Genomic DNA, 72,089 nt, shown 5'->3' on the forward strand with positions numbered 1-72,089 from the left:
AAAATGCATTCGGCAAACCATCTTAATGGAATACTGCTTCGATTGCTTTACACGGCAGAAAACTGAGCTGAGAAGCTTACGTGTCTTTCAAAGGTGCTTTTTTTCCTTAGGAAGAAGAAGAAGCCATTTCACTTCTCACCCAAGAAGCTTTATTGGTTCTGGCAGGATGGTGGGGGCAATGGAAGGATTAGTTCTGACAAGATGGGTGCTGGCTTGGAAGGATCATATTTCTTTGCAGTCATCTGGTCATTAGCACTCTCCCTGAGAGCTCTTGAGGCCACTTGTGTGTTTATCTATGCCCGCAGGGTCAGGGGTGGGCTTCAAAAATTTCAGCAAAGGGTTCTCCGCAGGGTTGCTGGGTGGGCGTGGCCATGGTAGGCGTGGCCTAGTTGGCGCCCTGCACCATGGGGGGGGGGGGTATTTTTGCCCTCCCTGGGCTCCGGAGGCTTTCCTCGTGCCTCTGGGAGGGCGAAAATGGCCTCCCTGGGCTCTGGAAGCTCTCTGGAAGCCGGAAACGGGCCCATTCCCAGCCTTCCTGAACTTCCGGGAGGTCGATTTCTTGCCCTACCTGAGCTTCTGTGCGCGCCCTGCACATACCTGCATCCAAAACAGGCCGCATGGGGACTCCTGGGAGGGCAAGGGTGAGGTGGGTAGAGCCAGCCAGAAGTGGGATTTGGGGTTTCTCCAAACTGCACAGAATCTTAGCTCGGGGCTTCCCAAAACCCTGCGAACCTCCAGCAGCCCAGCCCTGCGCAGGGTCGCCTGTATCAGAGTGCAACTGCTGAAAGGACTGCATTGTAGACAGGAGATAGGTGGTTTATCTCTGTTAATAATTAAGGGGGAAAGTCACGGGGAGGGTTTTCTTGGCCGTATGATGGAATATTTGCCTTTGTGAAATATACTTCACCTGGAATAAGAGATATAGTAATAAACAGAATATTGCTCCTCCAAAAGTGAGGGAGAGCCTTCTAACTAATGTGATATTGGTAGCAAACTTCTAATTATTGTATCTTCTTCAGATTCATAAATATATTGAACATATACCTGTAGTCATGCAGTTATGCATCGTAATTAAAAATAATAATAAAATACATGGTGGTTTTGGTGGGAGTTAGTAAATAATAAGGTTGGTCCTGGAAATCTGAATTTTGCCCATTTATCCATAGTCTAATTTATTTAGAACTTCCTTAGTTATATTTTTGTTCTTGGACATTTGCAATGTTTCTGAAATCCATCATTGGTTTCTTCATTAACCCTGTGGTCTAACTGAATTTTTAGTTTTGCAAAGCTGAATTGTTGGTGTCAAAAGAAATGGAGCAACAATTGCATTGTTTTAAAAACACACTGTGTTTGTATCGCAACATTTCCTGGTTGTACAGCTGGGCCCCAGGATACACATATACCTTTGGGTGGTTAGAATGGATATGGACTAGAGAAGTAATAGTGAATAAACATTATTTAACTGCTAGAACCTTAAACTTTTAGCCACACTTTTCCCCACAAATTTGAAACTTTACTGATCTGTTAGAATGATATATATATATATATATATATATATATATATATATATACACTTGTGGTATTTTCATACGTCATTGTAGTTTTGTGGTATGTTTTCAGCAGAATCTCATCTGCCATCATCAGGCTTCTGTATTTTGATACAGAATACAGAATACACAATATAGAAGCCTGATGATGGCAGATGAGATTCAGCTGAAACGTTGGTACTTTTCCACAATTAAAGTTGTGCTGGGAAAGCTGTACAACGCACCATGCAGAACATCTGCCATCAAAACTTAGAAACATATATATATATATATATATATATATATATATATATATATATATATATATATATATATATATATATACACACACACACACACACACACACACACACACACACACACATACATACATACATACATACATATGTTTTCTGTGGTTTTAAGGTATTTGTATGTGATCTTTGAAAAGAAGATAACATATATATATATATATATATATATGGTATTCACTGTTCGGTATTTTCCCATGTCATTGTAGTGGTGCTTTTAAAGCTGTAGCAACGTTTGCAGAATCTCATCGATCTCAGGCTTCGTAAAGGCAGAAGGATCAGAGGAAAGAATATGGTGGTGGTGATGTATTTGAAGGAATCAAATACTTTTAGTAGTATTTTAATACTATTTTCTTCTACATCTTCCAATTACTTGCATTTAGTAGTAGTATCTTCTTCTACATCTTCAAATTACTTGCATTGTCCAATGAATTTCAGCTGAAGAGTTCTGCCACTGTCACTGGTGAGGAAACAAAGGCAAGGATCCATTATGATAAGACAAGAATCTATTGGCTGCCATTGTGTGCCCAAAAGAAAGGAATCAGCAAGGGAACTAAGGATCCCATGAAATTGACCAAGGAGATATTTCCTTCTGTCCCCTAACAGTAAATTATACTGTTTAACACCACCTCACAGTTCATTTCTATTAGAATATCATTTATTTTAAAAGAGCTGCCAATAAAAGTTCTCTTGTCACCAACTGTTCTTAGTAAACCTTATACTCACATATATGCATTACAGAAGAAACACTTATTATCATAGGTTTTTCCATCAGAGGCACAGTGCGCATTGTACTCCTTCGTGCAGGCTTCTTTTGGGTAGTTGTAGGGGGCATGTATAAGTGCACCAACGTGCTCTACCATCCCTGTCCTATTGTTTGTTTTATTTTTCTTATATGTATCCATGTATTCATAACTATGTTTTTACTTATACCTATTATCTTGTAAGCAATTGACAAACCAAATAAAATAAAATAAAGAAGTGGGAGTGGATGGGTGATAAGGAGTGCTGAGAAGATTAATAGTAATAGAATGCAGACTTTGTAAATAGTTGCACAGTGTTGAGGGGATTATTTCTTTTGCAGAGTGATGGTGTTCGGGGGAAAACTGTCCTTGTGTCTAGTTGTTCTGATGTGCAGTGCTATATAGTGTCGTTTTGAGGGAAGGAGTTGAAACAATTTATGTCCAGGATGTGAGGGGTCTGTAAATATTTTCACAGTCCTCTTTTTTGCTCGTGAGTATACAGGTCCTCGACTGAAGGCAGGTTGATAATAATTGTTTTTTCTGCACTCCTAATTACTCTCTGAAGTAATCTTCTGCAACAGTTTGAACCTAATTTACGGAATACAAACTAAAGAACCCTTTTCCAGTAGTGACCACAATATGATTGACTTTTGTCTCAACATACATCCGCACAAAAATCACCACAATGATGTAATCCCCTATTGTAACTTCAAAAAAGGCAACTATGATCTTATAGACAACGATCTCTCATCCCTTGATTGGCAATCTCTATTCACTGGATGCAATACCGTTGAAGACCATTATAACATATTTTTACTTGAAGTCAAAAGAGTCATCAAACTATATGTTCCAACAACAACTCCCAAAACAAAACAAAAAAGCAGATTACCCATATCAATAAGGAAACTTCAATCCAAAAAGAGATCACTCTGGCGGAAAAACAAATCTGGTCACGTTGCCAATTTCAAAAACCGATACAAAAATTTATGCCACCAGATAAAGACTGAATGCACCAATTATCACATTAAACAAGAGGAAAACCTTCTAAGCACCAATTCCACCCAAGCTTTTTACAATTTTGTAAACAACAAACTAAAAGACTCAAGGTCCAACCCTCCTTGATAAGACCTGATGGTAAAGACTGCAACGACGACACCATTAAAGCCAACATCTTTAACACATTCTTCGGCTCAGTATTTGTAAACAGCAATGGATCATGCCCAGTATTTCCTAGCCGTACCACAGATAACAACAATGACCTAATACATATCGATTTCACAGAAGACAATGTCGAAAAATCACTACGCAATCTAAAACCATCTCTATCTATTGGACCGGATGGAATATGTGCCTACTTCTTAAGAAAGCTATCCACTGCCATAGCCAAACCTCTAAGCATAATCTTTGAAAAATCTTTCAGGACCAGCTCCTTGCCTAACCTACGGTCACAAGCCACAGTCATCCCCATCTTCAAAAAGGGAGACCCAAGCCTAGTTGAAAATTACAGGCCAATCTCCTTATGCTGCGTCACCTGTAAAGTCATGGAATCAATTATTAACCAATCCATCATCCTCCACTTAGAGACAAACAACCTACTCTCCAATAAACAATTTGGTTTCAGAAAAAAACTATCCTGTAATCTGCAACTCTTACACTGCAAAAACATATGGACGACACAACTCGACCAGGGCAAAGCAATTGACGCAATCTACATAGACTTCTGTAAAGCCTTTGATTCAGTGGTACACGACAAACTACTCCTAAAAATAAAATCCTATGGTATCTCTGGACAACTGAATAACTGGATAGAAGCATTCCTGTCAAACAGACAACAAATGGTCAAAATCGGGAGCGTTCTATCAAATCCAGTACCTGTCAATAGTGGTGTCCCCCAGGGCAGTGTTCTAGGACCAACTCTCTTCATACTCTACATAAACAACCTCTGTAATCATATTAAGAGCAATTGCGTTCTCTTCGCTGATGATGTAAAGCTGTTCAATACCACAGACAATACTGCTACCCTACAAAAAGATCTTGACTATGTATCTGAATGGTCAAACAAATGGCAACTTCAAATCTCAACAAATAAATGCTCTGTCTTACATATTGGCAAAAAAAATCAGAAAATAAAATACAAGCTGAATAGTCAAGATCTTGTTGATGACCCAAGCTCTGTAAAGGACCTGGGAATACTCACCTCTAATGATCTAAGTGCTAGAGCCCACTGCAACTACATAGCCAAAAAGGCATTAAGAGTTGTTAACCTAATCCTACGTAGTTTCTTCTCTGGTAATATCACACTACTAACCAGAGCATACAAAACATTTGCTAGACCAATACTCGAATACAGTTCATCAGTCTGGAACCCTCATTACGTATCTGATATTAGCACAATTGAGAAAGTCCAGAAATATTTCACAAGAAGAGTTCTCCACTCTTCTACTCGTTGTAGAATACCTTATGCCACCAGACTTGAAATTCTAAAACTAGAAAACCTTGAATTACGCCGTCTTCCGTCTGACTTAAGCATGGTATATAAAATCATACATTGCAATGTCCTACCTGTCAATGAATACTTCAGCTTCAACCATAACAACACAAGAGCACACAATAGATACAAACTCAAAGTAAACCGCACCAAACTTGATTGCAGGAAATACGACTTCAGCAATAGAGTGGTCAATGTCTGGAATACTCTACCCGACTCTATAGTCTCTTCCCCAAACCCCAAAAACTTTAACCTTAGACTGTCTACCATTGACCTCACCCCTTTCCTAAGAGGTCTGTAGGGGGCGTGCATAAGCGCACCATCGTGCCTACCGTCCCTGTCCTATTGTTTCTCTTATTCTTTTATTTTTCTTATATGTACCCATTTCATGTATTCACAACTATATATACACTTATACTTATTATCTTGTAAACAATTGGCAAATCAAATAAATAAATAAATAAATAAATAAATAAGTCTGTGTCTGTCTTGTTGGGTTGCAGAACCAAACCAGACAGTTATAGAGGTGCAGATGACAGATTCAATAATTCCTCAGTAGAACTGTAATAGCAGCTGCTTGGGCAGTTTGAGCTTTCTGAGTTGATGCAGAAAGAACATTCTTTGTTGTGCTTTTTTGATGAGGTTTTTCATGTTAGGTGTCCATTTTAAGTCTTGTGATATGATAGAACCTATACTCATTTTTTCATAGTACTCAATGAAATCCATTCTACATTCTTCATTTAGTGGTTGTATAAACTATTCTTCTTAATAGATGTCTTATGATAATAGAATATTGACAAAGGTTGCTGAAGAAATTGGCAAAAAGCAAAAGAACGGGTATCTTCAATTTTACCATCGTAAGAACCCTTTAGAAAGGTTAAGCTGAGATAATTACTGGTCCAAGGTTAGCCAGCGCGTTTCCACAGCTGAATGGGGATTTGAGCTTGGTTTATAAAAATTATGTGTGCAATGCCACCATCAGAAAACCAAATATGCTTCTGTGCCCTTTCTATGAAGAAAGATTAGTAATATTATTAAGGCAATGATGAGCCCACATTCCTAATGATGGGCGTTCTTCCATTTGTTACTGTAGTCAAAGTAGTTACAGCTTAATTAGATCCTTGGTTTGTTTTGTTTTCTGACCCCTAGCAAATGCCCACTTTTAATATAAATATTAGAAGGAGAACAACAGACACAATGCATTGGTTTCCTGGCTATCATTTTGCACTCAGTTAGCCTTCTGTAAGCAATCCCAAGGAGTTCAACAAAACTATTTTGCTAAAGTTAATGGGAAAGGGATTCCTGAATTCTGACCTAGCTCAAAAATGGACTTAGCTAGATAGATGCATATTAGGACAAAGGATTCTTTTCTTTTGTTAATTTTTCCTGCTTGAAGAAAGCATTCTCACAGCAAATGACATCTGTTACCCAGGAATAACATTTGGCCATAGTATCATAACTGGTATTGAAGTAATTTATGACTGCTGTGCATAACTACGGTTTTTGTTCATGCGGAAAGTAAGGGTACAAACCATTGTGTCTGACTCTCATTATGCCTCAGACGTACTGCCTCTTTTTGTACAACGCAGTGGCATATAAACCAGGGGTGGGATACAAATATTTTTACTACCAGTTCTGTGGGTGTGGCTAGGTGGGCGTGGCTAGGTGGGCATGGCCAGGTGACTGGGAGGGCATGGCTTTTTTGTGTGTGCAGCACACACACCCCTCCTTTTTTTTTGGCCTCCTGGCCCTCAGAGAAGCCTCCTGGGGGTGCATTTTTGCGTTTTGGTAGTCTGGAGTTTTGAAAAAACTACTGAGCTGAACTGTACTGAACTGTATACTGTATACTGAACTGTAAGGAAAAATGACTGTCTGAGGTATCGCATATCGCATGAAGGGATAGAATTGGACCCGGAGAAGGTCTAAGCAGTTTCAGAATGGTCTCCGCCACATACCAGAAACACAGTTGCAAAGTTTTCTAGGTTTTGCTAATTTCTACCATCAATTTATCCCAGCTTTTGCAAAGATTGCGTTGCCCATTACAAATCTCCTAAAGACAAAAGGAGAACTAAAACCAAAGCCCAATCGACCTTTGGAGTGGTCCATTGAAGGCCAAGTGGCTTTTTTTTTTAAACAATTTTATTAATTTTCTACAAACAAACAAGACAAACAAAACATTAAAACATCAACTCTCTTATGTACGTACAGTGTGTCGGTTGGTTCATCAGTTTTGTGCATTCATTTCGTAGTCTCAATTACAGTTATATTACATAACAACTCATATTGTCAATCCAAACTTATATATCCTAATATCGCTATTAATAAATCATTTGACTATACTTTTAATCATTCATGCTTTATGAGATAACAATACTTTAAACAGTTTATTCTATAACAAATCATATAATCATACCAAATCTATCCTAAAAAACACTTTATAGATATAATATCAAATAACATAGTCAAAAAAATAAAAATAAAGGTATTCCTTGCTATCTAACTTTCTAAATATTCTATTATCGTATTTTGTCATCTAGCCACTGATAAAAAAGATCCCAAATTTCATAAAATTGTTTATCCTCTAATTTCAAATGTCAATCTACTCATCTCAGCACATTCCAATATTTTCTTAATAATTTCTTCCTGTGATGGTATTTTCTCATTCTTCCAGTTTTTAGCAAATACAATCCTAGCTGCTGTTAACACATTTACAATCAGATATTTCAAATCTTTACTATATGTATCTGGTAAGATTCCCAATAAAAAGAACTCTGGTTTCAAATCTATACGTTTCTTTGTCATTTTTTCCAACCACATGCGAATTTTAGTCCAATATTTTTTAGCGTCCTCACAAGTCCACCACATATGGTAATATGAGCCAGGTATCTGATGACATTTCCAGCCTTTTTCAGATTTGTTCTTGAACATTCTTGCTATTCTTGTCGGGGGAAAGTGCCACCTGTAAAACATCTTATACAAATTTTCCTTATATGCTGTTGACATTGTCATTTTATAATTTTGAGACCACAATTTTTGCCATTTCTCTAAATCAATCCCATATCCAAAATTCTTCCCCCAAACAATCATAGTTTCTTTAACTTGTTCTTCTTCTAATTTAATTCCCAGTAAATAACCATATAACTTTTTAATCACCTTCTCATCAGTACCCATCAAGATCTTATCTAGATCAGACTGTTTATCATAGAATCCCTCTGTTTTAGAATCTTCATCATACCTTGAATGTATTTGCGCATATGAAAACCAATTAATCTTTATACTTTGTTCCTCTAAACTTTGTATCGATTTAAGTTCACCCTTTTCATCCAATAGTTCCCCATATCTAACTGTTAGTTCCTTCTGATAAATTATAGGATAGGAAAATGCTTCAATAGTCAATAACCAAACTGGAATTTTCAAATAACATTGTCTTTTTATCTTCTCCCAGATTAACCACAAAGACTCCCGTATATAATGTCTTCTAAAATAACCCTATGTTTTAGTTCCCTTATACCATAAAAAGGCATGCCAACCCAACAGCAAATCATGACCTTCTAATGTCAGCAATCTAGTCTTTCTTAATGTTATCCATTCCTTAACCCACATCAAACTTGCAGCTTGATAGTACAATTCCCAATTGGGCAGGCCAACACCTCCTCTAGTTCTAGCATCTTGCAAAAGCTTTAGCTTTATTCTCGCTTTCTTACCTTGCCATATATACTTCAACATAATTTTATTTAAATCATCAAAATAGTCTTTTCCAAGCCTAATTGGTATTATTTGAAACAGAAATAGGATTCTGAGTAAAATATTCATCTTGATTGTTGAAATTCTCCCTATTAATGACAATTGCAAGTTTTCCCATTTCTTCAAGTCTGTAGCTATCTGTTGTTTAAGTTTAATATAATTATTCTCTTTTAATGTTTTATTTATTTATTTATTTATTTATTTATTTGATTTGCCAATTGTTTACAAGATAATAAGTATAAGTGTATACATAGTTGTGAATACATAAAATGGGTACATATAAGAAAAATAAAAGAAGAATAAGAGAAACAATAGGACAGGGACGGTAGGCACGTTGGTGCGCTTATGTACGCCCCCTACAGACCTCTTAGGAAAGGGGTGAGGTCAATAGTAGACAGTCTAAGGTTGAAGTTTTTGGGGTTTGGGGAAGAAACTACAGAGTCGGGTAGAGTATTCCAGACATTGACCACTCTATTGCTGAAGTCGTATTTCCTGCAATCAAGTTTGGTGCGGTTAACTTTGAGTTTGTATCTATTGTGTGCTCTTGTGTTGTTATGGTTGAAGCTGAAGTATTCATTGACAGGTAGGACATTGCAATGTATGATTTTATATACCATGCTTAAATCAGACCGAAGGCGGCGTAATTCAAGGTTTTCTAGTTCTAGAATTTCAAGTCTGGTGGCATAAGGTATTCTACAACGAGTAGAGGAGTGGAGAACTCTTCTTGTGAAATATTTCTGGACTTTCTCAATTGTGCTAATATCAGATATGTAATGTGGGTTCCAGACTGATGAACTGTATTCGAGTATTGGTCTAGCAAATGTTTTGTATGCTCTGGTTAGTAGTGTGATATTACCAGAGAAAAAGCTACATAGGATTAGGTTAACAACTCTTAATGCCTTTTTGGCTATGTAGTTGCAGTGGGCTCTAGCACTTAGATCATTCGAGGTGAGTATTCAAGGTCCTTTACAGAGCTTGGGTCATCAACAAGATCTTGACTATTCAGCTTGTATTTTATTTTCTGATTTTTTTTGCCAATATGTAAGACAGAGCATTTATTTGTTGAGATTTGAAGTTGCCATTTGTTTGACCATTCTGATACATAGTCAAGATCTTTTTGTAGGGTAGCAGTATTGTCTGTGGTATTGAACAGCTTTACATCATCAGCGAAAAGAAGCGCAATTGCTCTTAATATGATCACAGAGGTCATTTATGTAGAGTATGAAGAGAGTTGGTCCTAGAACACTGCCTTGGGGGACACCACTATTGACAGGTACAGAATTTGATAGGACGCTCCCAATTTTGACCATTTGTTGTCTGTTTGACAGGAATGCTTCTATCCAGTTATTCAGTTGTCCAGAGATACCATAGGATTTTATTTTTAGGAGTAGTTTGTCGTGTACCACTGAATCAAAGGCTTTACAGAAGTCTATGTAGATTGCGTCTATTGCTTTGCCCTGGTCGAGTTGTGTCGTCCATATGTTTTTGCAGTGTAAGAGTTGCAGATTACAGGATAGTTTTTTTTCTGAAACCAAATTGTTTATTGGAGAGTAGGTTGTTTGTCTCTAAGTGGAGGATGATGGATTGGTTAATAATTGATTCCATGACTTTACAGGTGACGCAGCATAAGGAGATTGGTCTGTAATTTTCAACTAGGCCTGGGTCTCCCTTTTTGAAGATGGGGATGACTGTGGCTTGTGACCATAGGTTAGGCAAGGAGCTGGTTCTGAAAGATTTTTCAAAGATTATGCTTAGAGGTTTGGCTATGGCAGTGGATAGCTTTTTTAAGAAGTAGGCACATATTCCATCCGGTCCAATAGATAGAGATGGTTTTAGATTGCGTAGTGCTTTTTCAACATTGTCTTCTGTAAAATCGATATGTATTAGATCATTGTTGTTATCTGTGGTACGGCTAGGAAATACTGGGCATGATCCATTGCTGTTTACAAATACTGAGCCGAAGAATGTGTTAAAGAGGTTGGCTTTAATGGTGTCGTCGTTGCAGTCTTTACCATCAGGTCCTATCAAGGGTGGGACATCTTGCTGTCAAATGTATCCCCAGATACTTGACCTTATTCGTAACTTGGATTTTCAACAGGTCTGCCAGTTCTTCTCTTTGTCTCAGTAGCATGTTCTTTGTCAAAATCTTTGTTTTGTCTTTATTTATTTTCAAACCAGCCACCTCACCATATATCTCTATCTTTTCTAATGGATCTTCCAAAATAAAGGCTGTCATCAGCAAAGGCTTGCAGTTTGAATTCTTCCTTTTTAATTTTCATTCCTTTTATGCTTTTATCATCTCTAATATTTCTATTCAACACTTCCAAAGTCAATACAAATAGCAAAGGAGATAGGGGACATCCTTGTCTTGTGCCTTTTCTTATATTGATAAAGTCTGTAAGTTCTCCCTCCATCATTACCTTTGCTGTCTGTTTATTGTATATGGCTTCTATTGCATGGATAAATTTTCTGGCGAAACCCATCTGTTCCAATAGTAATAACATAAATCTCCAGTTCACGTTATCAAATGCCTTTTGAGCATCTAGGAATATCAAAGCCATTTGCTTTTCAGGATGTGCCTCATAGTATTCTAAAGTATCCAAGATTACTCTCATATTGTCTCTAATTTGTCTCTTTGGCAAAAATCCATTTTGATCTGGGTGAATGAAATTATTTAAGTATTTTTTAAGTCTTTCTGCTAAAATTGAAGCAAAGATTTTATAATCTGCATTTAATAAAGAAATAGGTCTATAATTCTTAATTTGCAGTGGGTCAGCCTCTTCTTTTGGAATAAGTGTAATATAAGCCTCTGACCATGTTTTGGGTATCATCTTCTTTGACATAGCTTCATTCATAACTTCTAGCAATGGAATGCTCAATGATTCTTGAAATATTTTATAGAATTCTGCCGGAAGCCCATCTGGACCTGGTGCTTTCCCATTAATTTGTTTCCTAAGTGCTTCAGTTAATTCCATCATTGTTATGTTGCTTTCTAGCATTTCTTCAGTCTCTTTAGGTATCTTCGGTAGGTTAGCATTCTGTAGATACTGTTTGACTTTTTCCTCCTCAATATTCTCTTGTTTATATAGTTGCCCATAGAAATCTCGAATAATTTCCTTTTTCTCCTTATTACCATAACAAACTTGGCCTTGATCATCTATTAACTTCAATATTTTTCTTGATTCTTTCTCCTTTCTCAATTTATATGCTAGCCATCTACCTGATTTATTTGCATCTTCAAAATAATTCTGTTTAGCTTTTCTAATTTTCTGTGCCAATTCTTCTTTCTGTATTAATTCCATTTTATGTTTAGTTATATCCAACTTCAATTTAATATCCTTTTTCTGTGGCATTTTCTGTAATTCTTTTTCAGGTCTTTTATACTCATCTTCCAAGGTAAGGCCAAGTGGCTTTTGAGAAACTGAAACGACTATTTGCAGCCAAACCTGTTCTTATACACCCAGATATGGATGCTCCCTTTGTAATCCGGCCGACGCAAGTGACGTTGCTGTGGGAGCAGTCCTACTCCAAGCAAATGCGAATGGGACTTTACAACCTTGTGCTTACACCTTCCAAAAATTAACTGAAACCAAACGGAGATGGGCTATTTGGGAGAAGAAAGCTTTTGCCGTCTGATGGGCATTATTAACTTAGAGACATTTCCTCGAAGGAACAAAACACCCCTTTGAGGTGTGGATGGATCATAACAACCTAGAAGCTTTAAAGACCCCACGAAAGCTGTCTCCCAAGCAAATTCATTGGGTGCAATACTTTAAGCGGTTTAATTTTTCATTAAAATACCTACCAGAGGGAAAGAATTTTATGGCAGACGCTTTATCTAGATTGCCCCAGTATAATAGCACCCAACCTGAAGTGATCTGCCCTGTTGTCCCTACGAAGCGACTGGCTGTCCCAGTGGTCACCAGAGCCCGGGCAAGGGGAATGTTGAACTTTCTAATGATTTAACTGCCCCTCCGGTTCCCCTCCTAATTTAAGGAAATTCTGGACTCCAGGAAACATAGGGGAAGACTGTGGTTGTTTGGAAACAATGTCAGCCTCCAAGAGCTTTTCCTGACACCTTTTGCTGCTTGAGTCCTGTCGGCTACCATAGAAAAGGAGGGAGGGGTCATTTGTTATTTGGGAGAGGAAGGTTGCTGGAGTGTGAAGACGTTTCTGTGTGAACTAAAAAGGAGGCGATGCTTTCCTGCTTATTGCACAACTGCATAGACTTATCTCTACTAAAACTGTGGTTGTTTGGAAACAATGTCAGCCTCCAAGAGCTTTTCCTGACATCTTTTGCTGCTTGAGTCCTGTCGGCTGCCATAGAAAAGGAGGGAGGGGTCATTTGTTATTTGGGAGAGGAAGGTTGCTGGAGTGTGAAGACGTTTCTGTGTGAACTAAAAAGGAGGGGATGCTTTCCTGCTTGCTGCACAACTGCATAGACTTATCTCTACTAAGCCAAGATCAACCGTCTTGGCATACCAGATGAGTGAGAAACCACCTGAAGATGTACCCCATGTGACATTATTCACACCTCAGATAGGAAGACCATCTGGACTCCTGGGGGAGGGAACTTGGGATAAGTTTCAATATGTAATTTCCCCACCTATTTGCCTCTGATCTTGCTTTTCTTTTATTCCTATCACTTCAAACTCAGAAAAAGTACTTTTCTCAATTTTAATGGAGACGAAGGATTTCTTTCTTGGGTTTTGAATGAGGCACAGCTGACACCTCCTCTGCCTGGTGATTTCCTATTACGCTGGTTATGATGTAATGATACAGGATCATCAATACTGAAACATAAATTCTATACTATTATCAGAGATTCCCTGAGGTAACTCAAATGGATTAATTTGAAGACAGCCAGGACCCCTGATTCCAGTGGGAATGAAATTTGGGCAAGTTCTGGCTGACTCAGCACTGCTGTGTAACTGCTGCTTTATCAGCTCCGCCATGTTGCTCAGTCAGTTGCAGGTACATGTAAAGTAACAGTGTTACTTTATATGCCTGGGCGTACAGTCTTGCTGGCCACATGCCCACAAAAAAGTCTATGCACAATGCTGGCTCCCTTGGCTAAGAAATGGAGATGAACATTGCCCCCTAGAGTCAGAAATGACTGGATAGGGGAAACCTTTACCTTTACCTTGAGAAATATATGTATATAATATACACTGAATGCAGAAGTTAAAAAAAAAGACAGATCATGTTGCTTACTTGTTTACTAAACTATTAATATGTTACAGATTATTAGAAATATTCAGAAAAAGTAGATAATAAGCAAAGAAAGATGGCATTCTTTATGATGGCAGGTGAGCAAGAAACCAAGAGATTTGGAATGGTAGTTGATTTTTTAGTTTAATGGTTATGCATCCTTGATTTCCTTACATGGTCCACGGTGCTTTAGCATAAGTGCTCCACGGCTCCTTCTGATAAGACAAAAGCAAAGTGAGATGTGAATATTCAGAAGATGTAAAATTACTCATTATTAAATGAATGCAAAGAGAAAAAGCACGAGAAGCATTGACTCCCAGTGTAAGGTCGATTGAAATTGATGATGAATTCTGTTGGCCACTTCATTTGACAAAACAGCCCCTTTCCCTAGTTTCTAATGTTCATTTTTGTTAGAAAATCCTTAGTCAGGAAGCAAGATGAGAGCCAATAAGAATCTTAAATTCTCTACATGCTGAGAGCAAACTAGCCAATAGCTCTGGGATCGCTTGTTTTTCATTCTCCAAAACTTGAAAGTTATACTTACACAACTGCATTGCAGAACAGGCACTGGTTGGCATAGGTTTCACCATCAGAACCACAGTGCGGTATATACTCCAAAGTACAAACGACTTGCTCCTTATCACCACACTCAATCTGCAGAAAGCAACAATATATTTTTTCAAATCTTAGGATTGAAATAATAAATGTTGAATTGTTATAAAATTAATCACGCAGAAACATGGTGGTTGGATTTACTTGTTCCATCAGCAAAATGTTCCTTTTTTGAAGGATAGTACCACATAAAGATAAAGGGTCTGTATCATTCTTCCAGGGCGGATTAAGAGGTGTCTGTAACGTCTTAGGTAGAATGTCTATAGAGATCCTCCATCATTTAGGCCATGATTGTCCCAAAGCTTCTTTTTTCTTGTTTCCCCCCCGCATCCACCCCTTTGGAAACATTTTGCTTCTCATCCAAGAACTGAAGAAGCTTCTTGGATGAGAAGCCAAATGTTTTCAAAAGAAAGTCCAGTTGCCTTTTGAAAAAGCACCTTTGGGACATCTTCCCTCACTGATGTCTATGCTATCGAGTATGGCTGGCAGTTGTAGTCTATCCAGTAACATAACTCCTGAACGCCTCAGATTCATCACTTCTGACATAAATAGTATATAAAGCTGATTACAGACATAATCATACTGTAAACCCAGCAGAATCCTGGTCAGCCATTATTACCTTCTTCTACTAATTGCAAAAGAACTAAAGTTGAACTGATGGAGGCTGGATCCAAGATGTATTTAAAATAATACAAGGTAGCCCAAGGTAGGTACGTTTTGGGCAACAACTCTTATCCCCAAATGCACAGTAATAACAGTGGCCTTATTTTCTGCTTAAATCTTAAATAATTTGGGGGCAAGAAACCTCTCCTGTGGAATATCATTAAATGGATCATTTAGAAGGCTCTAAGTTCCTATTGAATAGACAGTTTTCACAGGAAGAATGTAGATTATGGGTTACGGAATACTGTAGATTCATCTGAGACAAGGCAAGGCTTCTGTTTTTTCAGTCCATTCACTTATTCCACTAAAGTTAGCACAAAGATGGAATATCTGAACCATCCGCTCCAATGAAGCTATAATAGATTAATGGTAATCTTACATTGATCCATAGTCTATATTTGTTAGATTTATAAACCTCCTTCTCATCATAAATATCATCTTTCAGTTACTAATGAGACTCTCTTCAGTTTGGAAGGATTGAAATCCTGGTTTCAGAATATTCAAAGTGAACCAATGTTAAAGGCCTAAGAACACTAAAATTATAGTTGGGCTTGTGCAAGTGTGTGTGTGTGTGTGTGTGTGTGCGTGCCACTTCATTGCAGCTTTGAGCCTTTGTTATGCCTGATCCTCAGTTGTGATCTCCATTTGTGACCATGGATACTTTCTTAAAGGCATCCAACAGTCCTTCATCCCAGCTATAAATGCCATAAACAGAGCAAGAATTTGTTCAGTTCCCTTTCAAATAATCAATATTGGCCATCACTATTTCTGATGGTAGTGAATTCCATAGGACAGGTATATGAAGTGAATGAAAATGAAATGTACTTCCTTTTATTAGGCCTGATTCTGCTGGAATTTAGCTATAGTGGAAGTTCTAATATATGAGAAAATGGGGGGTGGGGCTAACCCTCTCTACCCACACATACCATGATATTTATGATTTTATAGACTTGCCTTCTATTACCTAGTTTTATTTCAAGGTGAAAAAAACAAACCAAACCCTTGTATGATATGCTTTGCTCCTGGAGAACAATGCCAATCTCCTTATAATCTGATGGTTACATTTTTTGGTTTTATAATTTCCTTTTTCAGGTGGGAGTGACCCAGTGGACTCACCATAAATTCATATAAACATGTTACTATTTGGCTGATATATTCCTATTCCCCTTTCTAATGTTTCCAAGCATGGAAATTGCAAATTGGGTTGAATTTTTTTCTTAACGAATCACCTACCAGTTCAGATTACAAAATACATTCACGAAGATCTGGGTTTGTCCTAATGTGTATCTGTCTGTATGTGTGCATGTATGTATCTCTACACTTACTCACACTCAACTGTGTTTGCCATTTTGACATCCACTCACTCTCTATGAAAGATCTTGAGTTTTTTGCAGTCCCTTTTCAATTCAATTACTCAGATTAGTTTGTAACCTTGGGGAAATTTTGATCCTCAGGAATCATATTAATTATAAGGAAATGGAATAATATAGGTGACTGTTCTCAACAGAAGTTAAAATCTTTCCTATACCTCTCTGACAAAATTATAATAATTTAGATATTGAACCGTGGTTTTTTTTCTGACGGTGCATCATTTTAATAGCCAAGCCATTTCTCAGCTAAAAACTGAACACAATTACAGTTAGAGTTTACATCTGCACCATGTAAATCTGTCAAAAATAACATTGATTTTCATATCTGATTTGCTTTTTATTTTTCTCTGCTCTGTCAAAAGCACTGATCTTAATTTTCAGCTATAACAATATGGATTTAATAATGTATTTAAGAGACACAATTGCACTTACCTCTTCTTCCATTGCTTCAGTAACAGAACCTAGAACCAAACAGCAGTAACATAAAAGTATAAAATTTAAAGTTGATGTTGAAAAATGGTTGACTGGATAACATTTCTTCAATTATGTAAACATGAATGTGTTTTATTTCACATTCTCCTTTATGTTCTCACAATAAACCTATATTCGGATACCAATATGTGGACATTATTTTCAATACCACTGAATTACATTTGCAACAAAAACAATCCATTAAGTTGACAACATAAAGTTAAAAAATATTTCCTTCAAAATGTCTTCAGAACCAATTATCTTACGATCTTCAAGCTTCCTTCCATAGGTATCTGAAACTAGATGGAAATTTTGAAACTTCATGAAATTTCTGAATCTTAACATCAGTCATGAGTAAAGTGGTACATCATAAGCACTTACTGTGATATGGAAGCCTTTTGTCTATTGATTGATTTACCTCGTTACACAGGGATTTTCTTGTCTTATCAACTAGCAATGTATGATTTCTTCATGCAATAGGATAAATACCACATGGTACACTTTGGTATTCGTTATGATCCTTCCAGTCAATCCTTAATTTAAAGATTGTTTCTGGTTGCAGAAGTTTTTAGATTGGCTGAATGTCTCTCTTTCTGAGGAATACGTGATAGAATATGCCCATTTCTAAGAGGGACGCTTCTTTGAAAGGAATTTTTACAGTTACCATGGGGCTCACCCATATAAAAGTATAACATCAAGGTGACAAGCTGAACCCCTGTTGTTTTCATGTTTGCCTTGTTTGCTCTTTCTGAAGTCCCTGCTAACCACTTTCTGATCCACAGATTCCACTACCAGAGGAGGGATCCAATTAAGAAAGCACATAGAATAACATTTTGTATTCTTCAAGGCTGCTTTTTACACAGGCTTCTAGGTAAAATATATTTCAACCATAAAATAAGGAAGGGAATCTTTCCATTTCTGCTTATTCTACTGTGGTTGGTAAGCTCAACAATGGTTTGCTTGATAACAATCAAAAACAACTTAATGGATCTAAATTTATAACCCCTTTGTTGGAATTCAATGTTGGGTTAAATATAATGGGCAGTTAGAGTTGGAGTGCTGCAATTTTATTTCTAAAGATTCATAAGATTCATATAATTCCAGCTGTAATTTGGGGTTGGAAATCCCTCATAATTACAACATTCCAGTAAAGGAACCTTTAAAATGCCCACTTTTGCAAGGCTGAATGGATAATGTGGATCTAAGTCTCAAAATGCCATCTAAATGAAAAGGATCTTTTGCAAGATTCTTAATCAAGGAGGGAAGCAACCTAATCACGTAACCTAGAAGGAAGAAGAAATTTCCTGATAGAACAATTAAACAATCGAACAACTTGCTTCCAGAAGTTGTGAATGTTCCAACACTGGAGGTTTTTAAGACGAAATTGGGCAACATTTGTCTCAAATGGTAAAGGGTTTCCTGCCTGAGCAGTGAGTTGGACTAGAAGACCTCCAAGGTTCCTTCCAACTCTTTATTCTATTCTATTCTGTTCTGTTCTGTTCTGTTCTGTTCTGTTCTAGTCTAGTCTAGTTTAGTTTGCTCTAGTCTTTTATTTCTATGGTGCTCAGCTTACCTGAGTACAAGAAGAAGAGGGCCAGGGTGAAAAACAGGCAAAAAGCCACCTTCATGTTGGTAGGAGAGGATAAACCACACCAGAGCTCTTCCAGGGAAATAGCTTCTTGCTATCACGGACACAGGTGCTGTTTAAGCTCAAGCTGGACATGTATGTGTATATATAAGCATTTCCCTACATCCTTATCAAAAGAAGATAAGAGAATGTTGACACTGCAAGTACCTATAGGCGCTTTTCGGTTCCTCCATTCTATTGTGTTAGACAGCTTCTATTATTAAATATGGAGTGAATCTTTGGGAACAGCAAACATTTGATATATCATAAATCAAAAGCAAGAAAACCACTTGTATGTTTAAAGGGGAAACGTGAAAAATATCATTCATTCACTGAACAACAAATATTAAAGAACACACAGAAGTCAACTCTTAGATAAAGTCAGGATAACCTTCAGCGTGTGTTCCTACGTATGATCCCGATTATTAAATTCAACTACAAAGCAATGAAATTGTGTTCCTATTACAACTGAATAGCAGTGGTTTAGAAGAATGCCATTCCTTAAAGAGCTGCTCTATGTGTATTCTTGCAATCTAGTAGCCTGTTTCTCAACCTTGGCAACTTGAAGATGTATGAAGTTCAACTCCCAAAATATCTGTTTCCTGCAAGTCCTATAATTCTATGAATTCCATAATTCAATTATGTCTGGATATGGAAGATCATGAATATTTAAAGTGAATAAAAAACAAACCAAAACCATATGCATTTACAATATTTATAAACCTTGGTCCACAGCTAAACTTAAACAACTACATCATGCTAAAGAGGAAGCCGACAGGAAAGGAGATAGAATGCTGTACAATCAGGCCAGGAATGTATTAACAAGAGGGATCAGAGCAACAAAGAAGCTACTCTGAAAAGCTGAGGAATCAGCTCTCAACAAATGAACCAGCACATGTGTGGAAAAGCCAAAAAACACCACTGGTTTCAGCAAACCTCCCTCCATTGCTGAAGGGAATTGGAAATTGGCAGATGACCCGAATGTGTTCTACTATATGTTTGAGTATGATGTATTTGAAGGAATCAAATACTTTTAGTAGTATTTTAGTACTATTTTCTTCTACATCTTCCAATTACTTGCATTTAGTAGTAGTATCTTCTTCTACATCTTCAAATTACTTGCATTGTCCAATGAATTTAAGCTGAAGAGTTCTGCCACTGTCACTGATGAGGAAACAAAGCCAAGAATCCATTATGATAAGACAAGAATCTATTGGCTGCCATTGTGTGCCCAAAAGAAAGGAATCAGCAAGGGAACTAAGGATCCCATGAAATTGACCAAGGAGATATTTCCTTCTGTCCCCTAACAGTAAATTATACTGTTTAACACCACCTCACAGTTCATTTCTATTAGAATATCATTTATTTTAAAAGAGCTGCCAATAAAAGTTCTCTTGTCACCAACTGTTCTTAGTAAACCTTATACTCACATATATGCATTACAGAAGTAACACTTATTATCGTAGGTTTTTCCATCAGAGGCACAGTGCGCATTGTACTCCTTCGTGCAGGCTGCTTTTGGGTAGTCCTTACAATAAACCTACACAAAAAGCAAATGATATATTTACTTTTCCTACTCTTCTTTGTAGTAAGGCAGTAACTATTAATGTTAATGTGTTAGTATGTGCTTTGTGCACGTGATCATGTAAGACACCGATTATGTATTACAATGCCAAGTTATAAATCATCTTTTGTAAGTCAAGTGAAGTTACGTTCAATGGTTCCTTCTTTTTCCACATTGGCTTTACTCTTCTTGTGTGAGGAACAAGTGGCAGTCGTGGCCAGATTTTAATCTCATGGAGTTTTAAAAATGGCATGATAGCAGATAGGACTGCACAATTAAACTCCATCCTTTTTGTTTTATGTTTCCACTGTATGACATGTGCAATGTACATTATTTTATGTATGTATAGAAGTTTACTATAGAGAAAATCTATGTGATTGCTATAAGCTGAAACCAACTGGATGGCACATAATCAATTTGTCAACTCTGAAGTTGGCCTGACCAAGGCCATCTTTCAGGCTTCAATGTTGCCACAACGGAGATGAGGGTTAGGGAGGGGGGAATAGAGATAGCTGGGGATTTGTAGCCAAAACAAAATACTTTCCCCTGGGAACCAAGGACATTCCAACAGGTGGCTGAAGAGAGGAGGAGTGATGTTACCAAGCAACTGGACAGCACCCCAATTGGACTGTGTGACTGGTTGTTTGGGAAAAGGGGGAAACTTTTATTTTTAATTAGGTGAAAACTCCAGGAACCTTTAGAGTCAGTTTTCACCTGTCTGTGCCAATATGATATATCCAATAAACCTATTCTTTGAGGAATCTACCTGCCTCAGAGTTCTGTTTGCTATGTATTACTTGAAACCCTGACACAATTCATTATCAAATCATGAAATACAAGGGACTTGAATAAGAATATTCTTTTGTGACTCACCTTGAGATCTTTTGCAGTGCCAACATCTGCAACCAAAACATTCAAAATGAAAACACTTAGAACAAATCTATACCATTTTATATGTTGTTCTTTTCATCTCAAAAGGTATGGTTTTTGTCTATTTCTGTATATATCTTAGCAGCCGATGTCCCTGGACTTAGTATAAAATTTAACAGAGGGGTGTCCTAAAACAAATTCAGAGCCAAGCTAATCATGTTAGAATTAGTGGAGCTTCTGCTGAGACTGATTTGAGATTGTTGGTGAATTATGGACTTGTTTTCTCGATGACCTATCTAATAGAATGAAATTCTCCCACAAGGAAAAGTAATAACATTTAACATCAAATAATTTATCTAGAATGTATAAAGGTATTTCAAATGAAAGTTGGAAATGTCTTTTATCATTTATGATAGACATGTGATAAAGCAAAGAAATTTTGGAGTAAGATTCATATTGTAATACAGGAAATTCTTAAAACGAAGGCAAAAATGAAACCAAAAACTTCTTTGGGGTTTAATGGAAAAATACTTGGGAGAAAAAAATCTGGAACTTTGATCTTATATATGTTGACAGCAGCAAGACTACTATATGCACAAAAATGGAAGGACATTTCGATCCACACCATGGACGAATGGCCACAGAAGCTGATGGCTAAATTGACCATTTTGATGAAAGAAAAGAATGTAAGTACTTTTGTTGCTACATGGAGACCGCTTCTGGACTTTGTGCTTGAGATGGAAAAAAAATGAAACCTTGATTTTGGGTTTTACTGATTAGATTGATTTGTTGTTACAGAAATGGCTAGTTTATATTATTATGGAAAAGTGAAAAGTGGAGATTTGATATGAATGTTTATTCTACTGCAACAGAGGGAGTCAGAAGTCAACACTTTTTTTCTTTCCTCCCCTCCCCTCTCTCACTTTTCTTTCCCCTCCCCCTCCCCAATGTGTCTTAGCTATTTGCTTTTCTTTTTTTTATTCTATAATTTAATAAATGTTGAGAAGAAAAAAGAAATATAACCCACCTGAATAAAAGAAGAATGCCATCAGAGTAAGCAGCAGAAAGCTGCCTCGGTCCATGATTGAGTCAGTGGGTCTGGCTGTAGTCACGCTCTTCTGAGGCAGAGGTTCTGCGGGTAAGTCTATCTCATGCTTTTCTTTACTATATACGAGCCCTCTGCTATCTTAGTGACATAATCTCTTCCTCTTTTCAAGAGGAATCATGTAGAAATAGGGTGCCAGAGTTACCTGCCATGAGCAGACCTATTTCAAAACTCTTTTTTAAATGCAAAGGTCAAGAATGAAGAAACACATGTCAACCAACATTTTCACAAAGAATAAGAAAAATAAATTATTGCTTGAATATACATCATAGCCAAGTTAGATGATGCATAGTATTGCAAGAGCAAGAACAAAGAAATTTTAAAACATAGTGAAATGCTCCCATTTGGTCCTCCAATAAAACAATAAATTGATAAATATTCTAGATGAAAGTAATTTCCTTCCTGTAGAAATATAGAGAACTCCTTGCTGATAATAGTCTATCTCTAGTAGCACAAAAATAACAGAATAAGTTTGTTTATTTCAAAACTGGTTTCAAAGAAACAGCTAGCACAAATATTAAAAGATGCCAACACTGTAATATCAAATATAAGTGCTAGCTCATTGAAAAACACAAACCAACTGATGTACAGCACAGCTACATTATAACTGAATACCCAGGATGCAAAATCAACAAAGAAGAAAATAGGCAAACACTGCAGCACCAAAATAAAAGATCAGGCTGGAGAATAAGTTCAGCATGCTTAGGTGTTCTGTCTCACCTGTAACCACGAGGTGAGAGTCCAAGCCTCCAAAGGAATATAAATAAACAGACAGAACCAGGAATGACAGAGTTAAATTCCTTTGACTGGAGAAGTTCCTTGGCAGTCTTCCAGAAGCTACCAAGTCCGATAACAAACAAGACCATAAATCAAAAGGCAGATGCCGCACAGAGGATTTGTCCAAGCTGCTTTTTCAAATAAACAAATTGTCCCGAACGGGGATTCAGAGCTAACACGCCCTCTTTTATGTCCTGAGGGGCGTGTCCGTCTCTCAAATCAGTTCCTGATTTGACCTTTCCTTTTATGTTGTATTTCATGCTTCTGCCTGCGTCTTTGCTTTGCATCAAACCAGCATTCCTCGGCTTGATCCTCAGCCAAGGACTCCGGCACGCTCTCCTGATTATCTGCCGACACCTGAGGCACAACCAGGGAGGAAGGTCCCGGGGAGGGAGATGATTCCAAAACTTCCAGCAAGGCAGGCTCAAAACTCAAGGCCAAATCCTCCTCTTCCTCATTACTCGAGTCTGTGTCTTCTAACAGAGCAGGCTCAACCCTCAGAGTCACAACACTTAGGCATGCTAAAATCAGATACAGACAAGGTAGTACATATGAAAGAAAAGAAGCTGGAAAGCAAGAAGATGAAAGCAACCTTATTAAGAAAATCACCTGGAAACAAGAAAGATTAAGAAAGCATTGGAAATAATAAAACAGCAAATAACAGCTGTATCCAAACAGCTGCACACTATAGGCAGAATCTGAAATTTCAGTCAAATCAGAAATGTTTCTACAAATCCAACAATGGATAGAGCCAGTTGAGACCCGACAAAGAGGAAACAGTACAGTTCTGGATGCAGCTATGGGACAAGCCAAAGAAATACAACAAGGATGCATCTTGGATAAAAGAGTTGGATAAAAATAAAAAAGAAGTTGAAATGAAAGAACTTATAATACAGGTAGTCCTTGACTTACAACAGTTCATTTAGTGACGGTTCAAAGTTACAACGGCACTGAAAAAATGACTTATGACCATTTTTCACACTTATGAGAGTTGCAGCATCACTGTGGTCACATGATTTACATTCGCATGCTTAACAACTGACTCAGATTTATGACGGTTGCAGCATCCTGGAGCACATGATCCCTCTTTGCGCCCTTCTGACCAGAAAAGTCAATGGGGAAACCAGATTCACTTAACAACTATGTTACTTATTTAAGAACTGCAGTGATTCACTTAAGAAATGTGGCAAGAAAAGTCATAAAATGGAGCAAACTCACTTAACAAATTTCTCACTTAAGAACATAAATGTTCGGCTCAATTGTGGTCATAAGTTGAGGACTACCTTTAACAGCAGAAATGGTGGAGAAGAGATTAAGGAAGATCAAGAGCTGATAAGCACTAGGTGGAGACAACTGCATGGTTTTTGATTGAAAAGTCTGCCTGACTTGAAAGCAAATTGGTGTTGGGGTTCTCAATCTTGAAGTTTGCAACACCTCATTTGTTACCTCCTCTATACAACAGGCTGTTAGGGAGGGAGACGGATGGTATCAGAATAGGATCTGAGTCTCAATTAAATTCACAATAATAATCTTTCACCATTCAGAGGCTAAATTCTGGTTTTCTGTAGATAATGAAAAGAGGAAATAATAATAATAATAATTAATGGGATAATCCCTACAGATTTGGCTAATCTATTAAATCTATGAAAGATTAAGCTAGTCTAGAGAAAATAACTTGGGGGAACATGATAGCAGTAGTCCAGTACTTGAGGAACTACAACAAAAAGGAGGTGGTCAATTTATTTTCCAAAGCACCAAGGGGCAGGACAAGAAACAATGGATGGAAACTTATCAAGGAGAGAAGCAACCTGGAATTAACTTCCTAACATTGTGGACAATTAACCAGTGGAACAGTGGGATTCAAAAAGTTTTACCACCAGTTCGGTGGATGTGGCTTGGTGGGCGCGCTTTGCACGCGTGCACACACTTTGCGTACATGTGCATGCCAAATGCCCATTTTGCGCAGATGTAGAGGCATTCCAACTCACCTCTTGCAAGGCTGCACTCTCCCTGTCGCTTCAGCAGTTGCAGCACGACACTCTGCTGTGCTGCGCAAAGCAGGTGCGCTTCAAAAGCAGGGAATAAAGATAAGTATGGGATCCCAGGCAGGTGGGTGGGCCCAACAGCAGAGTGTGCGGAGAGAACCCGTTTGGTCTCCGCTGCTCATTGCTGCTATCGGCTCGGCAGAACTAGGCCAAACCGGTAGAATACCACCACTGTGTCAGAAGTTGTGGGTGCTTCATCACTGGAGGGTTTTAAGAAGAGGCTGGACAGTCACTTGTCTGAAATGGGTTAAGGTCTCCTGGCTGAGCAGGATGGTTGGGCCAGAAGACTTCCAAGCCCCTTCCAGCTCCATTCTGATTAATAATTAAAATATCCAGATACAGTTTGCAAGGCTGCATAATGTGTGAAATGAGAGAAGGAAGAAAGAAACAACCAACTTTCATTCTCACATTCCCCTTCCCTTCTCAAAGAATCAAACCTACCCGTATATACTCGAGTATAAGTCGACCCGAATATAAGCCGAGGCACCTAATTTTACACAAAAAAACTGGGAAAACTTATTGACTCGAGTATAAGCCGAGGGTGGGAAATGCAGCAGCTACTGGTAAATTTCAAAAATAAAAATAATTAATTTGGGAAACGATCTCACTATCATGAAAGGTTTAATTGATTCACTAACCCAAAAGAAGAAGATGATGATGACAGCGGGAGGCAGCAGTCACTCTCTTCCCCTCCCTTGGAGGTCCCCTGAGTCAGGAGTCGCTACCGCCGGCGCGGCCCCAGTCCCACCGCCTCGGGAAGGGAAAGGGCCGCTCCGGCGGCAGCAACTCCCAACAGCCCAGCCGGGAAGGGAAAGGCAAAAAGCGCTTTGCCTTTCCCTTCCCGAGGCGGCGGGACTGAGGCCGCTCCTGGCGGCAGCGACTCCCAACAGCCCCAGCCGGGAAGGGAAAGGCAAAAAGCGCTTTGCCTTTCCCTTCCCGAGGCGGCGGGACTGGGGCCGCTCCGGCGGCAGCGACTCCCAACAGCCCCAGCCAGGAAGGGAAAGGCAAAAGCGCTTTGCCTTTCCCTTCCCGAGGCGGCGGGACTGGGGCCGCTCCGGCGGCAGCGACTCCCAACAGCCCCAGCCGGGAAGGGAAAGGCAAAAGCGCTTTGCCTTTCCCTTCCCGAGGCGGGACTGGGGCCGCTCCGGCGGCAGCGACTCCCAACAGCCTCAGCCGGGAAGGGAAAGGCAAAAGCGCTTTGCCTTTCCCTTCCCGATGCGGCGGGACTGGGGCCGCTCCAGCGGCAGCGACTCCCAACAGCCCCATCCGGGAAGGAAAGGCAAAAAGCGCTTTGCCTTTCCCTTCCCGAGGCGGCGGGACTGGGGCGCTCCGGCGGCAGCGACTCCACACCATTTTTTTCAGAGGGAATCTGACTCGAGTATAAGCCGAGGGGGATTTTTTCAGCACAAAAAATGGGCTGAAAAACTCGGCTTATACTCGAGTATATACGGTAATTAGAATGGAGCAGAACATAAACCTAGAGCTAAGGCTAAAGTGATGAAACTTAAACCTACTTCTCTTTTCAGCACAGACTGGATTCTCTCTCTCTCTCTCTCTCTCACACACACACACACTCTCTCTCTCTCACACACACACACACAAAACACAAAACCCCTTCTCACTTCTAGCAACCTGTTAAGTCCATCGCAGGGAAAGGAGACTCTGGAGCCAGTGACTTAGTTCAGCTCTTTATTAAGTCCCGAGATCGGATCGGGCTGTAGGAGATCGGCGGCAGCTTTTATTCTCTGGCCGCGGCGGCCGCGGCCAATGGTACCGCTTTGAATCTCCCGCGATTAGTTTCCACCAATCGTGGGGATTCGCGGCGGGCCAATCAGTGCGGCTCGCTCGGCCAATCAGGTCGCCGTGCGCTCTGACCAATCACAGTGCGGTATTTACAAGTATGTTAAGGGATCGTACAGAACACCCCTCTCCTCTTGGTATGGTCCTACGTAACGTAGTCCCGTAAGTAGGCGGGGCTCCGTACTTGTCTACTTGACCTGCGCAGGTTAGTTGATGATTGGCCTTCGGCCGGTTCGGTCAGGTTCTGTGTCGCTCTCTGCCTCGTCGATGGAACCGCCTGGAAGTATGAGCTGGGCCTTTCGTTGCAGCTCCCTCCTGGTCTATCCGGGCTGGTCGAGCTGCTGTTGTTGCTGCTCCCGCTTGGTCTTTCCGGGCTGGTTGAGCTGGCCTGGCTGCTTCTCCCTGGTGAGGCTTCAAGCTGGTTGTCTGTTTCTGTCTCGGTTGGTAAGTATTCCTGGTTTCTTTCTGGTTGGGGTTGGTTCCCGGGGCCTTCCCTCCCCTCTTGGTTTGTGCTGGGGGGGGGTTCCCTTCTCTTTCTGGGTGTCTGTCTGTGTTTGTTTGCATGTCGGTTGTGTTTCCCGTGGTTGTTCTTGATCTTATTTGATCAATGTGTCATTTCCATTCTCGTCCATCGGTTGTTTGTAGCCGGTACGAGCAGGGACCTGTTGCTTGGGTTATCGTTGCCGGTATCCAGAGGAGGTCCCCTCTAAGGTTTTTTGCGTATACCGCGTCGCCTGGTGTAAATGTTCGGTACCTGCTTGATGAGTCGGTTGGTTTTTCGGGGTTGTATGTGGGGTGTAGCCTATCCAGGGGGGACCTTAGCTTTCTCCCCATTAGGAGTTCTGCGGGGCTTTTGTTGGTCATTGTATTTGGTGTTATGTGTTGGATAAAAAGTATCCTGCATGTCCCCCGTCTCGATTTTTTGAATTGTTTTCTTTGTGAATTGGACCATCCGTTCCGCCCTACCGTTCGCCGCCGGATGAGCCGGCGCTGTCAGGGCATGCCTTATTCCCCATTCCGTTAGGAATTTTTCGAATTCCAGCGCGGTGAACTGTGGTCCGTTATCTGACACAATTACATCCGGGAGGCCGTGGGTCGAGAACAGTCTGTTGAGTTCTCGGATGACGGCCTCGGTGGTGGTGGTTTTCATATCGCTTACCTCCAGCCAATTGGAATAAGCGCCTACCGTTATGAGGAATGTATGTCCTTTTGTGGGTCCGGCGAAGTCTATGTGTATCCTGGACCATGGTCCCCTGGGGGTTTCCCATTCCAGGATTGGGGCGGCAGGTGGGCTTGGCCTGGATTCCTGGCATTGCTTGCAGCTAGCCACCCAGGCTTCAATTTGTTTGTCCATCCCTGGCCACCAAGCGTAGCTTCTGGCCAGGGCTTTTGACCTGACGATGCCCGGATGCCCCTCGTGTAACAAGTCCAAGAACCTTTTTTGTAATTTTTCTGGGATTACCACCCTGTCCCCCCATAGTATACAACCTTTCTGTGTGGAGAGTTCCGTTAGCTTGTTTTTAAAAGTCCTGAATGTTTCGTCGATGTCTTTTTCCAGCCAGCCCTTCTCCGCCCATTGCAATACCCGTGCCAGACGTTTGTCTTTATTTGTTTCGCGGGCAATGTCTGACGCGGTTAGGGGGAGGTTGGGTATGGCCTCGATGCTCAGGGTGGATGTTGTGGGTGCTGGGTCGGCGTCCAGGTCGGGTAGCGGGGTGCGGCTCAAGGCGTCTGCATGTGTGATCGTTTTGCCGGGTCGGTGGGTCAGCCGGTAGCTGTAGGCAGCGAGGAATTCAGACCACCTTGTCATTCTTGGGGATAGAATGTTCGGGGTGGCCTTGTTTCCTGCCAGGATGCCCAACAGCGGTTTGTGGTCTGTGATGATGGTGAATGTTTGGCCGTAGAGGTACTCGTGGAACCTTTTGACGGCAGCGATGATTGCCAGGGCTTCCTTGTCGAGTTGGCTATAGTTCCTCTCTGGCTTCGATAGGGTTCTTGAGTAAAAGGCGATGGGTGCCTCGTTCCCGTTTGGGAGTGTGTGGCTGAGGATCGCCCCGATCCCGAACGTTGACGCATCGCATGTGATGGCTAACGGGAGGGTCTTGTTGTATTGGATGAGGATGGCATCCGATGTGAGTAGGTCCTTGGTTTGGTTGAAGGCAGCTTCCTCTCATTCCCCCCAGGTCCAGGTGGCTGTTTTGTCCAGCAGCCTATGCAATGGTTCCGCCGCGGTCACCTTATGGGGTAGGAAAACATTGTAGAAGTTAATTAGCCTGAGAAATGCCTGCAATTCTGTTTTAGTCCTCGCTCTGGGGGCTTCTTTGATGGCTCTGACTTTGTTTTCGGTTGGGTGAATGCCGTGCCGGTCTAGGAGATATCTTAGGAATTCGACTCTCTCTGTATATAGCTGGCATTTTTCTTTTTTGACTTTTAGCCTGGCTTCTTTAAATTTCGTTAGTACCTCCCTCAGGCGACCCTCCAGTTATTTTTGGTTGGCTGCTGACACCAGTACGTCATCGAAATAGGGTACCACCCCCTTGATTCCTTGCAACAGTCTCTCCATGAGGCTCTGAAAAATCCCTGGGGCTACACTGACTCCAAACTGGAGTCTCTTGCAGCGAATAGCCCCCCGGTGGGTTACTATGGTCTGTGCCTCGCCGGTTTCTGCGTCGACCGGTAATTGTTGTTAGGCTTGCGCCAGGTCGAGTTTCGCGAAAACCTTGCCTCCCCCCAGTCGGAGGTGGAGGTGCTGCACTACTGGGACGGGGTAGGCGTTTTGTTGTAAGGTGCCATTTAGGGTGGCCTTATAGTCCCCACAGATTCTCACCGACCCATCGGGCTTGACTGGGGTGACTATGGGTGTCTCCCACCGGGTGTGATCAGTTGGCTCTAGGACCCCTTGTTTGATGAGCTTGTCTATCTGCTCATCTATCTTGGGCCGGAGTGCGAAAGGTACCTGCCGTGGTTTTAGGTGTATCGGGGGAACGCTGGGGTCTAAGTTGAAGGAAATAGGGGGCCCTCGGTACTTGCCTAGGGTGCCGTTGAACACATCCTGGAAGTCCCTTGCGAGTTGCTCCTCCCAGTCTGCCTCTGCGATGTGGTCGATGTCCGTTACTTCGATCCCGAGCGGCGTGAACCACTGTAGTCCCAAAAGGCTGGGTCGGTCTCTGTCCACGACCGTCAGGGGAAGCCTTGCTGTGCGCCCTTTGAAGGTAACCTCAAAGTGTCCTGTTCCGACTACCGGAATGCAGTTCCCTTGGTAGTCTTTTAGGATTAACTTCTGGCTTTCCAGCCCCTTCTTGTGGATTGTGGGCACCAGGCGCTTGATTTCCCGCCATGCAACCATGGAGAGGTAGGACCCGGAGTCCACCTCCATCTTGCATGGCTTGCCCTCGATGCCCACTTCCACGTATACCTTTCGGGCGTCTGTGCTCGATGAATGGCCGATGATGACCGTCTGGTGGGTTTCTTCTCTCTGCCGGTTCTCGCCATTCCTTCGGCCCCGTCCATCCCGGTTCCAACTACTCTCAGTTTGGCAGTCCCTTGGCCTGGGGGGGGGGTGCCGTCTCATCTCCGGTCGCTGTTGTCTCACCGTCGGGGGCTGTAGGCTTTCTTGAGTCAGCAGACTCGGGCGATGTGGCCTCTCTTGTCGCAGTGCCAGCAGATCGCGTCGAAAAACCGGCACTCCGATCGAGGATGGTCGCCTCCGCACCCGGCACATTGGAGTCCCGACTTACGACTCCACCGATCGCGCCGGTCTCGTTCTGTTTGGAGTCGGTGGATGTCCTCCTCGTTGTCTGTTGTGTCGGAGGCGGAGTCGAGGTCGCCATGGTGGGTGGTGGTGGTTGCTCGGCGGCTTGCTTCTGGGTGCGTCTCAGTCGTCGTGGCCGCCTCGGAGGTTGTGGCTCAATCCCCGGTATCAGGTCTTCGCATTCGTGCCGCTGATTTTCGGGTCGCTTCGGCTGCGGTGGCCTCGGCAAGGGCGTCGGCGAGGGAGATGTCGCCCTTGGCCATCAGTTGGCTTTGTAGGACCAGGTCCCTGAGCCCGAGGATGACGCGGTCTCATAGCGCCTCATCCATGTCCGTGAACCCGCACATGCCGCCTAGGTTTCGTAGGTCTGCCACGAAATCGCTGATGCTCTCGCTCGGCTTCTGGTCCCGCCGGTAGAAGTCATGCCGCCTGATGAGGGTGGGCACGGCGGGAGCATAGTGACTTCGGAGCAACGGTTCGAGGTCGGCCCAGTCCATCGCCTTCACGTCCTCGGGTTTTGCAAGGGCTTTTGCCATCTGAAACACTGCAGGCCCGCAGTGTGTCAGAAAGATGGCCCTTTTCTTCTGCCCGTTTGCGTCCTTGAGGTTGCTACTTTCGAGGAACATCAGGAACCGGTCAATGTACGATTCCCAGTCCTCAGTAGCTTGGTTAAAGGGTGCGGGCGGTGCGATGCTGGCCATCTTGTCAGTCTCGTTCCCTCAGACCACGTGCTCGGTGAGTATCAGTTTTGGGATCCCCCCTTCGTCGCCAGTGTTAAGTCCATCGCAGGGAAAGGAGACTCGGGAGCCAGTGACTTAGTTCAGCTCTTTATTAAGTCCCGATATCAGCTCGGGCTGTAGGAGATCGGCGGCGGCTTTTATTCTTAGTTTCCACCAATCGCGGGGATTCGCGGCGGGCCAATCAGTGTGGCTCACTTGGCCAATCAGGTCGCCGTGCGCTCTGACCAATCACAGTGCGGTATTTACAAGTATGTTAATGGATCATACAGAACACAACCAATACTTGGTTTCTTAAACACAGAAGAAGAATTTGTCAAGATATGTCAATTGCTGTTAAGTTTGCAATGTTGTATTTAGCAAGGGAATAATATGGCTGTACAGAGAACTATGCAGGGAAAGGACCATGTCCATGAGATATTTTCACTTTCAATGTGGGCCTGCATTGTTGATGTATGAAATAGAGAATGGGTTGTTTGAGGTTTAGAAAAAGAAATGGAAAAATTCACATTTTCTGTATACAATCTCCATGACTATGTATGCATTTATGCTCCTTAAGTTATCCAGCTCCTACTTTAGAGATGAATGTCATCAAAGGTGCATTCATTATGAAAAGGGGAATATGTGATTTGGGTCTCATGTCAGAAGATGATTGAGAAATCTCATAATTGAATCCTGCATAAAGATAACCAAAACCTGACTGAGAACGTTCTGCCTTGAGGGAATGTACTTTCTGCAGAAGTACTTTTTGTCATGAGGAAAAACTTCCTCATTTATGTGGTACCAGTAACCAACCTTTAATTATTGTCTCTTACCAAAAAAAATAATCCAAAAAATATACATTATGAATGCATAGCAATATGTACCCAATTGCATATTTACCGGTATGAAGTTAATGTGCCTTTTAAAATGCAATAAAACTATAAATGTTTGCCAATGTGAGCCAGTTTGGCGTAGTGGTTAAAGCACAGGCTAAAAAGCAGGAGACCAGGAGTTCTAGACCCACCTTAGATATGAAGTCAGCCAATTGTTTTTGGCCAGTCACTGTTAGGAAGGAGGCAAGGGCAAATTACTTCTAAAAAAATATGTGCCAAGAAAAATGCACAAACAAGTTGAGGCAGTTGCAATGAGTCAACTTTGACTCAAACAAACTAAACAAAAAAAAAGTATGCTGATATATTGCTTTAAAGAGAAGATTCATGGAGAGATAATGCTTTAGTTTTTTTTATTGATAAGTCAGATTAGGACATTTAATAGAGCAATAGTGCAGAAGAAGAGGGAAGAACAGATATTTTCATGGGGTTGTTTATGAACAAGGTGTCAAGATTGTGGGATACACTCTCATGAATGTTCTTTAATCTTCTGCATCTTCAAATTTCACACATTTTCCAAGATATCTCAGCCGAAGTTTTCTACCACTTTTACTGATGGGAAAACAGAACCAAAAATTAAAAATAAGAACCACAGGAAGTGCATCTACCATCAGGGCCCAGCCAAGAAAAAAGACTAGAATAATTAGCAGTATTATTTGTGATCTCCTGAAACTGGCAAGTTGGCTATTGTTCACCCTCCCCTTCAAATTAGTAAAACTGACATAATCTATCTGGGACAGACAATGTTTTCTGAGAGAATTTTAAAGAAGGATCAATGTTCATATTTATTTTATTAAAACCTAAAAATCCAGGGTTGCTTATACAAATACTATATTTTCCAACTGTATGGAATGAACCGTATACTTACATATATGCATTGCAGAAGAGACATTTGTTGCTATAGGTTTTTCCATCAGAGCCACAGTGGGCTCGATACTCCAGGGTGCAGATTTTGCTTGGGTAGTTCTTACAATACTCCTATGGGAAGAAGCAAATGATTCATTTCATAGGACTACCCTGTTAAGACCAATGATAAGTTGAATAACGTGAGCTAAACTGATTATCTCTTATCTTGTCAAGTTGTAATTCAGCAGAGTTCACTTCTGCCTTCATGCATCAGCAATGCTGGAAAATGGATCTGTGGTTTTTAGGAATTATAATCTTACAGTCTTTATATTGCTATGCAGATAAATTCTGCATGTTTTTCAACCTCCCTCCCAACATTAAATACATATAGACATAAGATACATTGAAAGAAAAAGCTCCACAACAGTAATATAAAACATTGTTTAGTTTGCTGTGGTTTTGGTTTTATGGTGTATATGTTTTTAATTGCATGCTGTGCCCCTAAAGGGCTTAAGAGGGTAAGCAGGTTGGGAGAGGGAGTGGATAAAAGTAGGAGACCTGGCCTGATATATGTTCCAAATCTTATTGTATCTAAGGATACAATATGTTGGAATAAAGGATGTGTTGGTAAGGAGGGAGAGGCATGAGGTTATTATGTATCCACATTTCTGGGTTAAAATCTGGTACTCACCTTTAAATTGATTTTTTGGGCAGCAATGTCTGTAAAACAAAACATACAAATGAAAACATATGAAACATCTCCATGTTTATCTCCTATTTTTTATTTATTATTTACTTGTGTTTGTATGTGCCCTTCTCCTTCCCTCCAATTAAACTCCTTGAGCAGTTAAATAAAGATAATAAAAACACAAAAATCCAGTTAAAAACTAAATGTATAGTACTAATAAAGTGGACAGGAATATTGTTAGGGAGTTCAATATTGTTGATTTCTGCAGGAATTCTGCTTATTTACACTTGAAAGGATCACTTTATTCCAACTATTGGGAATGCTGAGCACTGGTGCATCCACTCCCCAAATGGAAGGTGATCTTGTGATCCCTTACTTGTCTAAAACTAAATAAAAATAATAAATAAAATCAATGTAATGGGCTCACTTCCTCACAATGCCTAATCAGCTGGTATTGACCCTTGAATTTTAGGACAGCTATATCTAGAATTAAAACATACTAAATTATTGAAATAGGTCCATATTATCTCCTATATTTTAAAAAATGTAATGGATGCTTGTATGTGCCCTGTCCTTTTGCTGCCTCCCTGAAATTAAAATTCTTAACCAGCTGAGCAACAGCTGAATAAGCTTCCAGTAAAATAGCCAATTCTGCATCAATAACCTACATTTTTTATTTGCTCCTTGTGCCGATTCCTCTGACCAAGAATTATTTCCCACTGAACCAGCCTTGGAGATATCTGTGGATTATTGTCTCTTTTTTCCCTGGGGATAAAGGGGTTCTAAATCGGTCAAAAAAGGAAAGGTTGGATTAGTAAGCAGAACTTACTGGAGTAAAAAAAGAAAAGTAGCAGAGTGAACAGCAGAAAGCTTCCTGACTTCATGATTCCTCACTGAACTTGGTTGAGGTAGGACTCTTTGGAGCAGCTGATGCTGAAGGTGAGGCCTCAAATGTTTCCGCATCCAGGCTATATATGCATACCCTGACTACTTTGGTGATGAAATCTCTCCCTTCCGGATACAATTGGGTGTGGAATTGGCTGTTTCTGAAGTCTGTGGCCAGCTGATCAGTTTGCAAACTTCCTTTCACACAATTGACCCAGGATTCAAGTAGTGTATGGCAACAAGATGTAGTAGAGTAGTAGCAGTTATAAATTATCTTGATTAGGACCACTCAGGTCGTTTTATTGTCTTGGGAACCAATTCTTAGAATCCAAAGTTACCCTTCCATGTTCTTTTCCTTTTAGAACCCCCAATCCCTCTGTCCGTTCCCATGTGGAGACTGGCTTTAACCAAAGATATAAACAATATGTGACAAGTCTCTAATATTCTCTGTAAAAAAATGTATTGGTTGGCCTAGATAATGTTTATAAGGTGCTTGGATGATTTCTGAGTTGCTGTTGACAATGATTTTGTGGCCAAATCTTGGGCCTCTCACTTTGGGGGTCTCCAAATCCTCTCTTATAGTTCTAAAGGGGAGGCTTTTAGACAGTCCTAGGACTGGTATTCCTGAAAGATCCAATTGTACGATGAAGTCCAAAGGAATAATCCTTTATCATTAGGATCAGAGGTGGTATTCAGCAGGTTCTGACCAGTTCTGTAGAACCGGTAGCGGAAATTTTGAGTAGTTTGAAGATTTGGCAAATATCACCTCTGACTGGCCCTGCCCCCATCTATTCTCTGTCTCCCGAGTCCCAGCTGATGAGCTGGGTTTTCTTTTGTTGCCCTGTACAGGAGAACGGAGCTGGAAAGCAGGTTAGTGGGGTGGGGAGGGAATGGGGATTTTACAGTATCCTTCCCCCAGGAGTGGGAAGGGAATGGGGATTTTACAGTATCCTTCCCCTGCCATGCCCACCAAGCCATACCCATAAAACCAGTGGTAAAAAAAATTTGAATCCCACCACTGATTGTTTCTGAAACTAGATTAGCCCTTCTACAAAGAGATCACTTCTGGTGTTTCTCTAGCCTTGGATCAGTTCCAGATCGCTTCCTTTGCACAGATTGCCATTCCTGCGTGGAAGTCTATCATAAATGAAAAATTTCCAATGAAACAATGTTAGGAATGCCAATATTTCTGAGACACAAACAGATTATCAATTTGAATTTTTCTTAGAAGGCAAAGGTAACATAATTTTCTCTGATTAGAGGACATTATTAGGCTGAATAGAAGAAGGCAGGATGGTTAACAAAAATCCATTTTATTAAAAATAGAATGAATTTGATTAAAATAGTATATTAATATTTGTATGACCTTTGGAATAATGATCATTTGCAAGGATTTTAATCTTGTGGAGTTCTCCTGGACCTCATCAGACCCATTTCTTAGGTGATGGGCCATAGAGCATACCTGTCCTGCTGCACCTGTTGGGATGTGTAACAGGAGGCAGGATTGTGACTGTCCAATAAATAAATAAAGTAAACAGTAAATAAATTGAATTTCCTATGTTGATTTCTTGACATTCTGTCTCACAGCCCCAACTCCAGTATGGTATTTTAGTGATGTAATAATGAGGGCCATTTTTCTTCTACCAAAACCCCCAAGTCTTTCATTTCATTCTCTTAAACCTTCCTTTTATTTGACATTATCATCTTGCTTACATTTCTATGCCTCTTCTGAGTTCCTTCTTAACTGTTTTAGAAACACATTGCAAAGAGAACAAAAATAAGCACAGTTGGCAAGCAAGGTGTTAATTGCTGTCTCAGACAAGGAAGTGCAGTATAGTAGGAGGGAAGCCAGATCCTGTATCTCTGGCTGAAAAACTAGCAGCAAGGGTCACTAAGAGCTGGGTGACAAATAAATTTTATAAATTATTAATAGTCTTAATCGCAGGCAAACCATTTAAGATGGCTGATGGGAATCCCACAAAGGAAAATCTGGTTAATGATATTTAATAATAAAAATAGCTCTGCAGTAAATCAGTCCAGAATTGGTTGATGATGTTATCCATTCAGTCATGTCCAATTCTTGGTGATGCTATGGGCCAGGTCTCCCCACATCTTCCAATCTTGTGCTACTTCTTTGAGCTGTTCTATGATATGGCTGGGGTCCATGCTTTGATCGTGTCCAGCTATTGTGTTCTCTGGCAGCCTGATTTCCTTTTACCACTAACTCTTCCTAACATAATTGCCTTCTCCAGTAAATTCCCCCACATGACTCCTTCTTACTTAGATTTATACAAAAACTTCCTATTTATAAACAGGTATTTTGAGGAGTCATGCCATTGTGGTGAGCGGTTATATAAACATGATAATTAGTTAATTGTACAGATTTCATCATCACCCTTTCAGTACCTGCCATATTTTGTGTGCATGTGTGCATGTGTGTGTGTGTGTGTTTAAGGGCATCAGCTTTCCAAAACTTCCAGATTCTTGTATCAAATAATTTTATTGCATTTTACAAAGCATACACAATATACTGTATATAATGTTGTGCAGTTCAGATAATGGCAAGAAATAAAAGGACTAGGAATTAGCTCCTTAGTTATATTTGGGAAAATGGTAGGTCTATTTTTTCTGTAGAGCAGTACCAATAACAATAGCACTTAGACTTAAATACCACTTCATAGTGCTTTACAGGTTTGCCTGCAATACTGCATTCTAACCATTGCATCACCTGGGTTCCAATTATTGTATATTCACAACCCCCTAGATAATAGACTGGATTGAGATCTAAAATAATTAGCTTCGGTTTTGCCCTTTGTAAGTGATCCAGTACTGGTAGTTGCTACTGTGGAGAACTAACCATTTTTTCCAGGTTTTAGTTTCTTGTAAAAGCACATGAACACTTGGTTCTCAATGGTTGCAGCACAATCAAGGTGCACGTTTACCTTGAGCAATTCACTTCCTCTTCTGTAAACTGATATCGTGACCATCCAGAATCTTAATTGTGCAAAAGCATTTCCATTGCATAAATGTAATTCTTCTCTTGTCTTAAGTGCTTCTTCAGCTAAAATACCATGCAATCCATCAGGGTTTTTAAATGTTCTTCAGTTCATAATAAAAAGTTAGCAGTTCAGTTCTCTCATCTCGCACATGATTCATTAGTCTGGTAGGTGAAAATAATAGATTTGGATCTGTTAGGAGATTCAGGAATAAACAGCAGTTCACATCAACTCCCAGAATTTTAATATAAGCAGCAACAAATTCAAAGTTTTCAGTGATTTTGTGGAATAGGTCATAAACTCCTTTCATTTCTTTTGATGTTCAAAGCAAATTCTTTCATATTAAAGATTCCTGTTCTTATTGTATCTGTTTGTGGTACTAAATTCTATTTGATGGTTTTGGTGGGAGTTAGTAAATAATAAGGTTGGTCCTGGAAATCTGAATTTTGCCCATTTATCCATAGTCTAATTTATTCAGAACTTCCTTAGTTATATTTTTGTTCTTGGACATTTGGAATATTTCTGAAATCCATCATTGGTTTCTTCATTAACCCTGTGGTCTAACTGAATTTTTAGTTTTGCAAAGCTGAATTGTTGGTGTCAAAAGAAATGGAGCAACAATTGCATTGTTTTAAAACCACACTGTGTTTGTATCGCAACATTTCCTGGCTGTACAGCTGGGCCCCAGGATGCACATATAGCTTTGGGTGGTTAGAATGAACATGGTCTAGAGAAGTAATAGTGAATAAACATTATTTAACTGCTAGAACCTTAAACTTTTAGCCACACTTTTCCCCACAAAATTGAAATTTTACCGATCTGTTAGATATATAGATAGATAAATAGATAGATAGATAGATAGATAGATAGATAGATAGATAGATAGATAGATAGATAGATAGATAGATAGATCTTTGGTTATTTGGGTTTTCTCCCATGTAAAATTGGAAGTATCTAGGTGACGTTTCGATGAAGTCTCATTCATCATCTTCAGGCTTGTGTCTTCGGCTTTGTGCTTCTCTGAGTAATGTGAGCTTACAGCTGCTTCTTCCTTTTAACTGCTAATGGGGGTGTGACTTGATTGGGTGGGGGCCTGGCTGTGTTCTGATTGGCTGGGAGTGTGTTCTCATTGGTTGGGGGTTTGGCTGTGTTCTGATTAGTTGGGGGGTTGGCTGTGTTCTGATTGGCTGGGGGTGTGTTCTGTTCAGGTGGGGGCTTGGTTGTGCTCAGGTTAGTCTTAGTTGCTGGGGGATTTGAGCTGGTGAGCTGTGATCCTGCTGTTTGGCTTCGCGTTCGTGGTCATGCCACATCCTCATGGTGGGCGTCAGTTTGCTTCATGTATGGGGTGGAGGGGTGTGAAGCAGGTAGTGATGCAGCTGCGGTACGGCTTCTGGTCCGTGGTCGTGTCTCATCTTCTGTGTGGGTGTGAGTCTGCTTTCTACATGGAAGTGTGGTGGTAGCATCTTGTGTGGCCCTCGTGCGTGTGGGTCTGGTGTCATTCTTCATGATAGATACTTGTTTGTTCATGAGGGCGGGTTTCCAAATGGCTGGTAGGCGAGAGGTATCATCTCGTTTATTCATGCTGTGTGGGCATTTTTCTATCTCTATGGCTTCTCTGATTATTCTGTTGTTGAAGTGTTCGGTTTTGGCGATAGTTCTGGTATTTTTAAAGTCAATCTCATGTCCTGTGGTTTTGAGGTGTTGGACCAGGGAAGAGGTCAGTTCTTCTTTTTTGATTGAGTTCTTGTGTTCTTCAATGCGTGCACTTATTCTTCTGTTAGTTTCTCTGATGTATGTGGTGGGGCAGGCGGTGCAAGAGATTTCGTATACTCCTTGGTTTTCTAACTCGATTTTGTCTTTAGGGTTTCTTAGGATAATGGATATTTTTCTGTTTGTGCAGAATGCTGTTTTAATGTTGTGTTTTTGGAGGGTCTTGCTGATTTTGTCTGTAGTGCCTTTTATATATGGGAGAAGGGCTTTGCCGTTCTCTTGTTCTTTGTCTTGGATTTTGGTTGGGGTTTCTTTTTGGATTAGGTGGGTAATCTTCTTTCTTTGGAATCCATTGGCTGTTAGTACGTTAGTGAGAGTGTGTAGTTCAGTTTTTAGGTGTTGTTCGTCGGCTAAGCATTTTGTTCTGGAGATGAGTGTCTCAGCTACGGAATTGATCTGTGCTGGGTGGTGGTGTGAGAGTGCGTGTAGATAGCGGTTTGTATGTGTTTTCTTCTGGTAGATGGTGTGTCCTAGGGAGCCATTGGATTTTTTGTATACTAAGACATCTAGGAAGGGAAGTTGACTGTTAGCTTCTGTTTCCATGGTGAATTGTATTTTGGGGTGTAGGCTGTTGAGGTGTGTGAGGAAGTTGTTCAGTTTTTCTTTCCCATGTGGCCAGATTATGAAGGTGTCATCTACATATCTGAGCCAGAGTTTAGGTTTGTGATCATATTTTTCTAGAGCTTGTGTTTCAAAGTGTTCCATGTAGAGGTTTGCGATGACAGGTGAGAGGGGTGACCCCATGGGTGCTCCTTCTATTTGTTTGTATTTTTGTCCATTGTAGGTGAAGTATGTATTGGATGGGGTTCCTAACAAATGATAGCCGTCCATTTACTCAGAGCCAAGCTGCACTAAAAGTCCCCAATACAGGAACACAATGTTGCCAGCCAATCAAGACACAAAAAAAGCCACAAAGCAGACAGAAGATATTAGAAACACCAATCAAGCAGAACACAGCAAACTCCAAGACCAATAAACACAGACCAAGACTCCCAACCAATCAGGAGGAAGAAAAAATCATTCTGGCACAGCAGTAGGCTAGCCCCAAATTTAAAACTGAAACTACTGTAAAAGTCTGTCTCACAGAAGAACACATTACAGAAGCCTCATGATGGCAGATGAGATTCTGCCAAAACGTTGCTACAACTTTAAAAGCACAACTATAATGACGTGAAACAACAAGGAAAATACCCGAAACTAAATATATATATACAAAGCTGATATATATATATATATATATATATATGTTTTCTTAAGTTTTGCGGTACTCACATGTATGGTGTTCAGCTTGGTTCGGGTATTTTCCCACGTCATTGTAGTTCTTTTAAAGTTGTAGCAACGTTTCAGCAGAATCTCATCTGCCATCATCAGGCTTCTGTATTGTGTCCGTCTGTGGGTCAGACTTTACAGTGGTTTCAGATTTAAATTTGGGGCAGCCTATTGCTGTGCCAGAATGGTTTTTCTTCATCCTGATTGGTTGGGAGTCTTGGTCTGTGTTTATTGGTCTTGGAGTTTGCTGTGTTCTGCTTGATGGGTGTCTCTGATATCTTCTGTCTGTTTTTTGCTCTTTTTGTATCTTGATTGGCTGGCAGCATTGTGTTACTTTAATGGAGGCCTTTAGTGCAGCTTGGCTTGGGTAAATGGACGGCTATCATTAGTTAGGAAGCTGGGTTTCATCTGGGTGCCTGGTTGGGGTGTGTTTGAGCTGGAGGTATCAGGGGGATCTGTTTGTGCCCAGGTGTTTGCCTGGCTTGTGGTGTGGAGATTTTTTTTGTTTGTGAGTGCAGGTTTCCAAATGATTGACAGCCTGGTGGAATCATCTCTTCTGTTCATGCTTTCTGGTCTTTTTTCAATCTCTATGGCTTCTCTGATGACTCTGTGGCTAGGGTTTTCCATAGTGGCCAGGGTTTTGGTGCCATTGAAGTTGATGCTATGACCTGTAGCTTCCATGTGTTGGACTAGTGAGGAAGTGTGTTCCAGCTTTTTGACTGCATTTTTGTGTTCATCCAGGCGGGTACTTATTCTTCTATTGGTCTGTCCAATGTATGTGGCCGGGCATGATGCACAGGGGACTTCATATATGCCTTGGTTTTCCAGGTCAATTTTATCTTTGGGGTTGCTAAGGATGGCTGCTATTTTTCTGTCTGTTTTGAAGGCAGTCCTGATGTGATGTCTGTGTAGTACCTTACTAATTTTGTCTGTAGTACCTCTTATGTAGGGCAGGACAGCTGTTCCATAGGTCTGTTCATCTTCTGGGTCTCTATTATGTTTCAGTGTGTTTTTGTGGATCAAGCTGGTGATTTTGCTTTTGTGGAAGCCGTTGGCTGTCAGTACTTTAGTCAGGGTGCATAGTTCAGTCTTAATGTGTGTCTTGTCTGCCAGGCGTTTGGTTCTGGTAATTAGTGTTTTAGCCACGGAGTTTATCTGTGCTGGGTGGTGGTGGGATTGGGCGTTGAGGTAGCGGTTGGTGTGTGTTTTCTTCTGGTATATGGTGTGTCCTAGTGTGCCATCTGTTTTTTTGTAGATTAGTACATCTAGGAATGGTAGTTGTTTGTTTGTTTCTGTTTCCATGGTGAACTTGATTTTGGGGTGTGCGCTGTTTAGGTGTGTTAGGAAATTGTTTAGGTTTTCTTGTCCATGGGGCCAAATCACGAATGTGTCATCGATGTATCTTAACCATAGTTTGGGTTTGAGGATGGCATTGGCCAGGGCTCTGGATTCGAATTCTTCCATGAACAGGTTTGCAATGACGGGTGACAGTGGTGATCCCATGGGGGCTCCTTCTATTTGTTTGTATCTTTGTATATATATATATCTCCACTCATGGAAGAAGAAACTGATATTATTGTGATCTGCAGAACATGTTCCATGTATATACTTATGCCCATGGAATATCCAAACTATATATATACCAAATGTAAATTAATTGAGTTACTAGAAGAAAAAGTAAAGGGTCTAGAGGAAACTCTAACCACTCTGAAACTCAACCCACAAAATGAGAAACCCCAAACCTTGAAAAAGAATATGCCCAAATTGAACATAATAATGATCAAACAACTTCTAAAAGAATTGACCCCTTAGAGGAAGAAGAAGACAGATGGAAACATGTCAACCACTGAAAAAAACACAAGCCTAGTACAAAACCCCTGTCCAAACCAACCCACTCTGATGCAGCCCCACTGGTGCTAAGCAATCAATTTCATAGACTTTCACTAGAAGAAAACATGCAGACACATAGAAAAGAAGCACAATTAAATGTTTCTTTAAAAATACACCATCAAATGCTTCTTTGACAGATAGAAAAACACCCCAAACCTCCCTAGGAAAAAAAATGACGAGCGCTGGTGACAGGAGATTCAATTCTCAAGGGAACAGAACTTGCCATCCATAGACCAGACAGTCTATTCAAAGAGGTATGTTGTCTCCCTGGAACTAAAATCAAAGATGTGACTGAGAATCTAACCAAAATAATAAAACCCACAGAGTACTTCCCCTTTCTATTACTATATGTAGGGACAAATGACACAAAAAGGACTTGAAAACAATATTGAATGATTATGAGCAGCTAGGCAAGAAAGTCAGGGACTTAAGTGCACAAGTGGTTCTTTCATCTATACTTCCAATGAAAGGACAACATCTGGTAAGAGAACAAAGAATTCTAGAAGTGAACCACTGGCTAAAGGGTTGGTGTCACCAAAAAAACTTTGGATTCCTGGACCATAGTCTGTACTATCTCCATGATGGGCTTCTGGCAAGGGATGGGTTGCATCTCACAAAGATTGAGAAGAATGCTTTTGGAAAATAACTGCCTCAATTTATCAGGAGGGCTTTAAACTAAAATTGAGTGGGGGGAGGGTGACCAATCTTTAGGATCTCCAGGACCTAATTCCAAGCAAAAACCTCTAGAAAGCAAGTCAAATAATGAATTAAAGAAGGATGGGAAGGAAGACAAACTTAAACACCAAATAAGAGACACAGGAAGCATATCCAGTGCCAGACATAAAGATCTGGAGAACAAACAGGGTGAACTCAAACTACTAATACATGAAGGCAGATATGATATACTTGGAATAACAGAAACTTGGTGGGATGAAACCCATGACAGGAACATACTGATAGAAGGATATAAATTGTTCAAAAAAAACCAGACCCCATAAAAGAGGAGGTGGAGTTGCACTGTATGTAAAGGACTACTATATTGCTACAGAAATGCATGAAACCAAAGATGAAAACTTCCTAGAATGCATATGGGTCAATATAAAAGAAAAGAAAAAAGAATAACATGGCCATAGGTGTGTACTATAGGCCACCCAGAAAAAATAGACGTTCTTTTTGCCAATCAACTAATAAATATATGTAGGAAACACACTACAATAGTAATGGGGGACTTCAAACACCCTGATATCAATTGGAAAACTAATTCTGCATCAAGTGAGAAATCAAATAGGTTCCTAACCAATGTAGCTGACAACATTGTTGTCCAAAAGATAGAGGGTGAAACTAGAGGGACAGCCATACTGGACTTAATTCTTACAAACAGAGAAGAAGTGATAGAGGAAGTTGAAACTGCAGGAACCTTGGGTGAGAGTGACCATGTCATACTAAAATTCAACATAATGCAAACAGAAGCAGTAGAACATAATGACACCAGAGTCCTAGATTTTAAAAGAGCTGATTTTAATAAACTCAGAGAGAACTTGGGAAAGATTCCATGGATGAAAATCCTAAAAGGGAAAACAACTCAAGAATCTTGGGAAATTCTGAAAAGTACGATCATAAAAGCCCAGTCCAGCAAATTACCACTGAGAAAGAAAAACAAGAAATCCAAGAAGAAACCAGCATGGCTGCACAAAGATCCCTCTGACAAATTGAAAGACAAAAAGGACAAGTACTAAAAATGGAAACAGGGACATACAACTAAGGCAGAATATCAGCAGATAGCCAGAATCTGCAAAGACAAAGTCAGGAAAGCAAAAACTCAGAACGAACGAAGACTTACAACAAAAGTCAAAGATAATTAAAAAAAAGTTTCTTCCAACATATAAATAACAAGAAAAAATCAAGGAAACAGTCAGTCCACTAAAGAGAGAAGACGGCAAGGAAGTAAAAAATAACAGAGAGAAAGCAGAGCTGCTTAATTCATTCTTTGCATCAGTCTTCATACAAAAATAAACTATAGCTCCACCCACCAAAAACATAACTGTAAAAGACATAAGCAAAAAAAAAATAAGCAAAAAAATAGTAAGAGAACACCTGTCTGATCTTGATGAAAACAAATCACCGGGCCTGATGGATTACATCCCAGAGTTTTAAAGGAGTTGGCAGAGGTCATCTAAGAACCACTGCACCATATCTTTCAAAAATCCTGGAGCACCAGGGAACTACCAGAGGACTGGAAAAGAGCTGATATGGTTCCCATCTTCAAAAAAGGGAAAAAAATAGACCCAGGAAATTAAAGATCAATCAGCCTAACATCAATACCCGGGAAGATACTGGAAAAGATAATAAAAAAACAGATCTGCCAACATCTAGAAACAAGTAAAATAATAACTAGCAGTCAGCACGGGTTTGTTAAAAACAGATCATGCCAAATCTTATTTCATTCTTCAACACAGTGACTAAATTAATAGACCAGCAAAATACTGTGGACATAATATATTTAGATTTCAGCAAGGCATTCGATAAAGTAGACCACAACCTACTTCTTAGTAAGGTAGAAAAAAGTGGAATAGATAGTACCACCACTAGATGGACTCGCAACTGGCTGGCAAACCGTACTTAATGAGTAGTCTTTAATGGGTCTAAGTCTACATGGAGGGAAGTAAGCAGTGGGATGCCACAAGGTTCTGTCTTAGACCCAGTACTCTTCAATATCTTCATTAATGACTTAGATGAGGGAATAGAAGGGGAACTTACCAAATTTGCAGATGATACTAAGCTGGCAGGAATAGCGAACACCCAAGAAGAAAGGCTCAAGATCCAGATGGATCTTGACAGACTAGAACACTGGGCCATATGAAACAAAATGAAATTCAGTGTAGAGAAAAGTAAAGTCCTACACTTAGGCAAGAAAAACCAAAAGTACACATATAGATTGGGTGAAACCAGGCTCAATAGCAGTAACTGTGAGAGGGATCTTGGAGTCTTAGTGGATAATCAGCTAAATATGAGCTAGCAGTGTGCAGCAGCAGCCAAACAAGCTAATGCAATCCTAAATTGTATTAACAAAGGGATACAATCAAGATCAAGGGAAGTACTAATACCACTCTATAAAGCCTTAGTAAGACCACACCTAGAGTACTGCATCCAGTTTTGTTCACCACATTATAAAAAGATGTTGAGACTCTAGAAAAAAGTACAGAGAAGAGCAACCAGGATGATTAGGGGACTGGAGGCTAAAACATACAATGAACAGTTGCAGGAACTGGGCTTGGCTAGTCTAGTAAAGAGAAGGACCGGGGAGACATGATAGCAGTCTTCCAATATTTGAGGGGCTGCCACAGGGAGGAAGGAGTCAAGCTATTTTCTAAAGCACCTGAAGGCTAGACAAGGAACAAGGAATGGAAACTGAACAAGGAGAGATTTAACCTGGAAATAAGAAGAAACTTTCTGACAGTGAGAACAATCAACCAATGGAACAGCTTGACCTTGGAAGTTCTGGGAGCGCCATCACTTGAGGCTTTCAAGAAGAGATTGGACTGCCATTTGTCAGAAATGGTATAGGGTCTCCGCTTGGGCAGGGGTTGGATTAGATGACCTACAAAGTCCCTTCCAACTCTGATTATCTGTTAAACCACCATATTCTTTCCTCTGCTCCTGCTGCTTTAACTCAGTGAAAATTCACCGTGCCTCAGTTTCATTTATCAATAAATAATGAAATCAATATATATTCTGTCTTCTTCTCTTGCAACAGTGTGTGTATTTTATTATTATTTTTAATTATGATGCATAACTGCATGACTACAGGTATATGTTCAATATATTTATGAATCTGAAGAAGATACAATAATTAAAAGTTTGCTACTGATATCACATTAGTCAGAAGGCTCTCCCTCACTTTTGGAGAAGCAATATTCTGTTTATAAGTATATCTCTTATTCCACATGAAGTATATGTCACAAAGGCAAATATTCCAGCATACGGCCAAGAAAACCCTCCCTGTGAATTTCCCCCTTAATTATTAACAGAGATAACCCACCTATCTCCTGCCTACAATGCAGTCCTTTTCAGCATTTGCACTCTGATACAGGTGACTCTGCAGGCATAGATAAACACACTAGTGGCCTCAAGAGCTCTCAGGGAGAGTGCTAATGACCAGATGACTGCAAAGAAATATAATCCTTCCAAACCACCACTGCCCCCACCATCCTGCCATCACTTATCCAAGAAGTGATTCTTCTTCTTCTTCTTCTTCTTCTTCTTCTTCTTCTTCTTCTTCTTCTTCTTCTTCTTCTTCTTCTTCTTCTTCTTCTTCTTCTTCTTCTTCTTCTTCTTCTTCTTCTTCTTCTTCTTCTTCTTCTTCTTCTTCTTCTTCTTCTTCTTCTTCTTCTTCTTCTCCTCCTCCTCCTCCTCCTCCTCCTCCTCCTCCTCCTCCTCCTCCTCCTCCTCCTCCAGGAAAAAAGCACATTGAAAGACAAGTAAGCTTCTCAGCTCAGTTTTCTGCCATGTAAAGCAATCTAAGCAGTATTCCATTAAGATGGTTTGCCGAATGCATTTTCCCCATATTAACAGAATAACAGAATTATAAGAGACCTGTACAACTGTCTGCTCAAGCAGGAAACTGTTGAGATAATTCCCCATTAGGAAAATGAGCACATACAGGGAGACGTATTTGAGAGAAGTGTTTGAATAATACACACACAGTACACAGATACACTGTACAGTAAATGTAGGTTTTTACTTCAAGAAAGGTTTAAGCAAAGTCCAAAATAAGCAATCCAAAGTCATTCACAAGTAAATCAGTCAGTTTTCAATCCAGGGATAATCCAAATATCAAAGTCCAGTGTCAAAAAACAGTTCAGTAACAGACTTATATTAAATCCAGTAATATCAGTCAATTGGAAGAAATGGAGCAACTGTAATACTTTCCAACAGAAGGAAACAGAGATACACTCACACTCTCTTCTGAGACTCAGACTAAACAAACCAGGTTTCTGGCTCCATCTTATGGCCATTTGAGAAACCATACCTAATTACAGTTTTGCATTTTCTTTTTTCTTTTTTAAACAAATTTTATTAATTTTTAAAGACAAACAAAACATAAGGCATAAAAGCATAAAACCTCCTTTCTAAAAGTTACTTATAGGTTTTAACAAGGCAAATAAAACATTATTTTATACAGCATAGTTCCACATTATCACATTTCCATTTAAGCACATATATATCTTTTCCAAATTTCTCATTATTTCTCCCTTCACTTTTATTCAATTATATTTCTTTCTATCAAGGTTTTATCAATTCTCAATCAAATATAAACACACAAAATACAAAACATAAAACATAAAACTTCTGACAAACAAAACATAAGACATGGAAACATAAAACCTCCTTTCTAAAAGCTGCTTATAGGTTTTAACAAAGCAAATAGAACATTATTTTGTACAGCATAGTTCCAAATTATCACATTTCCATTTTAAACACATATATATCTTTTCCGAATTTCTCATTGTTTCTCCTTCACTTTTATTAAATTATATTTCTTTCTATCAAGGTTTTATTAATTCTCAATCAAACATAAACACACAAAATACAAAACATAAAACAAGACATAGAAACATAAAACCTCCTTTCTGAAGGCTACTTGTAGATTTTGACAAAACAAATAAGACATTCTTTTATACAACATAATTCCAAATTATCATTTGTATATATCTTTTCCAAATTTCTCATTGTTTCTCCCTTTAGTTTTATTCCTCCAAGGTTTTATTAATTCTCAATCAAACATAGCTAACCAAAACACAAAACATAAAACATAAAACTTCTTTTGGAAAGTGGCTTAGCCCGGGTTACATCTTTTTTACAGACCTAAATCAAATTCATGCTCATCTTATATACCATTTGTTAGGGATAACATTGTTTACCCTAACTGGTTTGGGTAAAAATAATAAATATGGTATCATGGTTTGTTAGTTAAAGTGTGTGTAACTTTAACAGCAAGAATGTAATTAAGGGTGTGGTTGTAAGCACTATATATGAAGCGAGGCAAATGCAGCTTGCTCTTTGGCTTACTGATCCCTAATTACTTGATGGATTGATGACTGCGTTCTTGCTGGAAAGGGAGAGAAGAAGGAGTGTTGATTTTTCTCAACGGAGAGAAAATAAAGATTGGACTGATTTATTGTAAGTGAACTGACATTGGCTATTCAACACGGACTTTGCAAATAGAGTATCCCGACAAGACTTGACCGAAATTGATATATGATAAATGGACCGTTACATTTGACTATGCTATAATTCTTAAATGGAATAAACTATATTCTTGATAGCACAAGCATATCTGTATTTTTACTGCGTGTTAACTAGAAAACTTATCTCACATATTTACCTGTCTTCCTATCTGACTTAGCTGCACGTTCTGTTTAGTTTGTTTTCCTTAACACCCGTTGGGGAATCCAGGCTTAACACTGGTTATGGGCCCAGAGAGACTGCAAAGTCAGTTTAACTAGGATAAAAACAGGTTTATGTAAAAGTGAGATTTTTGTGTTGTTACACGTTACAGTAAACAGACAGCTGTGTTTTATCAATTATAGTTTTATATCCATATAGTGAAACATGGCACAAGTCAGTCTACAAAGTTTGTCCCTTATATCCAAGCTGGATGGAACAAACTATGTTTCATGGTCTATGAAATGTAGTCTACTTCTACGAAGAGAAGGTCTGTGGAACATAATAGAAAACCCACCAAACGTAGAAGAATGGGATCCTGAAGATGAGGAAGATAGTAAAAAGATAGAAGAATTTAAACAGAAAAATGAACAAGCACTTTGCATCATAGGACTATCATTAACTGATCAGCAACTTGTTCATATACGCGGAGAGCAAACTGCTGTTGGGTGTTGGCAAAAACTGAGGAGGATTTATGTCCGAGATAACGTTGGTGCTCACATAAATCTAACACGGAAGCTTTTCATACGTATCTCCAAAAGAATGGTGATATGCTGAGTCATTTGAATACTATGAAAAGCATTTTCAAGAACTTCATGAGAAGGAGTTAATTTTCTCTGAACTACACCAGGTCTACATAATTCTATCTTCATTAGGCGAAAGTTTTGATGACTATGTAACTTCCCTTGAAATATTGTCTAAAGAAAGCCTAACTTTAACTGATATCACTGGCAGATTGATTGAAGAGGCCAGAAGAAGAAGCTTGAAAGAGATCAGTTAAGGAGGGAGCAACCTCAAAAGGAAAATAATGAATCTCCTACTGCATTCGCAATTAAAAGTGTTTTAATTGTGGAGGAGAAGGACATTCATAGATTTTAGCAAGAAACCAAAGCGCCAGAATGCAAGCCAGAATGCTGTAAGCCATCAAAGAAGAAATAAGAATTATGGAGTTAGCAATGTATAGTAATGGAGTTGTAAAAAATAATTTATGGGTGGTTGACAGTGGTGCGTCCCACTGTATTACAAATGATAACAAAAAATTTGTAAAAATGTCCATGAGTTCACAGCATATCTCATTGGCAAATGGATGGAAAATGAGAGGCAAAAGGTGAAGGTATAGCTCATTATTGTTCTAGTATAAAGGAGAACATAAAAATGTTATATGTACCTCAACTTAAATTTAATTTGCTTTCAGTTAGAATGTTGGTTAGATTAGGATACATAGTTACCTTTAAGGGAGATACTTGTTTAATTGCAAAAAGAAGGTAAGAAAATTACTGCATCTTTAAGAGGTGAATTATATGTGTTAAATGATAATGGTTTAGAGTTGGCTAACACAGTTTATGATAATAAGAAACCTCATGATGAATGTATTCACTTGTTACACAGACGGCTAGGTCATTTAAATTTTAAAATGATTAAGAGAACTGTTCAACTATCTAAAGGAATAAGTTTGAAACCTTGTAATAAGTATTTGCAATGTTCTGCTTGTAATTAAAACAAAAGCAAAGTTATACCCGCAAATAGAGTTGATGGATTTACTACCAAAGAGCCTTTAGAGGTAGTATTTGCCGATATAATAGGTCCTAAAAAAGCCAAGTGTAGGTGGTGCTAGATACATATTAAGCATAATGGACCACTATTCTAGGTATGGTTTCTGTTTTCTAATGAAGAGAAAAACTGAAACGTATACAAATTTCTTTAATTGGTTAAAATTTGCAGAGAGGAAAACTAAAAGGAAATTAGTAACTCTTATAACAGATAATGGTATGGAATTTACAAATAATAAATTCCAGAGTAGACTTAGAATGGCAGGTATTCAACATAAAAGTCTGCACCATATAGGCCTCAACATAATGCATTTATAGAGAGAAGAGGCCAAACACTGCAATCAATGGGAAGGACAATGTTATCTGATTCTGGATTACCTGACAATTTGTGGGGAGAAGCTATAATGTGTGGGAATCACATATTAAACAATGTTGTTAATTCAACAACAGGTGAATTACCATTCACTCTGTGGCATGGTAGGAAACCTGATTTGAGTTACATTCACACATTTGGTGCACCAGCATGGGTGCATGTCCCTACACAACTCAGGCACAAAGGACAACATAGAGCTAAAAGATTAATTTTGTTGGATATCAAGCAAACCATAGATCTTATAGATTCTGGGAACCAGGTACATCTAGAGTATACTGCAGTGCTAGTGCACAATTCCTAGAACATATAGGATGGAATAGATTAGAGCAGGATTCAGATAATGATGTTATTATAGAACCCTATAAGAGGCAGAAAGAAAAGACTAGTTATAAGAAAAGTCCAATTAAACAAGAAATCCATGAAGAGCAAATAGAATCAGATCAAGAGGAAATAATTGATCAAGAAGAGATAGATAGTCAAGAACAGGAAATAAAGGAAAGTCCACCTGTAAGTCCTGTTATACCTAGAGAGCACAACACGTATAACCAAACCACCTGATAGATATCAGGCAAGTATTGTTGCCAAGTAAATAAAGTTCCTACTAGCATAGATGAACTTAAGATGTATCCTGCTAAGGATCAGGAGAATTGGCAAAAGGCAATGGAAAAAGAGTTAAATTCATTAAAAGGAAATGAAGGTTTATGAAGAAACCAAATTACCTCCAGGAGAAAAATCCATTGGGTGCAAATGGATATTTAAAGTAAAGACTGGAAATAATGGTAAAGTAACTTATAAGGCTGGTTAGTAGCACAAGGATTTAACCAAAATACATTTGATTATGATGAGGTATTTGCACCAAATCTTAAAGCTACAACTTTAAGAGCAGCTCTAGTATGGGCAGCTAAGAAGAATTATATTGTTAACCATTTAGAGCGTAGAAACTGCATATCTGCATGCACCATTACAGCATACAATATATTTGAAAAACCGGTTGGTATAAATGATAATAAAGTAAATAGCAATAATTGTTGGAAACTCAAGAAGAGTTTATATGGATTGAAACAATCTGGCTATGAATGGAACCAATATATTGTGAAAGAATTAAACAATATAGGGTTTAAATCTGGTTTAGCAGATCCATGTATGTTTAAAGAGAAAATAATGGAGCGGTGTCATTATTGTTATTATATTACAGATGATATTGCTTTGATTACTAAGACCAATAATGAAGCTACTGAGATTATTTCATTATTAGCCAAAAGGATAAAATTAAAGCATTTAGGTGAAATTAAAAGTATCTAGGATTGACAATTAATAAACCACAAAAGGATTTAAGATATCTCAAGAGGATAAAATTTGCCAATTAATTAAATTGTATAAAATGGAACTTTGTAAGCCTGCAAAGACTCCAATGAGTCAGGAAATTTGCAAAATTGATGCTCAAAGTCCAAAATTTGATAAGACCATATATCAATCTTTGATAGGTAGCTTATCATATATAAGCAATTGGTCTAAGGCCAGATATAGCTTATAGTATTAATCAGCTGGCACGATTTAATAATGATCCACATCAATGTCATTGGCAAGCATTAAAGAGAATTTTAAGATATCTTAAAGGAACAATGCACCATGCATTGTATCTAGAGCCAAAGGTGATTTGAATCTTAGTGCCTATGCAGATGCAAGTTTTGCAACTGACATAAACACTAGAAAATCAACATCTGGGATGGCTATATTATTTGGTAAGACTTTAATAGGGTGGAGGTCAATCAGACAACAGCATATCAGCTTGTCCACGATGGAAGCAGAATTTTCATGTCTGTCATTACTATGCACTGACTTAATTCTGTACAAACAGTTATTATTAGACATGGGTTTAACTGTTAAAGATTCTATTATTGTATACGAAGACAACCAGGCAGCTATACAGTTAGCTACTAATATTGCTGTAAAGACTAGATCAAAGCATACAGATTTAAGATACTTAAATGTTAGAGAATCTGTTAAAAATGGTCTAATTAAACTTGAGTACTGCATGATGGAAGAAAACATTGCAGACCAGTTTACAAAAGCTCAAGGTGTTGTAAAATTTAAAGAGAGTTGTAACAATTATGATTTAAAGGTGTAAATGGATATATTATTGTAATATTATTATTATTACCCAAAAGGGAGAATGTTAGGGATAACATTGTTTACCCTAACTGGTTTGGGTAAAAATAATAAATATGGTATCATGGTTTGTTAGTTAAAGTGTGTGTAACTTTAACAGCAAGAATGTAATTAAGGGTGTGGTTGTAAAAGCACTATATATGAAGCGAGGCAAATGCAGCTTGCTCTTTGGCTTACTGATCCCTAATTACTTGATGGATTGATGACTGCGTTCTTGCTGGAAAGGGAGAAGAAGGAGTGTTGATTTTCTCAACGGAGAGAAAATAAAGATTGGACTGATTTATTGTAAGTAGAACTGACATTGGCTATTCAACACGGACTTTGCAAATAGAGTATCCCGACAAGACTTGACGCGAAATTGATATATGATAAATGGACCGTTACATTTGACTATGCTATAATTTTAAATGGAATAAACTATATTCTTGATAGCACAAGCGTATCTGTATTTTTACTGCGTGTTAACTAGAAAACTTATCTCACATATTTACCTGTCTTCCTATCTGACTTCGCTGCACGTTCTGTTTAGTTTGTTTTCCTTAACACCGTTGGGAATCCAGGCTTAACACCATTCTTATCTTATTTACATTCTATATTTTCTATATAGCTTCTCCTTCTTTTCACTCTCTTAATTATATTTTGTTTATTTCATCTTATTTTAAAATCATTATACTTGCACCATATCTTTGTCCGTTCCGATTATCTATTTATCTCTTCTCTTAAACAGAAAATTTCCCCTGTAATCGCTTTTAAAGTGTGACGCCCTTTCTATCTTTCCCTAAATTGACACTTAAAATAATACATAATTTCCATTCTGATTCTGCTTAGTACATTCTACATGTTGCATTTTAAAATAAAAGAATAATAAATTTATAATATAGTTAATACATTATTTTAAAATAAGAAAATAAAATAATAAATTTATAATAACATTAAGACAATAACAAATTAAACTATAACTAAACATTAATCATTTTACACATTCTCTTTAATATTTTATTGAATATTGAAATCTATCATTATTAAACATTTTAATATTTTAATATTTTATTAAATCTCAAGGGAACAGACTATTTCAAATGCAAATACTACAATACCATATGACTTGCAGAACTTTAATTAGCTTTCTATTGAAAAAGATCTGCTTTAGGTATGTTGTCAAGCCTTTGAACTAAAATCAAAGATGTGACTGAGAATCTAACCAAAATAATAAAACCCTCTCTGAGTACTTCCTTTTCTTTCTATTACTATATGTAGGGACAAATGACACAAAAAGGACTTGAAAACAATATTGAATGATTATGAGCAGCTAGGCAAGAAAGTCAGGGACTTAAGTGCACAAGTGGTTCTTTCATCTATACTTCCAATGAAAGGACAACATCTGGTAAGAGAACAAAGAATTCTAGAAGTGAACCACTGGCTAAAGGGTTGGTGTCACCAAAAAAACTTTGGATTCCTGGACCATAGTCTGTACTATCTCCATGATGGGCTTCTGGCAAGGGATGGGTTGCATCTCACAAAGATTGAGAAGAATGCTTTTGGAAAATAACTGCCTCAATTTATCAGGAGGGCTTTAAACTAAAATTGAGTGGGGGGAGGGTGACCAATCTTTAGGATCTCCAGGACCTAATTCCAAGCAAAAACCTCTAGAAAGCAAGTCAAATAATGAATTAAAGAAGGATGGGAAGGAAGACAAACTTAAACACCAAATAAGAGACACAGGAAGCATATCCAGTGCCAGACATAAAGATCTGGAGAACAAACAGGGTGAACTCAAACTACTAATACATGAAGGCAGATATGATATACTTGGAATAACAGAAACTTGGTGGGATGAAACCCATGACAGGAACATACTGATAGAAGGATATAAATTGTTCAAAAAAAACCAGACCCATAAAAGAGGAGGTGGAGTTGCACTGTATGTAAAGGACTACTATATTGCTACAGAAATGCATGAAACCAAAGATGAAAACTTCCTAGAATGCATATGGGTCAATATAAAAGAAAAGAAAAAAGAATAACATGGCCATAGGTGTGTACTATAGGCCACCCAGAAAAAATAGACGTTCTTTTTGCCAATCAACTAATAAATATATGTAGGAAACACACTACAATAGTAATGGGGGACTTCAAGCACCCTGATATCAATTGGAAAACTAATTCTGCATCAAGTGAGAAATCAAATAGGTTCCTAACCAATGTAGCTGACAACATTGTTGTCCAAAAGATAGAGGGTGAAACTAGAGGGACAGCCATACTGGACTTAATTCTTACAAACAGAGAAGAAGTGATAGAGGAAGTTGAAACTGCAGGAACCTTGGGTGAGAGTGACCATGTCATACTAAAATTCAACATAATGCAAACAGAAGCAGTAGAACATAATGACACCAGAGTCCTAGATTTTAAAAGAGCTGATTTTAATAAACTCAGAGAGAACTTGGGAAAGATTCCATGGATGAAAATCCTAAAAGGGAAAACAACTCAAGAATCTTGGGAAATTCTGAAAAGTACGATCATAAAAGCCCAGTCCAGCAAATTACCACTGAGAAAGAAAAACAAGAAATCCAAGAAGAAACCAGCATGGCTGCACAAAGATCCTCTGACAAATTGAAAGACAAAAAGGACAAGTACTAAAAATGGAAACAGGGACATACAACTAAGGCAGAATATCAGCAGATAGCCAGAATCTGCAAAGACAAAGTCAGGAAAGCAAAAACTCAGAACGAACGAAGACTTACAACAAAAGTCAAAGATAATTAAAAAAAAGTTTCTTCCAACATATAAATAACAAGAAAAAAATCAAGGAAACAGTCAGTCCACTAAAGAGAGAAGACGGCAAGGAAGTAAAAATAACAGAGAGAAAGCAGAGCTGCTTAATTCATTCTTTGCATCAGTCTTCATACAAAAATAAACTATAGCTCCACCCACCAAAAACATAACTGTAAAAGACATAAGCAAAAAAAAATAAGCAAAAAATAGTAAGAGAACACCTGTCTGATCTTGATGAAAACAAATCACCGGGCCTGATGGATTACATCCCAGAGTTTTAAAGGAGTTGGCAGAGGTCATCTAAGAACCACTGCACCATATCTTTCAAAAATCCTGAGCACCAGGGAACTACCAGAGGACTGAAAAGAGCTGATATGGTTCCCATCTTCAAAAAGGGAAAAAAATAGACCCAGGAAATTAAAGATCAATCAGCCTAACATCAATACCCGGAAGATACTGGAAAAGATAATAAAAACAGATCTGCCAACATCTAGAAACAAGTAAAATAATAACTAGCAGTCAGCACGGGTTTGTTAAAAACAGATCATGCCAAATCTTATTTCATTCTTCAACACAGTGACTAAATTAATAGACCAGCAAAATACTGTGGACATAATATATTTAGATTTCAGCAAGGCATTCGATAAAGTAGACCACAACCTACTTCTTAGTAAGGTAGAAAAAAGTGGAATAGATAGTACCACCACTAGATGGACTCGCAACTGGCTGGCAAACCGTACTTAATGAGTAGTCTTTAATGGGTCTAAGTCTACATGGAGGGAAGTAAGCAGTGGGATGCCACAAGGTTCTGTCTTAGACCCAGTACTCTTCAATATCTTCATTAATGACTTAGATGAGGGAATAGAAGGGGAACTTACCAAATTTGCAGATGATACTAAGCTGGCAGGAATAGCGAACACCCAAGAAGAAAGGCTCAAGATCCAGATGGATCTTGACAGACTAGAACACTGGGCCATATGAAACAAAATGAAATTCAGTGTAGAGAAAAGTAAAGTCCTACACTTAGGCAAGAAAAACCAAAAGTACACATATAGATTGGGTGAAACCAGGCTCAATAGCAGTAACTGTGAGAGGGATCTTGGAGTCTTAGTGGATAATCAGCTAAATATGAGCTAGCAGTGTGCAGCAGCAGCCAAACAAGCTAATGCAATCCTAAATTGTATTAACAAAGGGATACAATCAAGATCAAGGGAAGTACTAATACCACTCTATAAAGCCTTAGTAAGACCACACCTAGAGTACTGCATCCAGTTTTGTTCACCACATTATAAAAAAGATGTTGAGACTCTAGAAAAAGTACAGAGAAGAGCAACCAGGATGATTAGGGGACTGGAGGCTAAAACATACAATGAACGGTTGCAGGAACTGGGCTTGGCTAGTCTAGTAAAGAGAAGGACCGGGGAGACATGATAGCAGTCTTCCAATATTTGAGGGGCTGCCACAGGGAGGAAGGAGTCAAGCTATTTTCTAAAGCACCTGTAGGCCAGACAAGGAATAATGAATGGAAACTGAACAAGGAGAGATTTAACCTGGAAATAAGAAGAAACTTTCTGACAGTGAGAACAATCAACCAATGGAACAGCTTGACCTTGGAAGTTCTGGGAGCGCCATCACTTGAGGCTTTCAAGAAGAGATTGGACTGCCATTTGTCAGAAATGGTATAGGGTCTCCCGCTTGGGCAGGGGGTTGGATTAGATGACCTACAAAGTCCCTTCCAACTCTGATTATCTGTTAAACCACCATATTCTTTCCTCTGCTCCTGCTGCTTTAACTCAGTGAAAATTCACCGTGCCTCAGTTTCATTTATCAATAAATAATGAAATCAATATATATTCTGTCTTCTTCTTTTGCAACAATGTATGTATTTTATTATTATTTTTAATTACGATGCATAACTGCATGACTACAGGTATATGTTCAATATATTTATGAATCTGAAGAAGATACAATAATTAAAAGTTTGCTACTGATATCACATTAGTCAGAAGGCTCTCCCTCACTTTTGGAGAAGCAATATTCTGTTTATAAGTATATCTCTTATTCCACATGAAGTATATGTCACAAAGGCAAATATTCCAGCATACGGCCAAGAAAACCCTCCCTGTGAATTTCCCCCTTAATTATTAACAGAGATAACCCACCTATCTCCTGCCTACAATGCAGTCCTTTTTAGCATTTGCACTCTGATACAGGTGACTCTGCAGGCATAGATAAACACACTAGTGGCCTCAAGAGCTCTCAGGGAGAGTGCTAATGACCAGATGACTGCAAAGAAATATAATCCTTCCAAACCACCACTGCCCCCACCATCCTGCCATCACTTATCCAAGAAGTGATTATTCTTCTTCTTCTTCTTCTTCTTCTTCTTCTTCTTCTTCTTCTTCTTCTTCTTCTTCTTCTTCTTCTTCTTCTTCTTCTTCTTCTTCTTCTTCTTCTTCTTCTTCTTCTTCTTCTTCTTCTTCTTCTTCTTCTTCTTCTTCTTCTTCTTCTTCTTCTTCTTCTTCTTCTTCTCCTCCTCCTCCTCCTCCTCCTCCTCCTCCTCCTCCTCCTCCTCCTCCTCCTCCAGGAAAAAGCACATTGAAAGACAAGTAAGCTTCTCAGCTCAGTTTTCTGCCATGTAAAGCAATCTAAGCAGTATTCCATTAAGATGGTTTGCCGAATGCATTTTCCCCATATTAACAGAATAACAGAATTATAAGAGACCTGTACAACTGTCTGCTCAAGCAGGAAACTGTTGAGATAATTCCCCATTAGGAAAATGAGCACATACAGGAGACGTATTTGAGAGAAGTGTTTGAATAATACACACACAGTACACAGATACACTGTACAGTAAATGTAGGTTTTTACTTCAAGAAAGGTTTAAGCAAAGTCCAAAATAAGCAATCCAAAGTCATTCACAAGTAAATCAGTCAGTTTTCAATCCAGGGATAATCCAAATATCAAAGTCCAGTGTCAAAAAACAGTTCAGTAACAGACTTATATTAAATCCAGTAATATCAGTCAATTGGAAGAAATGGAGCAACTGTAATACTTTCCAACAGAAGGAAACAGAGATACACTCACACTCTCTTCTGAGACTCAGACTAAACAAACCAGGTTTCTGGCTCCATCTTATGGCCATTTGAGAAACCATACCTAATTACAGTTTTGCATTTTCTTTTTTCTTTTTTAAACAAATTTTATTAATTTTTTAAAGACAAACAAAACATAAGGCATAAAAGCATAAAACCTCCTTTCTAAAAGTTACTTATAGGTTTTAACAAGGCAAATAAAACATTATTTTATACAGCATAGTTCCACATTATCACATTTCCATTTAAGCACATATATATCTTTTCCAAATTTCTCATTATTTCTCCCTTCACTTTTATTCAATTATATTTCTTTCTATCAAGGTTTTATCAATTCTCAATCAAATATAAACACACAAAATACAAAACATAAAACATAAAACTTCTGACAAACAAAACATAAGACATGGAAACATAAAACCTCCTTTCTAAAAGCTGCTTATAGGTTTTAACAAAGCAAATGGAACATTATTTTGTACAGCATAGTTCCAAATTATCACATTTCCATTTAAACACATATATATCTTTTCCGAATTTCTCATTGTTTCTCCCTTCACTTTTATTAAATTATATTTCTTTCTATCAAGGTTTTATTAATTCTCAATCAAACATAAACACACAAAATACAAAACATAAAACAAGACATAGAAACATAAAACCTCCTTTCTGAAGGCTACTTGTAGATTTTTGACAAAAACAAATAAGACATTCTTTTATACAACATAATTCCAAATTATCATTTGTATATATCTTTTCCAAATTTCTCATTGTTTCTCCCTTTAGTTTTATTCCTCCAAGGTTTTATTAATTCTCAATCAAACATAGCTAACCAAAACACAAAACATAAAACATAAAACTTCTTTTTGGAAAGTGGCTTAGCCCCGGGTTACATCTTTTTTTACAGACCTAAATCAAATTCATGCTCATCTTATATACCATTTGTTAGGGATAACATTGTTTACCCTAACTGGTTTGGGTAAAAATAATAAATATGGTATCATGGTTTGTTAGTTAAAAGTGTGTGTAACTTTAACAGCAAGAATGTAATTAAGGGTGTGGTTGTAAAAGCACTATATATGAAGCGAGGCAAATGCAGCTCGCTCTCTGGCTTACTGATGTATGGATTGATGACTGCGTTCTTGCTGGAAAGGGGAGAGAAGAAGGACTGTTTATATTTCTCAACGGAGAGAAAATAAAGATTGGACTGATTTATTGTAAGTGAACTGACATTGGCTATTCAACACGGACTTTGCAAATAGAGTATCCCCGACAAGACTTGACTGAAATTGATATATGACTAATGGACCGTTACATTTGACTATGCTATAATTCTTAAATGGAATAAACTATATTTTTGATAGCACAAGCGTATCTGTATTTTTACTGCGTGTTAACTAGAAAACTTATCTCACACATTTACCTGTCTTCCTATCTGACTTCGCTGCACGTTCTGTTTAGTTTGTTTTCCTTAACACCCGTTGGGGAATCCAGGCTTAACACTGGTTATGGGCCCAGAGAGACTGCAAAGTCAGTTTAACTAGGATAAAAACAGGTTTATGTAAAAAGTGAGATTTTGTGTTGTTACACGTTACAGTAAACAGACAGCTGTGTTTTATCAATTATAGTTTTATATCCATATAGTGAAACATGGCACAAGTCAGTCTACAAAGTTTGTCCCTTATATCCAAGCTGGATGGAACAAACTATGTTTCATGGTCTATGAAATGTAGTCTACTTCTACGAAGAGAAGGTCTGTGGAACATAATTGAAAACCCACCAAACGTAGAAGAATGGGATCCTGAAGATGAGGAAGATAGTCAAAAGATAGAAGAATTTAAACAGAAAAATGAACAAGCACTTTGCATCATAGGACTAACATTAACTGATCAGCAACTTGTTCATATACGCGGAGAGCAAACTGCTGTTGGGTGTTGGCAAAAACTGAGGAGGATTTATGTCCGAGATAACGTTGGTGCTCACATAAATCTAACACGGAAGCTTTTCCGCACGTATCTCCAAAAGAATGGTGATATGCTGAGTCATTTGAATACTATGAAAAGCATTTTTCAAGAACTTCATGAGAAGGAGTTAATTTTCTCTGAACTACACCAGGTCTACATAATTCTATCTTCATTAGACGAAAGTTTTGATGACTACGTAACTTCCCTTGAAATATTGCCTAAAGAAAGCCTAACTTTAACTGATATCACTGGCAGATTGATTGAAGAGGCCAGAAGAAGGCTTGAAAGAGATCAGTTAAGGAGGGAGCAACCTCAAAAGGAAAATAATGAATCTCCTACTGCATTCGCAATTAAAAAGTGTTTTAATTGTGGAGGGAGAGGACATTTTGCAAGATTTTGTAAGAAACCAAAGCGCCAGAATGCAAGCCAGAATGCTGTAAGCCATCAAAGAAGAAATAAGAATTATGAGTTAGCAATGTATAGTAATGGAGTTGTAAAAAATAATTTATGGGTGGTTGACAGTGGTGCGTCCCACTGTATTACAAATGATAACAAAAAATTTGTAAAAATGTCCATGAGTTCACAGCATATCTCATTGGCAAACGGATGGAAAATGAAGGCAAAAGGTGAAGGTATAGCTCATTGTTCTAGTATAAAGGAGAACATAAAAATGTTATATGTACCTCAACTTAAATTTAATTTGCTTTCAGTTAGAATGTTGGTTAGATTAGGATACATAGTTACCTTTAAGGGAGATACTTGTTTAATTGAAAAAGAAGGTAAGAAAATTACTGCATCTTTAAGAGGTGACTTATATGTGTTAAATGATAATGGTTTAGAGGTGGCTAACACAGTTTATGATAATAAGAAACCTCATGATGAATGTATTCACTTGTTACACCGACGGCTAGGTCATTTAAATTTTAAAATGATTAAGAGAACTGTTCAACTATCTAAAGGAATAAGTTTGAAACCTTGTAATAAGTATTTGCAATGTTCTGCTTGTAATCAAAACAAAAGCAAAGTTATACCGGCAAATAGAGTTGATGGATTTACTACCAAAGAGCCTTTAGAGGTAGTATTTGCCGATATAATAGGTCCTAAAAAGCCAAGTGTAGGTGGTGCTAGATACATATTAAGCATAATGGACCACTATTCTAGGTATGGTTTCTGTTTTCTAATGAAGAGAAAAACTGAAACGTATACAAATTTCTTTAATTGGTTAAAATTTGCAGAGAGAAAAACTAAAAAGAAATTAGTAACTCTTATAACAGATAATGGTATGGAATTTACAAATAATAAATTCCAGAGTAGACTTAGAATGGCAGGTATTCAACATAAAAAGTCTGCACCATATAGGCCTCAACATAATGCATTTATAGAGAGAAGAGGCCAAACACTGCAATCAATGGGAAGGACAATGTTATCTGATTCTGGATTACCTGACAATTTGTGGGGAGAAGCTATAATGTGTGGGAATCACATATTAAACAATGTTGTTAATTCAACAACAGGTGAATTACCATTCACTCTGTGGCATGGTAGGAAACCTGATTTGAGTTATATTCACACATTTGGTGCACCAGCATGGGTGCATATCCCTACACAACTCAGGCACAAAGGACAACATAGAGCTAAAAGATTAATTTTTGTTGGATATCAAGCAAACCATAGATCTTATAGATTCTGGGAACCAGGTACATCTAGAGTATACTGCAGTGCTAGTGCACAATTCCTAGAACATATAGGATGGAATAGATTAGAGCAGGATTCAGATAATGATGTTATTATAGAACCCTATAAGAGGCAGAAAGAAAAGACTAGTTATAAGAAAAGTCCAATTAAAGAAGAAGTCCATGAAGAGCAAATAGAATCAGATCAAGAGGAAATAATTGATCAAGAAGAGATAGATAGTCAAGAACAGGAAATAAAGGAAAGTCCACCTGTAAGTCCTGTTATACCTAGACGCACAACGCGTATAACAAACCACCTGATAGATATCAGGCAAGTATTGTTTGCCAAGTAAATAAAGTTCCTACTAGCATAGATGAACTTAAGATGTATCCTGCTAAGGATCAGGAGAATTGGCAAAAAGCAATGGAAAAGAGTTAAATTCATTAAAGGAAATGAAGGTTTATGAAGAAACCAAATTACCTCCAGGAGAAAAAATCCATTGGGTGCAAATGGATATTTAAAGTAAAGACTGGAAATAATGGGAAAGTAACTTATAAGGCTAGGTTAGTAGCACAAGGATTTAACCAAAATACATTTGATTATGATGAGGTATTTGCACCAAATCTTAAGGCTACAACTTTAAGAGCAGCTCTAGTATGGGCAGCTAAGAAGAATTATATTGTTAACCATTTAGACGTAGAAACTGCATATCTGCATGCACCATTGCAGCATACAATATATTTGAAAAAACCAGTTGGTATAAATGATAATAAAGTAAATAGCAATGATTGTTGGAAACTCAAGAAGAGTTTATATGGATTGAAACAATCTGGCTATGAATGGAACCAATATATTGTGAAAGAATTAAACAATATAGGGTTTAAATCTGGTTTAGCAGATCCATGTATGTTTAAAAGAGAAAATAATGGAACGGTGTCATTATTGTTATTATTTACAGATGATATTGCTTTGATTACTAAGACCAATAATGAAGCTACTGAGATTATTTCATTATTAGCCAAAAGGATAAAATTAAAGCATTTAGGTGAAATTAAAAAGTATCTAGGATTGACAATTAATAAAACCACAAAAGGATTTAAGATATCTCAAGAGGATAAAATTTGCCAATTAATTAAATTGTATAAAATGGAACTTTGTAAGCCTGCAAAGACTCCAATGAGTCAGGAAATTTGCAAAATTGATGCTCAAAGTCCAAAATTTGATAAGACCATATATCAATCTTTGATAGGTAGCTTATCATATATAAGCAATTGGTCTAGGCCAGATATAGCTTATAGTATTAATCAGCTGGCACGATTTAATAATGATCCACATCAATGTCATTGGCAAGCATTAAAGAGAATTTTAAGATATCTTAAAGGAACAATGCACCATGCATTGTATCTAGAGCCAAAAGGTGATTTGAATCTTAGTGCCTATGCAGATGCAAGTTTTGCAACTGACATAAACACTAGAAAATCAACATCTGGGATGGCTATATTATTTGGTAAGACTTTAATAGGGTGGAGGTCAATCAGACAACAGCATATTAGCTTGTCAACGATGGAAGCAGAATTTTCATGTCTGTCATTACTATGCACTGACTTAATTCTGTACAAACAGTTATTATTAGACATGGGTATAACTGTTAAAGATTCTATTATTGTGTACGAGGACAACCAGGCAGCTATACAGTTAGCTACTAATATTGCTGTAAAGACTAGATCAAAGCATACTGATTTAAGATACTTAAATGTTAGAGAATCTGTTAAAAATGGTCTAATTAAACTTGAGTACTGCATGACGGAAGAAAATATTGCAGACCAGTTTACAAAAGCTCAAGGTGTTGTAAAATTTAAAGAGAGTTGTAACAATTATGATTTAAAGGTGTAAATGGTTATATTATTGTAATATTATTATTATTACCCAAAAGGGGAGAATGTTAGGGATAACATTGTTTACCCTAACTGGTTTGGGTAAAAATAATAAATATGGTATCATGGTTTGTTAGTTAAAGTGTGTGTAACTTTAACAGCAAGAATGTAATTAAGGGTGTGGTTGTAAAAGCACTATATATGAAGCGAGGCAAATGCAGCTTGCTCTTTGGCTTACTGATCCCTAATTACTTGATGGATTGATGACTGCGTTCTTGCTGGAAAGGGGAGAGAAGAAGGAGTGTTGATTTTTCTCAACGGAGAGAAGATAAAGATTGGACTGATTTATTGTAAGTGAACTGACATTGGCTATTCAACACGGACTTTGCAAATAGAGTATCCCCGACAAGACTTGACCGAAATTGATATATGATAAATGGACCGTTACATTTGACTATGCTATAATTCTTAAATGGAATAAACTATATTCTTGATAGCACAAGCGTATCTGTATTTTTACTGCGTGTTAACTAGAAAACTTATCTCACATATTTACCTGTCTTCCTATCTGACTTCGCTGCACGTTCTGTTTAGTTTGTTTTCCTTAACACCCGTTGGGGAATCCAGGCTTAACACCATTCTTATCTTATTTACCATTCTATATTTTCTATATAGCTTCTCCTTCTTTTCACTCTCTTAATTATATTTTGTTTATTTCATCTTATTTTAAAATCATTATACTTGTATCTTTTGTCCGTTCCGATTATCTATTTATCTCTTCTCTTAAACAGAAAATTTCCCCTGTAATCGCTTTTAAAGTGTGACGCCTTTCTATCTTTCCCCTAAATTGACACTTAAAATAATACATAATTTCCATTCTGATTCTGCTTAGTACATTCTACATGTTGCATTTTAAAATAAAAGAATAATAAATTTATAATATAGTTAATACATTATTTTAAAATAAGAAAATAAAATAGTAAATTTATAATAACATTAAGACAATAACAAATTAAACTATAACTAAACATTAATCATTTTACACATTCTCTTTAATATTTTATTGAATATTGAAATCTATCATTATTAAACATTTTAATATTTTAATATTTTATTAAATCTTATAGTATTCCAATACACTATTTCAAATGCAAATACTACAATACTATCTTATGTACTCTTGCAGAATCTTTCTTTAATTATGCTTTACCCTTTATCTCTGAAAAAGATCTGCTTTATGGCATCTTGTTTCAAGCCTTTGTGGCTTTTTTCCCCCTTTTTCCTCCCTTTCTTCTCCTGTCTGGCCTTTTTGCCCCCCTCCTAACCTCCGTCTTTTTAACTTCCCTCTCTGTTGTATTTCTCTTTTCTGTTGCTTTCTAACATTGTACCTTTTTTTCACCTTATTTTTCTCTTTCTTGGTTGTTTTGTTAAATCTTAAATTCTCAATTTTCCTTCCCCTCTTCCTATTTTCTTTCTTAGTTGAATTTTTTTGTCCATTAAAGATGGCTTCTTCCTCTTCTTCTTCTTCTTCTTCTTCTTCTTCTTCTTCTTCTTCTTCTTCTTCTTCTTCTTCTTCTTCTTCTTCTTCTTCTTCTTCTTCTTCTTCTTCTTCTTCTTCCTCCTCCTCCTCCTCCTCCTCCTCCTCCTCCTCCTCCTCCTCCTCCTCCTCCTCCTCCTCCTCCTCCTCCTCCTCCTTCTTCTTCTTCTTCTTCTTCTTCTTCTTCTTCTTCTTCTTCTTCTTCTTCTCCTTCTTCCCCATGTAGTTCCTGATAAGTAGAAATCGCCATTTCTAAAAAGTGGAAGACAGCTCCCAAACAATCCTTGCCTTCTTGTTCTCTTTCCTTTAATTTTTCATATTCCATTTTTAATTCATCCACAGATAGTACCATTGTAAAGCTTTTTCTTCTTCTTCTTTTTTTTTTAAGGACAACCCAAATGTTTTTAATCTTAAAGTAATTTCCAAACGTTCCAAAGTTATCAAGCAATCCAAACAGACACAAAATATTTCCTCTTCTTCTCTTTGCACTTTCTCCTCCTGGGGCAAAATCCCAAAATATATTTTAAAGCCTTATTACACTTAATTTCTGGTCTTGTAAACTTCAAGGCGTCTCCTCCAACAAATTCTTAAAGGTTTTTAGTCCTCTCCCTTCCCACTTATAACAAAGAGCTTATTTTTACCTTCTGTAAAGAAGCAGGTTTTCAATGTCCGTTTGCTATCTCCGTAAGGAAGGGGAGTGAACTTTCCCTTCAGCACTTTGATCCGCCGCTTTGAGCCTCTTTTGGAAACAAATGTATCAATCAAAGAGTCAGATTTCCAGGGTGTTTAAATGTATCTTAATGTCCCGGTTCAGCCAAAAATCTTTCTCTTTCTAATTCTTCCTCCTGCACAAATCTTGTCCGGTTGAAGATCTCTTTGTGGCTGCCATTACTGACAGCCGCTCCACCGCCTCAGGAAAAAGGAGTCTAGCCGGCTGGGGAAAGGGGTTGCGATATCCCCAGACCCCTGCCTGGGTCTCCTCTATCTTCCGCTACCTCTCCGGGGTAGCAACAACCCCCAAATCCAATTGGATCGGGGGTACCTCAGCAGCGAGCACAGCAGGGACCCGCAGAATCGCGGATTCCTGCCGCCGCCGAAGCCTTGCAACCGGAAGTCAGTTTTGCATTTTCTTAAAGTTACAGTTTTAAAATGTTTATCCTGGTTTATATATTTCTAACCCAAATAGCTGTTAGGTGACTCATATTCCTAACAGAAACCCTGCACCATTTCAGACAAGTGGTTGTCCAATCTCTTCTTAAAAACCTCCAGTGTTTGAGCATTCACAACTTCTGGGGGCATTCCACTGGTTAATTGGTCTCACTGTCACAAAATTTTCCCCTAATTCCAGGGTGCTTCTCTCCTTGTTTAGTTTCCATCCATTGTTCCTTGACCAGCCTTTAGGTGCTTTACTCTTCTTTACATTCTTTACCCTCAGCTAGAAGAGAATAGGAATATGGCAATGATTCATTGCTACCTCTATCAATATGTCTAAGTCAAATCTTTCTCTGCATGTCAAGTAATTAGCTTAAGCTTGATACTATGTACAGTAAGTGTTGGTAGTCTTTGCTTACAAATTGGGACTGACAATTTGGTCATTAAGTGAAGTAGTTGCTAAGTGAAACTGAGACTCTGCTTATGATCTTTCTTCAGCTTTCCTTTGCTTTACAGACTTGCAGAGATTGTAAATGCGAGGATTGATCCAGTTTCCTTTTCTTCACCATCATAACTCTGAATGTCACTGTACGAGGCAACTGCTAAATGAGTGTTCTGACCCAAACCTTATTCCAAGTAAACAAACATCAAATAGAGATAAAAGCAAAACCTTTTAATACTTCTTTGCTAATTCCATTCATTCACAGTTAAAAGCAGTGGTGGGATTCAATTTTTTTTTACTACCGGTTCTGTGGGCATGGCTTGGTGGGAGTGATAGGGGAAGGAACTTGTAAAATCTCCAGTCAGAGGTGGTATTTGCTGGTTCTCTGAACTACTCAATATTTCTGCTATCGGTTCTCCAGAACTGGTCAGAATCTGCTGAATACCACCTCTGGTTAAAAGGCTATTAAAACTAATTGTCTCTGATAAAGTTGTGCAAGGCTGCCAAAAGCACTAGATTAAGTTGCCAAGAAATATTCCAAACAAAAAGTCTTCAAACACAGACCAAGATAGTCCAAACTTCCACAAAGCTTGAAGTGCAAGAACTTCTTTGCTTCCTGCAAAGAATCTCTCAAGCTGGCTTTTATCTTTTAAGGTAGGGGCCATTACCTTGCAGCCTTACTCCTGAGTCACCCGTGCTGCTGCAGCTGCTATTTCCTTCGAGCAGCCCTGTGTGCATGCAAACTGGGCACAGGCTCCTCAGGGTCCTCTGCATCACTGCTGCCAGCCTTCACAATCTCTGAAGGCAGCACTCCACTCCCTGATAGTCCCATCCCTACATCCCTACATCACATGCAGGCCCCTCATCCGAGTTCTCGCTCTACGAGACCTCAACCATCCACACCTGCTGCTGGTGAACCACAACAACGAGGAATATCTGTGTACAGCTTTTCTCACACCACCTTCCTCTTTTATGGTTGAACAAAGGTGTTCATTAAACCAGTTGGAATTTTCCCTTGGGCAAGCAATACCTGATTTTTTTTTTCTTGGGGCCATCAAACTCAGAAAGTCATGCTCATTGCTGGTTATTTTTCTTCTTTGGTGATTACATCCAAACTTCATCCAAGAACATTAGGAACCTAGCCCCAGGCTCCTCCAGAAGAAACAAATCTTCAGCACTACCTAATATCCAACTTGATTTCTTTTTCCTCCCCTCATTTCTTCTAATCAACCGACTTTTTTTTTTTTTTTAACATAACACTGTTTTCTCTGTGAGAAAGTTTCTCTCTGTGGGAAAAATTGTGCTTAGGTTATCATAATCCAGGTGCTTGGCAACCAGCAGATATTTACAATGATCACATTGCCCCATAGTCACTTGACTGCCATTTGCTTCACAGACGGCTTCCAACAAACAAACTCAATGAGGAAACTGACAGGAAGCTGCAATTCATGATCACATCATGTGGCACTTAATGACTGAAGGTTATTTGCTGAACAAATACAGTCTGTAAGTGGGTGTAGACACATGATATTTCACTTTACAACTATATCGCTTAGCAATGTTGTTTCAGTGATGTTGCCATTTGGGCCTTTCAAGTATTTGAAATATTTAAATATTCATGAAGGAAGATGCTTTTTACTATTAGTCCTAATCTACTTTCATTTCTGTTGCCAAATCTACAAATATCTATATTGGTAACAATTACCTAAAAGATAAAGATAAAAGGTAGAGGTAAAGGTTGACTCAGAATTATGCCCAGAAGGTGGTTCTTCTTTGTTCGGGTATTTTCCCACGTCATTATAGTTGTGCTTTTAAAGTTGTAGCAACGTTTCGGCAGAATCTCATCTGCCATCATCAGGCTCCTATATTGTGTTTGTCTGTGAGTCAGACTTTCACAGCCATTTCAGTTTTAAATTTGGGGCTAGCCTACTGCTGTGCCAGAATGGTTTTTTCTTTATCCTGATTGGTTGGGAGTCTTGGTCTGTGTTTATTGGTCTTAGAGTTTGCTGTGTTCTGCTTGATTGGTGTTTCTAATATCTTCTGTCTGTTTTGTGGCTTTTTTTGTCTTGATTGGCTGGCAACATTGTGTTCCTGTATTGAAGGCTTTTAGTGTGGCTTGGCTCTGAGTAAATGGACGGCTATCATTTATTAGGAAGCTAGGTTTCATCTGGGTGCCTGGTTGGGGTGTGTTTGAGCTGGAGGTATCAGGGGGGATCTCTTTGTGCCCAGGTGTTTGCCTGGCTTGTGGTGTGGAGATTTTTTTGTTTGTGAGTGCAGGCTTCCAAATAATTGACAGTCTGGTGGAATCATCACTTCTATTCATGCTTTCAGGTCTTTTTTCAATCTCTATGGCTTCTCTGATAATTCTGTGGCTGGGGTTTTCTATAGTGGCTAGGGTTTTGGTGCCATTGAAGTCGATGCTATGACCTGTTGCTTTCATGTGTTGGACTCGTGAGGAAGTGTGTTCCAGCTTTTTCACTGCATTTTTGTGTTCATCCAGGCGGGTACTTATTCTTCTATTGGTCTGTCCAATGTATGTGGCCGGGCATGATGCACAGGGGACTTCATATATGCCTTGGTTTTCCAGGTCAATTTTATCTTTGGGGTTTCTTAGAATGGCTGCTATTTTTCTGTCTGTTTTGAAGGTAGTCTTGTGCTAGTGTGCCATCTGTTTTTTTGTAGATTAGTACATCTAGGAATGGTAGTTGTTTGTTTGTTTCCGTTTCCATGGTGAACTTGATTTTGGGGTGTGTGCTGTTTAGGTGTGTTAGGAAATTGTTTAGGTTTTCTTTTCCATGAGGCCAAATTACAAATGTGTCATCGATGTATCTTAACCATAGTTTGGGTGTGTGGGTGGCATTAGCTAGGGCTCTGGATTCGAATTCTTCCATGAACAGGTTTGCAATGACGGGTGACAGTGGTGATCCCATGGGGGCTCGTTCAATTTGCTTGTATCTTTGTCCTTTGTATATGAAATATGTGTTGGTTAAGCAATGTTCTGCGGGTTCCATGAGGTGTTTAGCTGGTTGGTATTTATTTTTGATGATTTCAGGAGTTTCCTTTCTCGGGACTTGAGTGAATAGTGAAACCACATCAAAACTTACAAGCAGATCTTCTTGTTCCACGTGTAGATCTTTGATCATTTCCAAGAAGTGGTATGACTTTTGTACATGTGAAGCTGCTGCTTCAGCATGGGGCTGTAGCTGCTTTGCTAAGTGTTTGGCTAGGTTTTGTAGTGGTGCTCCTCTGGAGCTGACTATGGGTCTGAGAGGTATGCCTTCTTTGTGTATTTTTGGGAGGCCGTATAGTTTGGGGCATCTAGAAGATTTTTCTCTTGGGATGATCGTCTGTTGGATCTCTTTGCTTATGTGGCTGGTTATAATTTTCTTCTTGGTTATTTTTTCCAGATATGTGGTTGGGTCCGTATTTATGGGTTTGTATGTGGAGTCTTGGAGTAGGTCTGTCAATTTTGTTTCGTAGTCTTTTCTATCCATTACTACTGTGGTAATGGATACCTACATTACCTTTATCTGCTGGAAGTATGATTATGCTACTGTCATTCTTTAGGGCTTGCAGAGCTTTTAGTTCCTCTTTGTGCACGTTGCTTTTGGGTGGTTTGCTTGTGCATAGGATGTTAGTAACTTGATGTCTTATTCTATCAGCTTCATCTGTATTTAATTTAGTTAGGCTGGATTCTACTGCACGTATGATGGATTCGGTGGGGATTTTTTGGGGTGCTATAGCATAATTGAATCCTTTGGTTAGGACATCTGTTTCTGTTTTGGTGAATTCTCTGTTGGAAACATTATATACTAATTGTTTCAGGTGTTGTTGTGAGTTGTTGGGGGCTTTCTTGTCATGTTCTAATTTCTTTAGTTTCTTCAAGAGTTTGTCATTTTTGTAAGTGGTTTCAGTTTCAGCTCTCCAAGTTGTAAGTTGTTTTATCTTGTCCCAAAGTAGAGGGTGGATTTTGCTGCTCAATTCCAGGTGTAGTGTTAGAAAATCTTTGCTTAACTGATCCAATTGGAATCTCTTTCTGTGGAGCTCGTTCCTGAGTAGAGCCATTTCAGTTCTTTTCAGGATACGTTTAGTAGCTGCTGTGCTGTGATGAAATGTTAATTTGAAGCAGGTTGGTGTTGCATTGTTGTCTCTGCAGCTGCGTAGGAATTTTAGGTTACCTAGTATTCCTGCTCTTTTAACTTCCAGCTTCTCATAGGTTTTGGTCTGGCTGTTTATTTCCTCCCCGTAGAGGTCTGATATTTGTTTTCTTAAGTTTTTGCGGGTACTTACATGTATGGTATTCAGCTTTGTTTGGGTATTTTCCCACGTCATTATAGTTGTGCTTTTAAAGTTGCAGCAGCATATATAAATAAATAAATAAATATGTATGTATGTATGTATATGTATATGTATAT

At 38.7% G+C, this 72,089-nt stretch overlaps 2 protein-coding genes and 1 long non-coding RNA gene across 3 annotated transcripts; all 3 read right to left on the reverse strand.

The window, feature by feature from the left end:
- Positions 1-14,016: 14,016 nt before the first annotated feature.
- Positions 14,017-14,684, reverse strand: LOC148132074 (uncharacterized). The gene is made up of 2 exons (XR_015747288.1): positions 14,568-14,684; positions 14,017-14,238 (listed from the first exon to the last, which is right to left on the reverse strand). It is a non-coding gene; the product is annotated as an uncharacterized LOC148132074 (long non-coding RNA).
- A 5,095-nt stretch (positions 14,685-19,779) lies between these two features.
- On the reverse strand, positions 19,780-22,352 carry LOC148132075 (ovomucoid-like). The gene is made up of 4 exons (XM_087954077.1): positions 22,228-22,352; positions 21,204-21,229; positions 20,197-20,306; positions 19,780-19,930 (listed from the first exon to the last, which is right to left on the reverse strand). The coding sequence occupies exons 1-4, from the start codon at positions 22,280-22,282 to the stop codon at positions 19,882-19,884; spliced, it is 240 nt and encodes a 79-aa protein (XP_087810203.1). The 5' UTR covers positions 22,283-22,352; the 3' UTR covers positions 19,780-19,881.
- Positions 22,353-32,636: 10,284 nt separating this feature from the next.
- Positions 32,637-34,774, reverse strand: LOC113428431 (ovomucoid-like). Its single transcript, XM_087954078.1, has 4 exons — positions 34,651-34,774; positions 33,825-33,853; positions 33,156-33,265; positions 32,637-32,839 (listed from the first exon to the last, which is right to left on the reverse strand). The coding sequence occupies exons 1-4, from the start codon at positions 34,703-34,705 to the stop codon at positions 32,770-32,772; spliced, it is 264 nt and encodes an 87-aa protein (XP_087810204.1). The 5' UTR covers positions 34,706-34,774; the 3' UTR covers positions 32,637-32,769.
- Positions 34,775-72,089: the final 37,315 nt, after the last annotated feature.

The sequence above is a fragment of the Notechis scutatus genome, chromosome 2, assembly GCF_049901735.1.
Source record: "Notechis scutatus isolate UNSWTSFEM ecotype Mainland chromosome 2, rNotScu1.2, whole genome shotgun sequence".
Taxonomy (NCBI): domain Eukaryota; kingdom Metazoa; phylum Chordata; class Lepidosauria; order Squamata; family Elapidae; genus Notechis; species Notechis scutatus.

Bases quoted from the DNA above. Each gene is read 5' to 3' on its own strand.
- LOC113428431 (XM_087954078.1), bottom strand. From the start codon at position 34,705: ATGAAGTCAGGAAGCTTTCTGCTGTTCACTCTGCTACTTTTCTTTTTT. The intron at 33,854-34,650 runs GTAAGTTCTGCT...TTTGTTTTACAG, and splicing joins ACTTTTCTTTTTTTACTCCA to ACATTGCTGCCCAAAAAATC. The intron at 33,266-33,824 runs GTGAGTACCAGA...TTCTTCCCATAG, and splicing joins CCCAAAAAATCAATTTAAAG to GAGTATTGTAAGAACTACCC.
- LOC148132075 (XM_087954077.1), bottom strand. From the start codon at position 22,282: ATGGACCGAGGCAGCTTTCTGCTGCTTACTCTGATGGCATTCTTCTTT. The intron at 20,307-21,203 runs GTGAGTCACAAA...CTTTTTGTGTAG, and splicing joins GCACTGCAAAAGATCTCAAG to GTTTATTGTAAGGACTACCC. The intron at 19,931-20,196 runs GTGAGTATAAGG...TTTCCTCATCAG, and splicing joins TACTTCTGTAATGCATATAT to TGACAGTGGCAGAACTCTTC.